Source organism: Microtus oregoni, unplaced genomic scaffold (genome assembly GCF_018167655.1).
Source record: "Microtus oregoni isolate MIOR12 unplaced genomic scaffold, Mior012 000067F_ref0000223, whole genome shotgun sequence".
In the NCBI taxonomy this organism is placed as follows: Eukaryota; Metazoa; Chordata; class Mammalia; order Rodentia; family Cricetidae; genus Microtus; species Microtus oregoni.
In genome coordinates this window covers 9,099,158-9,171,246 of record NW_024543974.1, presented here as the reverse complement: position 1 = coordinate 9,171,246, position 72,089 = coordinate 9,099,158, and the positions used below count along the sequence as shown (strand labels likewise).

The following is a 72,089-nucleotide window of genomic DNA, read 5'->3' as shown; positions in this document are numbered from 1 at the left end:
CCTTGATTTCCTTATGTTGTCTTTTGCTATTGTTAGAACTTCAAGCACTATACCGAAAAGGTATGGAGAGAGTGGACAGCATTATCTTGTTCCTAATTTTAGTAAAATGGTTTTAAATATCTCTCCATTTAATTTGATGTTAGTTGTCGGCTTGCTGTATATTGAATTTATTATATTTAGGTATGATCTTTTTATCCCTAAACTCTTCAAGACCTTTATCATAAAGGGTCGTTGAATGTTGTCAAATGCTTTTTCAGCATCCAATGAAATGATCATATGGATTTTTTCTTTCAGTTTATTTATATTATGGATTATATTGATAGATTTGCATATGATGAACCAGCCCTGCATCTCTGGTATGAAGCCTACTTGATTATAATGGATAATTTTTTTATGTGTTCTTGGATTCAGAGTGCCAGTATTTTATTGAGAACTTTTGCGTCGATGTTCATGAGTGAAATAAATCTGTAATTCTCTTTCTTGGTTGAGTCTTTGTGTGATTTTGGTATCAGGGTAACTGTAGCTTTATAAAAAGAATTTGGCAATGACTCTTCTGTTTCTGCTATGTGAAACACATTAAAAAGTTTAGAAATTAGCTCTTCTTGGAAGTTCTGGTAGAATTCTGCATTAAAACCATCTGGTCCTGGGCTTTTTTTTGGTTGGGAGGTCTTTGATGCCAGCTTCTATTTCCTCGTGACTTATAGGTCTATTTAAATTGTTTACCTGGTCTTGATTTAAATTTGGTATATGATATTTATCTAAAAAGAATGTCCATTTCTTTTAAATTTTCCAATTTTGTAACATAATTTTTTTTTGTGGTAAGACCTATTGACTCTCTGAATTTCCGCAGTGTCTGTTGTTATGTTATTTCCCCATTTTTATTTCTGATCTTGTTAATTTGCATGTTCTCTCTCTCTGACTTTTGATTAGCTTGGATAGGGGTTTGTCCATCTTGTTGATTTTCTCAAAGAACCAGCTCTTTGTTTAATTGATTTTTTTGTTTCTATTTTGTTGATTTTAGCTGACATTTTAATTATTTCCAGTCTTCTGCTCCCCCTGGGTGAGTCTGCTTTTTTTTTTCTAGAGCTTTCAGCTGTGCTGTTAAGTCTCTAATGTTTGCTTTCTCTGTTTTCTTCATGTGGGCATTTAGTGTTATAAACTTTTTAACACTGCTTTCATAGTGTCCCATCGCTTTGGATGTCTTTATTTTCACTGAATTTAAGGAAGACATTAATTTCTTTCTTTATTTCTTCCTTGACCCAAGGTTGGTTCAGTAGTTGACTTTTCAGTTTCCATGAGTTTGTAGGCTTTTTGGGAGTAGAATTGTTGTTGAATTCTAACTGTATTCCATGGTGATCTGATAAGACACAGGTGGGTACTGCAATTTTTTTTATATCTGTATCAAAGCAAACCGAGTATGTGATCAATTTTTTGAGAAGGTCTCATGAGATTCTGAGAGGAAGGTATATTCTTTTCTATTTGGGTGGAATGTTCTGTAGATGTCTGTTAAGTCCATTAAATTTATTACATCTGTTAGTTCTCTTATTTCTCTGTTAAGTTTCTGTCTGGTTGACCTGTCCTATTAGTGTGTGGGGTTTGGTGTCTACTTTGAGTTCTAGTAATGTTTCTTTTACATATGTTGGTGTTTTTTATTAGCGGCATTGATATTCAGGATTGAGATTTCATCCTGATTAATTGTTTGTGTTATGAGTATGAAGTGTCCTTCTCCATCTCGTCTGATTGATTTTCATTTGAAATCAATTTTGTTAGATATTTGTATAGCCACCTCTACTTGTTTCTTATGTCATTTTGATTGAAAAACCTGTTTTCAACCATTTACTCTGAGGTAGTGTCTGTCTTTGAGGTTTAGATGCTTTTCTTGTAAACAGCAGAATGTTGGATCATGATTTGTATCTATTCTCTTAACCTGCCTTTTTATAGGTGAATTGAGTCCATTGGTATTAAGCTATATTATTGACTAGTGGTCTATTAATTCTGGTTATTTATTTATTTATTTTTTGGTGGTAGTATTTGTGTGTTTTCCTTCTTTGAGATGTGTTGGTGGGGGGTTGTCAGATGTCTGTAATATTGTGGGGGTTGTTGGTTTCCTTGGGTTGAAGTTTTTCTTCTAGTACTTTCTCTAAGGCTGGGTTTGTGGATACCTATTGTTTAAATCTGCTTTTGTCGTGGAATATCTTGTTTCCTCCATCAATGGAAAAAGAAAGATTTGCTGGTTATAGTAGTCTGGGCTTGCATCCATGATCTCTTAGTTTCTGCAGCACATCTATCCAAGACCTTCTGGAGTTCATGGTTTCCATTGAGAAGTCAGGTGTAATTCTGCTAGGTTTGCTTTTATATATTGCTTGACCTTTTTCTTTTGCAGCTCTTAATATACATTTTTATTTATAATGTTTTGTGTTTTGATTTTTATATGGTGAAGGGATTTTTTTTTTGATTCAGTCTATTTGGTGTTCTGTAAGCTTCTTCTTGCTTCATAGGACTATCCTTCTTTAGGTTGGAAAAGTTTTCTTCTATAATTTTGTAGAATATATTTTCTGGGCCTTTGAGCTAGAATTCTCCTTCTTCTACCCCTATATATTTTTTTAGGTTTGGTCTTTTCACTATGTCCTAGATTTCCTGGATGTTTAATGTTAAGGATTTGTTGGAGTTTCTGTTATCCAGCCATCCCTCATTTTGTGTTTTCTGTATTGCCTCCATTTTGACCTTCAAGTCTTGAACTGTTTGATTGCTTTTTCTTGTTTTTTTGGAGGGGTATATTTGATGGATTTATTCATTTCTTTTGTCTTCTCTTCCATTTCTTTAAGGGCATTTTTCACATCTTGTTTAAGGGCCTCTATCATTTTCATAATGCTATGTTTAAAGTTGATTTCTTCTACGTTTTCTGGAATAGGGTGTTCAAGTGTTCCTCTTGCATGTTCACTGGATTCTGGTGTAGTCATGTTGATTTTCAGGTTGTTGGAGGAATTCTTGCATTGGCGTCTGCCCATCTCTTCCTTCAAATGTGGCCAGGAGAATCTTGGCAACTTGGTCTATTCTTTGCTGTGACTGATTGTGTACTTGGGGGATTTTCTTGGTCTGCCCTCTCTTAGGACCCCTCAGTACTGGAGCTGGCTCTCAGATCCCCTCCACCCTGAAGCAGGATGTACTGGATGTATTAAGGATCACGCAAATGGAAAGGAGTGCTTGGGGGCAAGATGGGGATGGGGAAGTACAGGAAGCCAATAACCGGGGACACACCCTGCTGAATGGCCAAAAATGTTTAGGGAAATGGCGTGACCCTGTACTCCGTTCCTGGGACCGCCTATTCTTGTGGGCATATTCTTACCCCTCTGGATGGAACTCCTCAGTACAGGAGCAGGAACTCTTGCTCGGCCAAGGAACTCACAGACAAAAGGGCAGGCTTGGGGAACAGGGTGGTGTGGAACAAAGAAGCTCGTGCAGTAGGAGCTTGAAGGGACCTGTACTCTGTTCCCTAGGTGGGCCAGCCAGCTGGGCACATACTTACCCCTCTGGATGGACTTGCTTAGTACAGGAGCAGGGATTTTTCCTCTTATTTTTTCTTTAACTCTCAGTTAAATAAGCTAGAGCACTATTCACATACACATGTGAACAAAGGCTATATATTAAGATATATGGTCATGGATTATTTAAAATATGCCTCCATCTTTGATATATGCAATAGACTCTGTATAAAATAGAATTTGAAACTACTTAACTACCAGAAATTAACATTAATTAACATCATTTTCTAACTATCTTCACTCACTCAATCCCCCTACTGTCTCCCAATACCAATGTCTTGCAAATGATCTAATATGTAAGATGGAGTTGACACAGTACTTGGAATGTCTTACCTCACTCACCCATTCAACAAAAATTTGTTATTTTTTTACTCCAAAACAAACACTGTTTTAGAATACCAAAGAAAAAACAGCAACACAAAACCCCTTTCTTCATGAAATTTGCCTTTAAAAGAACCTTGGCAAATTCTCTTTCAATCCCTTCCTCCTCCTCTCCCTCCCTCCCCCCCTCTCTCCCTCCCTCCTTCCCTCCCTCCCAAGACTACCTATATGTATTGTGGGGTTGTGTGATTTGAACTAGGATTTTATTTCATAGCTTATGGCATTTAAGACACTTTGAACAAAACTCTAACCCAATTTACTTCAAAAACACCAAAAATACATTACTAATGTGGAAATGAGTCCTGTTGGTCTTATACTATCTAATAATTCTAGACTATCAGGTCTGTGCAACAAAAGCCTGTATTCTGAAGATGCACATTAGATAGACATAGTTTCTTGCCTGTGATTGTGGCTGTAGTATAGCCTGGTGACTACTATGCACTAGGACTGTTCTCATAATTACACATTAAAAAACTCAGTAATTGACAATAATCACATAACAAGGCAATGTTAAATTCTCAATCTAAAGCTTAAAAAACTATCCAGGTGCATCCATTTACTCCAAGCACTCAGGAGGTAGAGGGAGGCATATCTAAGTGAGTTCCTGATCAGTCTCATATACATAGTGAATTCCAAGTGAACCAGGGCTACATAGTGAGAGCCTATCTCAAGAAAACAAAACAAGCTGGACATGGTGGCACACAAGTTTCATCCCAGTTCTCTTGGAAGACAGAAGCAGGTGAATCTCTGTTCGAGGCCAGTCGAGTTCCAGGACAGGGTCCAAAGCAACACAGAGAAACCCTGTCTCAAAAATCCAGAGGCCACTTCTGGTCAGGTCTCTGATGTGTGAGCTATGCCTGGTGTGACTTTCCTGCTTGAATGAGGTATCAGGGAGCTGTCAGAGCCTCTGGTGCAGGTAACACTCCAAAGCATGGGTTCAGAGGTAATAGGCTTCTCTAACCTGGTATGCAGCTTCTGTTGCATGGCTCCCTTCTCAAGAGCAGCATAGGCATCTACCCAAGTGCAGGACACAGTACACAAGACACAATGGAGGCTCTGTGCCCTTCTGGGAGCTCCACTGCACTATGTGCCTGTCATCTGAGCCTCTTGCTTCTTCCTGTTCTCATGTTCTTCCAGGTGGTTCTGATAGGTCTGCATCCCTGCACAGCTGACACTGTAGACCTCACAGTAGTGCATGAAGGGTGACCTGGGGGTCCAACTCGTGCTTCAGCAGTCTGTCCGGGAATCGCAGCACCTTACTGGTAAAGCTGAGGTCCCAGGGCCTGAGGACTGGGCCACCCTAAAGGGATGAGCATACCGGAGGCATCAGGGATACCTGCTGCTTCTGCTGGACCTGTTGGTATTTCAGTGGATGTTCTGAGTGTTAAGATCTTGGGACTGGCTTGTAGAGCAAGCTGGCTGCTCCAGTGGCTCCTCAGAGCTTCTGGTCCCCTTTGACTCTCGGCAGCTGTTGGGTGGATGTAGCAGTAGCTTTAGCTTCATGCTTCTCCTATCAGTATACACACTCAGTTACCTTCAGTTACTCAGTTACTCACTGAGTTACACACTCAGTTATTCAGATCTTCACTTGGGTGCTCCTAGTGCTTGGTCTTCTAGTCTTGTGCTACTGGAGCCTTGTCCTCAAGGCACCTGTTTTGTGAGCTTTTGCTGTTGGAGGACAGGAGTGAGCTGCACAACTGGGGTGCTACTTGCCTGTGGGAGAAGGTAAGCTTATGTTTTTCCTTAGACTGCCAAAATGTCAATATGGTTTTGAGTATGAGATATACAACCAGTTATAGACCAACCTGCTTTTACCAAAGAGGGAATAATCCAGCTTGGGTCATGTATATACTCCCTTTTCTTGCTCTCATTGCCTGACCCCCAAAATAATTTATTAAGGTCAGAGGTTATGGTCTTTGACTATTCATTTTTTTTTTGTTTTAGAAAAAGTTTGGCATAATATAAAAAGGTTGTTGTATCCCTCCTGGATGCTCATATATGCACTAATTGATGGAGGGGGTATTGTTAATCCTTATTCTCCTTAAATGTCTCCAACAGGAGATCTGACATCAGCAGACAGCAAGTAAAGTGACTCTTTGGGTGCTAATGGCTCTTAGCCATCCTTCTCACAGGTTTCCATAGGAGGTTGTGCCTGCCTGGTTATTTGTAATTCAAAAGACTACTGCCTAGTACCCCAACCCATGGAGGTCAACTAGAATGAATGCTCTCTGAGGGATGATAGTCAATGATAGGTAAGAGTTTGTCTAGCAGTCGAACCTAAGACAGGTATAGTTCAGTTGCTGAGTTCTGCTGAGGTGAGGTCAACAAGTTTTGAACAAAGTAGTCTGGCTCCTGATGAGCACTCTATGTGATAAATAAAAAAGGGTGGACATATAGGAATATAAGTCCTACTAGGCCATACTGGACATGGGTAAACATGCCTGTAAAGGCCATAGCTGTAAGATAACCCTGGAGCTGGATTTACAGTCACCTGATATGAAGATGAAGACAGGTAACAAAACTTTGGCTCTCTAAAAGGAAACTATACACTCTTAACCACTGTGCCATTTCCTAGCCCCTCTACTACTCAGTTTAAAACAAAGTATGTATTAGGTGCCTTCATTGTGTGACAATATCATTTAAAAGATAGAAAGTTCAAAATATTTTTGTTTGCCTTAAATAAGCAATACCACTTTAAACCAAGAATAAAAGACAATTAAAATTTGAAAATCAATAAACCTGGTCCATGATGCAATTTTGAGAAGTGAGTTGTATAAAAAAATATTTGAAATTGGCATCTAGATATGATTCATTAAAAGTAGATCAGAATTAAAATAATGGAGCTCTTTGAGCATATTAAGTAATACTAGATATGATATTAGGATTGAACTTAAAACTTTGAGCCAAGTACAATAAAAAGAAAAGAAAAATGAAACTTAAAGATATCTGAAAATGGTTTTGATAGAAACAATCATCATTTCACTATTTCAAAAAAATGTTATTAGCATGAATTAAAAATGAGTATTAACATAAATGTTAGGAGCAAATGACAACAAAAAAAACAGCACATATCCAGTAATATAAGTAAACATTTATAAGGAAAAAGATGAAAGAATGATACGGGAAGAACTTGGGGTAATGGGACTGTTGGGATGGAGGCAGGGTGAATATGGGAGTAGGGAAAGTATTTATCTTAATTGAGGGAGTCATTTTAGGGTCGGCGAGAGACTTGACTCTAGAGGTGTTCTCAGGTGTCCATGGAGATGTCTCCAGCTAGATCCTGGGGCAGCTGAGGAGAGGGAGCCTGAAATGGCCCTATCCTATAGCCATACTGATGAATATCTTGCATATCACCATAGAAACTTCATCTGGCGATGGATGAAGCTAGAGACAAAGACGCACATTGGAACTCTGGACTGAGCTCCTAAAGTCCAAATGAGGAGCAGAACATGAGCAAGGAATTTAGGACCTTGACGGGTGCGCCCACCCACTGAGACGGTGGGGCTGACCTAGTGGGAGCTCACCAAGGCCAGCTGGATGATAGAGCATTGTCATCAAACTGGATTCCCTGAACGTGGCTGACAAGGAGAGCTGACTAAGAAGCCAAGGACAATGTCACTGGGTTTTGATCTTACTGCATGTAATGACTTTGTGGGAGCCTAGTCTGTTTGGATGCTCAACTTCCTAGTCCTGGATGGAGTGGGGAGGACCTTAGACTTCACACAAGGCAGGGAACCCTGACTACTCTTTGGATTGGAGATGGAGAGGAAAGGGGATGGGGGGAGTCGGAGTGAAATGGGAGGAGTGGAGGAGGTGGAAATTATTAATTAAATAATAAAAATAAATTAAAAAAGAAGAATTTACCAGCCCTTTGAATTCTCCTGTATTTATTGTTAAGAAAAATCTGGAAAATGGAGAATGGTGACAGTTCTTATGGATATCAGCAAGGCTATTCAACCTATGATCCCTCTGCAATCTGGAATTCCTTCACCCTCTCTGTTACCAAAGGGGTTGCCTTTCGTAGTTACTGATTTAAAGGATTGTTTCTCACTATACCTTTACAAGAAAAGGATAGAGAAAAGTTTGCCTTCACAGTGCCTACTTATAATAATTCTCAGCCTACTAGGAGGTACCCGTGGACTATCCTCCCACAAAGTATGCTAAATAGCCCCACCTTGTGTCAATATTTTGTAAATCAACATTGGAAGTAATACACAAGCAATTTCCTAAGTGTATAATTTACCATTACATGAATGATATTTTGCTATCTGATTCAAACAGAAACTTTAGAAGGACTGTTTGAAGAAGTAAAGATAATTTTACCTAAATGGGGATTGTAGATTACTCCTGAAAAAATACAAAGAGGAGATTCTGTCAATTATATAGGTTATAAAATAGGTTTACAAAAAAATAAGACACAAAGGCACAAATTAGGAGAGATCAGCTACAGACTCTCAATGACTTTCAAAGATTGTTAGGAGACATCTCCAGCCTATGACTGGCTGTTGGGATAATACCTCATCTAATAATTCATTTAATCAAAACCTTGGATTGTGATAAAGACTTGAACAGTCACAGAGGATTAACAGCTGAAGCAGAAAAGGAACTGAAATGGTTGAAGAAAAAATTACAGGAGGCACATGTGGATAGAGTGAATCCAAAGCTTAGTTGTATTCTTGTCATATTGCCTTCCAGAGTTTCTCCTACAGGAATCTTAATGCAGAGAGATGATATTATCTTAGAATGGATATTTTTACCACATAAACCAAGTAAAAAATTAGAAACTTGTGTGAAAAAGGTCTCTGAATTAATTATAAAAGGTAAATTGAGACTTCGTCAACTAGCAGGCATAGACCCAGCAGAAATTATAGTGCCTTTCACTACAGATGAGATAAAAAAGTTATGGGAAGACAATGAACCATGGCAAAGAGCTTGTGCTAATTTTTTTTTGGGGGGGGGGTTAATAGCAACTATCACAAAGCTTAACTTTATAAAGAGAACTTTTTGGATTCTTTGTCGAATCATCCATGATGCTTTGATAACTGGAGCCCATACATTTTATACTGGTGCCAATAAATCAGGGAAGGCAGGTTACAAATCAGAAGAATTGATTAAGGTGGAACTAAGCCCTTATGATTCTGTCCAAAAGGCAGAATTAATTGCCAACACTGCCTACAATAACTCAGGCATCTAGCGACCCTTCATTAGCACAACTCAAAGAAGGGAGACACAAAAATTCTACTTCCAAATACAACAAGAATATCCGGCATGAACAACCACTGGTCATTAATATCACTTAATATTAATGGTCTCAATTCACCTATAAAAACACACAGGCTAAGAGATTGGATATGAAAACAGGATCCAACATTCTGCTGTTTGCAAGAAACACATCTCAACCACAAAGACAGGCATCTACTCGGAGTAAAGGGTTGGGAAAAGGTGTTTCAAGCAAATGGTCCTAAGAAAAAAGCAGGTGTGGTCATACTAATTTCTAACAAAACTGACTTCAAACTAAAATCAATCAGAAGAGACCGAGATGGTCACTTTATACACATAACAGGAACAATTCATCAGGAGGACGTCTCAATCCTGAATATATACGCCCCCAATATAAAAGCACCTACATATGTAAAAGAAATATTACTAGAACTCAAGGCAGACATCAAACCACACACACTAGTAGTAGGAGACCTCAACACACCTCTCTCTCCAAGGGACAGGTCAATCAGACAGAAACCTAATAGAGGAGTAAGAGAATTATTGGAGGTAATGAAGCAAATTGACTTAACAGACATCTATGGAACATTCCACCCAAATAGGAAATAATATACCTTCTTCTCTGCAGCTCATGGAACCTTCTCAAAAATTGACCACATACTCAGAAACAAAGGAAACCTCCACAGATACAAAAAAAATCAGTGTCCACCTGTGTCTTATCAGATCACCATGGATTAAAGTTAGAAGGCAACAACCACGCTACCCCCAAAAACTGACAAACTCATGGAAACTGAATAGTCAACTACTGAACCACACCTGGGTCAAGGAAGAAATCAAGAAAGAAATTAAAGTCTTCCTTGAATTTAATGAAAATAAAGGGACAACATACTCAAACCTATGGGACACAATGAAAGCAGTGCTAAGAGGAAAGGTCATAGCACTAAGTGCCCACTTAAAGAAAATGGAGAATGCATACATTGGGGACTTAAAAACATACCTGAAAGCTCTAGAAAAAAAAAAGAAGCAGACTCACCTAGGAGGAGAAGAAGATTGGAAATAATCAAACTGAGGGCTGAAATCAACAAAATAGAAACACAGAAAACAGTCCAAAGAATCAATGAAACAAAAAGCTGGTTCTTGGAGAAAATCAACAAGATCGACAAACCCCTATCCAAACTAATTAAACGACAGAGAGAGAAGACGCAAATAAATAAGATCAGAAATGAAAAGGGGGACATAACCACAGACACAGAGGAAATTCAGAGAATCATTAGATCTTACTACAAAAGCCTGTATGTAGTAATAAGAGCGGCATTGAAGAAAGAAATTGAGGAGTATACCAGAAAATGGAAGGACCTCCCTTGCTCTTGGATTGGGAGGATCAACATAGTAAAAATGGCAATTCTACCAAAGGCAATTTATAGATTCAATGCAATCCCCATCAGGGTCCCATCAAAATTCTTCACAGACCTTGAGAGGACAATAATCAACTTTATATGGAAAAACAAAAAACCCAGGATAGCCAAAACAATCCTATACAATAAAGGATTGTCTGGAGGCATTACCATCCCTGACTTCAAACTCTATTACAGAGCTACAGTGATGAAAACAGTGTGGTACTGGCACAAAAACAGAGAAGTCGACCAATGGAATCGTAGAGAAGACCCGAATTTTAACCCACAAACCTATGAACACCTCATTTTTGATAAAGGAGCCAAAAGTATACAATGGAAGAAAGAAAGCATCTTTAACAAATGGTGCTGGCAAAACTGGATGTCAACTTGTTGAAGAATGAAAATAGACCCATATCTCTCACCGTGCACAAAACTCAAGTCCAAATGGATTAAAGACCTCAATATCAGCACGAACACACTGAACCTGATAGAAGAGAAAGTGGGAAAAACCCTACAACAGATGGGCACAGGCGATTGCTTCCTAGGTATAACCCCAGCAGCACAGATATTAAGGGCAACATTGAATAAATGGGACCTCCTGAAACTGAGATGCTTCTGTAAATCAAAGGACACTGTCACTAAGACACAAAGGCATCCTACTGACTGGGAGAAGATCTTCAACAACCCTGCTACAGACAAAGGTCTGATCTCCAAAATATATAAAGAACTCAAGAAATTAGACCGTAAAACTCTAATCAACCCAATTATAAAATGGTGCATTGAGCTGAACAGAGATTTCTCAACAGAAGAACTTCAAATGGCCAAAAGACACTTAAGGTCATGCTCAACTTCCTTATCGATCAGGGAAATGCAAATCAAGACAACTTTAAGATACCATCTTACACTTGTCAGAATGGCTAAAATAAAAAACACCAATGATAGCTTTTGTTGGAGAGGTTGTGGAGAAAGGGTTACCCTCATCCATTGCTGGTGGGAATGCAAACTTGTGAAAACACTTTGGAAAGCAGTATGGCGATTTCTCAGGAAATTCGGGATCAACTTACCCCTGGACCCAGCAATACCACTCTTGGGAATATACCCAAGAGAGGCCTTATCATACAACAAAAGTATATGCACTACGATGTTCATAGCAGCATTGTTTGTGATAGCCAGAACCTGGGAACAACCTAGATGCCCTTCAATGGAAGAATGGATGAAGAAAGTATGGAATATATACATATTAGAGTACTACTCAGCAGTAAAAAACAAGGACTTCTTGAATTTTGCATACAAATGGATGGAAATAGAAAACACTGTCCTGAGTGAGGTAAGCCAGACCCAAAAAGAGGAACATGGGATGTACTCACTCATATTAGGTTTCTAGCCATAAACCTAGGACATTGAGCCTATAATTAGTGATCCTAGAGAAGCTAAATAAGGAGAACCCAAAGAAATACATATAGGCATCCTCCTGAATATTAACCTTCAGCAAGCGATGAAAAAAGACAGAGACAGAGACCCACATTGGAGCACAGGACTGAAATCTCAAGGTCCAAATTAGGAGCAGAAGGAGAGAGAGCATGAGCAAGGAACTCAGGACCGTGAGGGGTGCACCCACACACTGAGACAATGGGGATGTTCTACTGAGAACTCACCAAGACCAGCTGGCCTGGGTCTGGAAAAGCCTGGGATAAAACCGGACTCTCTGAACATAGCAGATAATGAGGACTACTGAGAACTCAAGAACAATGGCAATGGGTTTCTGATCCTACTGCACACACTGACTTTGTGGGAGCCTAGGCAGTTTGGATGCTCAACTTACTAGACCTGGATGGAGGTGGGGGTTCCTTGGACTCCCCACAGGACAGGGAACCCTGATTGCTTTTCGGGCTGAGGGGGGGGACTTAATTGGGGGAGGGGGAGGGAAATGGGAGGTGTTGGCAGGGAAGAGACAGATATCTTTAATAAATAGATAAATTAAAAAATTAAAAAAAAGGTTATAGGACAGGATGTTTTGATCTAAAAAAAAAGGCAGAATTATATGCCATTCTTATGGTGCTAAGGGATTTTAAAGAACCTCTTAATATAGTTACTGACTCGCAATATGCAGAAAGAGTTATGCATATTGAAACCACTAAATTTATACCAGATGATAAAGAATTGACGTCATTGTTTATCCAGGTACAAGACATGATCAGGAACAGGCTTTGCCCTATGTACATAATACACATCCAATCCCATATGGGTCTGCCAGGTCCTGTAGCACACGGTTATGCAGAAATTGATCAATTGTCTATTGGAAGTGTGCTGCAGGCCTCTAAATTTCATAAAACACATCACATCAATAACAAAGGCTTGAATAAAGAGTTTTCTATTATATGGCAACAAGCTAAGGAGATTATAAAGAAATGCCCTACTTGCTCTTTTTATAACCAGATAGCACTGCCTACAGGGACTAATCCAAAGGGTACTCAAAGGAATGAAATCTGGCAGATGGATGTGTTCCACTTTGCAGAATTTGGCAAATTAAAATATATACACCACACCATTGACACCTATTCAGGCCTTCAATAGGCAACTGCTTTAAGCTCAGAAAAAGCTGATTCAGTAATCACTCATTTATGTGAAGTCATGGCCATCATGGGTATACCTGCACAAATAAATCCGGATAATGGTCCAGCTTATTTCTCTAGGAAAATGAAACTTTTTTTTTGCTTATTACAAGATTAAGCATGTTACAGGTATACCATACAATCCTACAGGTCAAGCAGTCATAGAGAGATCAAATCGACCTATAAAGGATATGTTAAACAAACAGAAAGGGGTGGAAAATACCCCCAGAAATAGGTTACATAATGCTTTATTAACCTTGAATTTTCTCAGCACTAATGAGAAAGGGGCAACAGCTACAGAAAGACATTTGGTAATGGAAAAGTCTGCTGAATTTAACCAACTATTTTATTTCAAGGATGTGCTGACCTCGCAATGGAAGCCTGGAGATGTGCTGCATTGGGGAAGGGGTTTTGCTTTGGTTTCCACAGGAGAAGAAAAATTGTGGATATCATCAAAATTAATAAAGGTTTGGTTTGAAGAGGAGGAACCTCTTGGAAAGGATAAATGACAATTCATCCACAATGATGATAATCATACAGGTGGTAAGAAAAACATATAGGATGGGGGCAGTGTTCTCCTCTTTTTTCTATAGGAAAACACTCATCTTCAAAGAATTCAAAGGACTCTGGATGATTGAATACTGACAGATGGAAACTATCTACAACCCAATATGGATCAGCAAGAAAACTGAAGAGGTTTAGTAAGTGAAATTATTATAAACATATTTTTAAATATGTATTAATGTGCATTTAATTATAAATATATAGAGCTGGGTTTGGAATTGGACTCTGGCTCAGTCCCTCTCCGATTTCAAGCCTATTGGTAAGAGACATCACATAGTTTCTGTCTCATGTCAAGAGCCACCCCATGACAGCTGTTATATATTTCTTGTTTAATATTGTTTGTTGCTTGTAATTTTATATTTGGTATCTGTTCCTATTGTATATAATTGTATTGGGTTTGGTTCTATCTTGCTTAGACAATAGGGGGAGATGATGGGGAAGCTCAGCCAATCACATCTGGCTAGGGTGTGGCTGTCTGGGGCAGGGTAGAAAAACCTGGAGATCCCGGTGCACGTTCTCTGTGCGCAATGATTGCCCCGCTGGTTTGGACTTCTGACTTTCTCCCAGAGCGTGAGTTTCCCGGTTTTCAATTATTAAATTATATCTGTTGTTTTGAGTTGGTCTGTTTATTTAAGCATACTGGTTGAATATGCCTTCATGTAAACTGGAGTAGAAAGCTTCAATCATTCTACATAAATTCTTATCAGATTTCAGTAACACTATCATTTTATCATTTTTACAGATTTCCAATTTAATATATTTGGATTTTATGATTCATTAATGAATTCTTCTTTTATAAAATAAATACAAAATTCAAGTTAGTCAAATTTTTAGATAAGTCTTTACATATGCCAATTTCTAAAATTACCTTGTATTAGACCAATGTTAAACATTTCAGGAACTGACAAAAGCCCATGGATCATAAAGTGAGGAGCATTGCCATAGATATTTTAGTACAACTATGAGTTATATTGAGAAAAAGACATAATATAGAAATTTATAATTTGCAACATTAATGAATCTCTGTATTCATCATCCTTCAATATATGGGGAATGTTCTCTACAAAATGAGAGCTAAGGTACTGAAGTTTTCACTACCAAGATGAAACATAGTTACAGTACTTGGTCTATTTCTCAGGATTTGTGAGTCTACATATTATACATTTGGTAGGCTGTTCTTGCACAACTCTTGCTAACCTGTAAAGCTTCCAAATTTAATTTGATGACATGAAAGGATGAACTTTGCACCAGCTCCAAGTAAAAGTACAAATGTACTTTATAAACTAAAGGTACTGAAATGATCAGATGTTTGTAGGGCATAAAGAGATATTTTCAACCTCTAGCAAACCTCAATGGGATGATAAGCCTATATTTTCATTGGCTGTGGCATGTAGGTCTTATTCTACTTTTCTCTTGACATAAAAATTGTTCCTGGTGAATGAATGAGTAATAGACAACAGTATTACTGATTATCAAATAGAATAGTTTTAAATTTGCACAAAAACATTTAATTATAAAAAGAAGTTGCACCTACCTGGCCTAAATAAATCTGTTGAGAATTATAAAAATTAAAGCAGATAATCCAGCAGTCACACTTCTTGGTATTTGGTATGATTGGTCCACCACAAAAGCCTGTGTTTTTGGTCTCTAGGTGGTGTTGTTAAGGTTATTTTTGAAACTCTAGGAGTTGGTTTGACACTAACATAAAAAGAAACTTGAGGTGGGTTCTTAAGAATACCTTCCTTTTCTTCAGTTTCCTCTCAGATTTTTGTCTGAAATGAAGTGCAAAAGCTCCTCTGCCTGTGGTTTTGTTTAAGTACTTAAGGCCAAATGTTCTTGGAATGAATGGGAAACAAAATAAATCTGCCTTCCTTATGTTATATTAATCCTTATATTAGATATCTTGGTCATAATAGCACAATCTTAATACTATATTAATCTCTTAGTAGCTGACATCTTTTCGTCATACAAAACTTTGCACAATGATGTTATAGCAGCAGTAAATTATGCCATAATAAATAAAAGATGTTCTGAAAAAAGAAAGTCTATGAAGATAGTAAAGGAAATCAGAGTTTTTCAGTATTTAAGGAGAGATGAAGAGATGGAACAAGGAATTTAAGGCAAGGAAAATGTACTATATAATGAAATTGTAGTAGATACAAAAGATTATTTGTGTGTTCAAAACCTACAGAATGTAAAATAACAGTAATTAACCAAATATAATCTATGGTATTTAAATAATAATAAGTCAATGTAGGATCATAAATTCAATAATATGTGTTGTTACCATACAGGATACTTATAGTGTGCAGAGATGCACATATTTAAGATAGAGTTATTTACAAGACATCTTTATGTTCTGCTTAATTTAGTGTGAGTATAAAACTGTTCTAAAATATTACCTATTAAAATTGATAATACACATTTTGGATGTTTATGGTATCTCATAGAACTTCTTCCTCAAAGTTACCTAGCACCTTTAAAAAATGAACTTTAAAATATTATGCTAATAGGATAGAGGAGATGGTTACCAGGTCTTACTCCTAGCTGGGAAGCTGCTGGCAGTTTAAAGCTGCTGAAGGAGGGAGAATCAGTTTTCTTTGGGTGTGTGGCCACTATTAAGTTGCCCATGCTCCAAAGGATGGAACCATACCAATGTGTTTTTACTGGACTTAGTGGGCAATTTTTAAAAATGAAGAAATGGAGTCAACAGGGGCCATGTTGTAGGAGGGGTCCATGAGGAGTTGTATGGAGGCATTAAGATATATATGATGAAAATAGATTGTATACATACTTGAAATTTTCAAACACAAATAAGTACTTTCAAATCAGTAGAAACATGCTAATTAAACAAAGCTAGACTAAGAAGCCACTTATGTTATCATTTTACTTATATGAAATATTTAGACTAGGAAAAACCACACAGACAGAAGGCACATCAGTTTTCCAAGGGCATGTAGAAACATTGGGAGTAGATACATGTCATGTAAGGGGAATGAAATTTAATTTAATTGCATGGATTTAGTCTTTTCTTCTCTCTCTCTCTCTCTCTCTCTCTCTCTCTCTCTCTGTTTCTGCATGTTTGTCTGTCTGTCTCTTTCTGCATGTGCATTTATTTAGAGCCTTCTTTCTTCTATGACCTGATCAACTACTTTTATTAGTATGAGGAAATCCCTAACAATAACCACCATCATTATAAGAGAGAGAAAAAAAGAAAGAAAAGAAAAATCATGTAGCTTTGAGAGGGTAAAAATACACTCCATGTGAAATGATGGTGCAATAATAATGATAAAGAAAATAGAATACAACAATGATATGCTGTGCATGGTAGACATAAATTTAATCCCAGTACTTGGGAGGCAGAGCCAGGACAATCTCTGTGAGTTCAAGGACAGTTTGTTAAACATAATGTGTTCTAGGCTGGCAAGGGCTACAGAGTGAGACCTTGTCTTAATAATAAAGAGGATTATGATAATAACAAAAGGAGGAGAAAATAACAGCAAATGTTTGCTGTGGGCTGGGGTGATGGAGGAAGGTCATTGTATAATAAAGGAACTGCCTTGGCCTATTTTATTGGTTAGAACATAGGTAGGTGGAGTAAACAGAACAGAATGCTGGGAGGAAGAGGAAGTGAGCTCAGACTCCACAGCTCTCCTCTCGGGAACAGACGCCTCAGAGAGATGCCGTGCTCCCAGCTCCCAGGCAGACGCACGTGATGAAGCTCCGACCCAGGATGGACATAGGCTAGAATCTTCCTGGTAAGCGCACCTAGGGGCGCTACACAGATGATTAGAAATGGGCTAAATTAATATGTGAGAATTAGCCTAGAAGAGGCTAGATAGAAATGGGCCAAGCAGTGATTAAATGAATACAGTTTGTGTGTTGTTATTTCGGGCATAAGCTAGCCAGGCAGCCGGAGTGCTGGGGACGCAGCCCCGCCGCTCATATTACTACACTACTACACTGGGGACTGAATTAAATGCTTTAAATGTTATTCTTCTAAGAGTCTTTGACATAGCGACTATTATTTTTCTGATTTTGTTAATGAGAAAATTGAGTTACATACAAATGAACCAATTTGCTAGAGGTCATATAACAAGAAAACAGAGAACGAGGACTGAAATCTCATTATCTGAGAGCCAAGATCTTAGCATCTGGAATCTGCAAGGATTTAACATCTATAATTTAAGGATATGAGACAAATTGATGTATATGTCTGTGCTAGCAGTTTGTTTTGGTATATTTGACCCTAGCTGGTATAATCTGGGAAGGAGGAACCTCAATTATAATACTACTTTCATCATTTGATTTGGGAGGGTCCAGACCATTGTTAGTGTTGCCATGCCTGGCAGGTAGTCATGGGTTGTGTAAAAAAGCAGGTTGGACAAGACATGAGAACAAGTCAGAAAGCACATTTCTTTAAGGGTCTTTGACTCAGTTCCTACACTGAGCTCCAGTCTTGACTTTGCTAGATGGGAGATGGTCAGTGATGTTTATGTATAAGCAAAACAACCCCTTTCTCCCACATGTTATTTTGCTGATGGCTTTCACCACAATAAGAGAACATGAATTAGAACAGTGCAACAAAACAGTCAAGTAAATGAACTATCTAGTCCTCTTCAGTTATAAACTTGTTATGGTGGAACTTGCCTGTCATTTTCCATTCTAAAGGCAAGATGATGAATATTTTAAGGTTATTCCTGGGCTATATGGTGAGTATTGAAGCCTTCCTGTGTTATACAATTGTTGTAGGTGGGTCATCTGTCTATATGTTATTCTCATTGATTAATAAAGAAACTGCCTTGGCATTTTGATAGGGCAGAAAATTAGGTGGGTGGAGTAGACAGAACAGAATTCTGGGAGAAAGAAAGCACAGTTGGTCAGATGCCAAGGAGCCAGCTGCCAGGTCAGACAGGCTGAATCTCTCCCGACAAGCCACCACCTCGTGGTCCTACACAGATTACCAAATGTGGGTTAATGCAACATGTGAGAATTAGCCAATAAGAGGCTGAAACTAATGGGCCAGGCAGTGTTTAAATGAATACAATTTGTGTGTTGTTATTTTGGCTGTAAAGCTAACCATGTGGGAGCCGGGTGAGACAAAAGGCAGGCCTGCTCACCTCATCACTACAAAGCCTGCTCGCCTCATCACTACATACACTATTTTGCTTCATTTTTTTTTAAAGAATAGCACATGTTTGATGTGGGAGAGTCTTTTTTTTTGTGTGTTGATTTCATTGGTTAAATAAAGAAACTGCCTTGGCCCTTTAATAGGACAGAAAATTAGGTAGGCGGAGTAGACAGAACAGAATGCTGGGAGAAAGAAGCCGAGTCAGGCAGTCGCCATGATTCTCCTCTCCAAGACAGATGCAGGTTAAGATCTTTCCTGGTAAGTTACCACCTCGTGGTGCTACACAGATTATTAGAAATGGGTTAATCAAGATATGAGAGTTAGCCAATAAGAGGCTGGAACTAATGGGTCAGGCAGTGTTCAAAAGAATACCTAAAACTGGTATTCTTCTTCATCAATTAGCAATGAGAATCTTAAAATAATTTTCCTTCTAAAGTGATTTATGGAAATTTGTTTAGGCTATAATTAGAGAAATGAAATAGGAATTAAATCAACCTATTTCAGAATCAGTAATTTAAAATGAATTCAAATAAAATGAACATGTATTTTCAGTATGCCATATATGATCTCTTTTGGATTAATTATCCATCTGTAGAAATATCTGGTGAAGGTAATTGAATTACTTTTATAAATGGTGAACAGATGTTGTAGAGTGTTTTGTTAGTATTCAAGTTAGGTTAGGTGGTGATACAAATAGAAAGGACTCAAGATCTAAGTAACTGAACACATAATTTATTTATTACTCTTAAAAAGTCCATTGCAAGTTCATCAGTTTTCTAGGACAAAATCCTTCTAAAGTGTGACATAAAGGTTCAGCTTGTATCCTTCTTGGAAGTTGGCCTTTACTTTCAGTTATGGTGGAAGTTCAAGAAAGAGCTGAAATATTATGTTAGAATTCTTTCTGCTCAAGGATGGAATTAACACATCACTTCTGTTCTCAATTCCTATATTGTAAGCAGTCAGATGGGATGTCCTAACTACAGAGACCTGGGAAGTGAATGTGAGCACAGAGCTATAGGATAAACTATAAATGTTTTTGCCATATTCTACAAATAATTTAACTTTAAAAACATTTACTGAATACTCTTGAAAAAACTATACATGGATACAAAATACACATTAAATACAATAATTTTATAAGCAATATACATATAGATATATTTTAAGAGACAGTTGTATTTATGAAACTCCAAGATGATTTAACATGGCATTACTACACAATACTTCAAGAAGAAATTGAAAGAGTCCAATATTACCACTGCAACATTCTGTAGAGGTGACAAATCATTTATTTACTAGATGTTTTCTACAATGTTTCTTTTTATTCAAAGAATCTGAGATTCAGTCACCTATTTGAAATAAAAAAAAAATACTGAGCCTCTCTAATCATGCCAAAATACTTGTACAATGATATTATTAGTGTAACTTCTGTAATAAGTGTTGTTAAAACATAAACTTATAATTTACACTACTGTGATATAGAATGTAAAGTAAATATATTTTAACACATTTTTAACATTAGTTGTGAATATGACTCAACAACAGTCACAAGGCACCAGATCCTTAGTAATATATAGACACAAAAAAATAAATGATATCATCATTACATAAATTTAACTTCTATTACACTTCAGTACTAATGCTTAGGATAAGAAACATTTAATGAACATACATACAAATATTTTGGCAGTTGTTTATGTAACACAACACACAGCATACTAGAAATCTGGCACTCAACTTGCTTATAGCAAACCAGCTTCAATATGAAGGCATTACAATTTCTTAAAAACCTTCTTTTTACATACTAAATATTTTGGCACATGTGCAATTTAAGCAGACCAATGAGATAAAAGTAATATCCAAAATTTAAGAAATGAAAAGTTTGAACTTTATATCATAACCATGAATTATATTTAAAAAGATCACCACTTGTCATAAAGAATATCACTGGATAATTACAATGGCAGAATGAAGTGTGTAAAACATCATAATGTTTATTAATAAAAACAAAGAAACAAAGCCAAAGACAGTTTGCAATTATCCTCCTTCAAAAAAATAAGTTAATTCAAATCATTTAGTATTCTAATGTGAAATAGCATTTAGTACTAAAGAATGAATAGTGCTAAAGTGGAGCTAAATGTCATAGCTTTGGGGACTTTATTCTGTAAACTGCTTTCTTGTTCTCTTGATACAGTACACAACAACATTCAGTGTGTAAGAAATAAATGGCTGCTGCACTGGCAAAAATAGGATGTGTAAGGATTAAAGGCACACTTTTCAGCTAGCTAGAGTAGCAAACAAACCCCCTCCCACTCCCTGACATGAGCCCTTCCCCAATGTAAACAAAAACTTCTTGGGAAAAAAATAAACATCAACCAAACATATCTACAAAATTAAATTTTGAACAACAATGCTGTCTTATCTTCAAAATGTCCACTCTAATTGTCAGGATGTTTCTGTACTTTAAAGATAGGCAAAAATTACATACATCTGAAAAAAATACATATATTTGACTATACATTAAAGATATGCAAAAATTACATATGTTTAACACTAGATATGTTTTTGGTTAAAATTATTCATTATTGAAAATATATTAATTGAACTCCAAACATTTTAATACTAGTAAGACAACTGAGTTTTGGTTCCCAGAGGAGTAACTATTAGACATAAAGAGAGACATTAAACAAACAAAACCCTATATAGAAGCTGCAAGCAACAAATACCTTTACTGGCACAGTGGCATTTCTCTGGCAATTTAAAGTCCAGAATAACTCTATTAACACAGGAAATCTCATGCATTTTGGTAAATATGACCTAGATTTTCACAGTTGAAGTTTCTTTAGATTTTGTTTCATTTTAAATACGGAAAGCCTATTTGGTTTTCCTTTATGTTACACTGATTTGTGACTTGAACTAGACTTCTTCTTCTTCCTCTTCTTACTGTGTTTCTTGTGATGTTTCTTCTTTTTTTTCTTCATCTTTTCCATTTTTCTTTCTTGCTCATCATGTTTTCTTTTCTTTTTTGCCTGCATCTCCTCTTCATAATCTGAATCGAATGAAGATTCTGAAGAGGATGGTTCTTCTTCAGGACAAGCCTTCTTTCTTTTTTTGCTGTAGCTTTTGGTATATTTTTCTTTTTCAGTTTCATCCTTTGTCTTTTTCTTCTTTAGGGGAAGTTCCTTGCTTGGCGATTCTGATTCAGAAGTGGAGCTTTCTGATGATTTGTGGGAATGGTTCTTCTTTCTCTTTCTCTTTTTCCCTTGTTTCTTTGGCTCATCCTCAGAATCTGAAGAACTGCTTGATGAATCGGAGCTTGATGAAGAGGATGTATACCTACAAGATTTCTTCTTTTTCTTTTTCTTTTTTTCTTTTCTTTTGGATGAACTGACATTTCCACCTAATACTTTCTCTCTGCTTTTCTCAAGTTCTTTCTTCCAATTTTGATTCATTTTTTCTTCAAATTCAGCCAATGTCTTGGAGCCTTTCTTTTTATTCTCTAATTGTTTCTTTACTTCTTCCCAGGTGGGTCTTGGTCGATTCAGATAATCTTGTATAGTTGGGCATGCAGATTGACTTGTACCCCTCCATCTGGCCATTGCTATAGGATTCATATATGCCACTCGATTATCACGTTTCCCCATGGCACCAGGTGGTTCTCAGAGCAGACTACCAGTTGGCAAAGAGAAGAATGTTAGGCCCACTTCTCAAGTTCTTCATCTGCTACTTTACCGAGGAGTCTCCATTCTGTTATAGAAGCAGATCAAACCATTATGGAACACCTTTAAGACATAATGATATATAAGAATAACTGTTACTTTAATAGTCATCATGGAAGAGGAGGGAAAATTGCATAAATATATGGAAGAGCAGGAACACGATGCAGGTTGCCCCTCTGTATTCTGTGAATATGTTTTGTTACCATTAGTATTAACAGAAGCTGCTTCAGCATGTGGCAGGGCAGAATATAGCCAGGTGGTAAAACTAAAGTAAATGCAGGGAGAAAGAGTGAGGAATTATGCAGATACTATGTAGTTTTCCAAGAAGCAAGATGTGAAGTAACAAAACACAGCCTCATGGTAAAATATAAAATAATAGAAAAGGGTTAATTTAAGATGTAAGAGCTAGATAGGAATATGTATAAACCATTGGTCAAACAGTATTATAATTAATATAGTTTTTGTATGATTATTTGGGTCTGGGTGACCAGGAAAAACAAGCACAGTCTCTGTTTATAAGAACAGAGCAAAACAGTGCTTTACAAATTTTCTAAAACCGCTACACTCATGAACTCATAGTAGCTGTGGTTGCCTGGAAAAGATCAAGTATTCAATATTTTTCCATAGAGCTGGGACAAGCTCCAATTCTACATCTAACATAGGAGAAATAAACAGTAGATGGATTCTGGAACGAGAATGCCATCTTTTGCGAATGTGACTCCTGGTAGGTTGACCATGCTTTAGTGGATTACTCCATACCCATGAGCACATGAGCAACACGAATTAAGAGTCAGAGGATTATTTTTTATTTATTTATTTATTAAAGATTTCTGCCTCCTCCCCGCCACCTCCTCCCATTTCCCTCCCCCTCCCCCAATCAAGTCCCCCTCCCTCATCAGCCCGAAGAGCAATCAGGGTTCTTTGCCCTGTGGGAAGTCCAATGACCACCCACATCCATCCAGGTCTAGTAAGGTGAGCAACCAAAGAGGATTATTTTAAAAAGAAGACTCTAAGTTTGTGGGTGGGGATGGAATGGTTGATCTAGGAGATATTAAAGGGTAAGAAGGGATAAATATGATCAAATTACATTTTCTCATTTATAAACACAGGAATTGATACATGGATTGGCCATGTGAAAGGAACATTCAGAACGAGGTTCCCAGAGACAGTCCATTTTATTTTGGTACAGTATCTCATTATGATGTCCTTGGTAGCCTGGAAATCCTATCTCAAATAGGTTTGCCTGAAATTCACAGAAATTTGCCTGTCACTGCCTCCAAAGTGCTGGAATAAAAGGTATGTGCCACCATGCTCAATAAGAGTTAGTCATTTATGTACAGAAATCTGTAGAATAAAAACATTTATTTTGGATGAAGTAATAAAGGACATGTCAAGAAAGGGAAACTGTATGTGAAAAATTACTGGGATTACAAAGCTTACCATAAAATTACCTATGACCTAGGCAAAGAGATGTTGATATGAGTGAGAGATATGGTTTCCCAAGCAGTCAGAAGCTTGGGAAGTCCTTCTGACTCTTAAAAATCTTTGTTCTAACTCAAGTGGTGTTGATTCATGCTTTTAATCCCAGCATTCAGGGAGGTAGATCTCTGTTCTAGCCTGGTCTACAGAGTGAGTTCTAGGACAGCCAGAGATATACAGAGAAACCCAGTCTCAAAAAAAAAAATCTTTGTTCTATAATTGAAAAAAAAAAAACACTGAAACCTTTTAAAGCAGAAGATAAAGATTATCAGACACATAATAAGTTTTTCCATTACTCACTTTCTTCACTTCTGATCTATTAAACAATCTATACCTACCCAACACAATATGGACTGTATAGACTTAAAGCATTCAACTGCTTTTCTAATTCACAGCCCCAAAGTCCATATACCTTCAAACCAAAAACATGGTCTGGTCTATCACAGGAATACCCAAGTCCCTAGTACCAGCTTCTGGTTTAGTCAGGGTTTCTATTATTGTAAAGAGACACCGAAATGACTGTAATTCTTATAAATTAAAACAATTAATTTGGGTGGCTCACTTACAGTTCGAAAGATTAGTTCATTATCATTATGAAGGGAAACAAAACAACATGGAGACAGACATGATGCTAGAGTTGAGAGTCCTTACTTCTTGGTGCAAAAGCAAGAAGGAGTAAACTGTCTTATTGGGCATGGCTTGGACATACATGGGACATCAAAGCTCACCTCCACAGTGACACACTTTCTCCAACAAAACCATACCTACTCCAACAAGGCAGCCTTCCCTAATGGTGTCACTCCCTTTGGGGATCAGTTTTTAAAACCACTATAGTAAGTAACACATAAAAAAAGAAATAATTTCACTTAGAACATCAATTCTCATTACTGTGTAATATTTAGCTTCAGTGATAAGCAAGTACTCTTTACCTTTAAATATTCAAATAATTCTAAAGAATCTCAAACAAGAATATTAAGTGCAAGAGATGATCAAGGAAATTTACATATAAAAGTATATATTTAACTCTTCTTTTACGATACAAGGATAAACCTCTAATGAAATTCTATTATTAAAAAATAATATAGTTAAGTTCATTTACATGTTTGTGTCCCTTTAATGTCAGTGAATTAATTGATCATGTTTATGATTTTATTTTTAAATTCTGTGTCCTGGAGTTCTTCTAGTTAATTGTCAATGGTGAATATTTCTATGGAACTAGTAATTTTGAAGGTGACATAGTTTCTTGATTTTTTTTTGTAACATGTGAAGGGACCTGGGAATGTGGACTTCTTTTGTTGGTTATGGGTCTGATATGATTCTAGTCTGCCTCTATTAACTGAAAGTTTGTTTCTGTCAAAGCTTGGTTGATTTTATACTTGACCTGAGGTCCCTTGAATATTTCATGTTTTATTTAACTTGGAAAAATGGGTAACCAAGAAAACATGTGAGTCTGACGATTGACTAGATCTCTCTGGGCTGGACACTTGAGCATATTTACAGGATGTTTAGAACAAAGCTTCTTTATAGAGTAGCACAAATGACTGTTGGATCACAAAGTTTAAATTGTATTGCTTTTAAATGATCAGGTTCTTTTTTTGGAGGGGGGAGAGGTTCAAGAGAGAATTTCTCTGTGTGTAGCCTCGGCTGTTCTCAAATTCATTCTGTAGAGCAAGCAGGCTTGAACTCATAGAGGTCTGTGTATCCCTGCCTCCCAAATGCTTGGATTAAAGGAATGTGTCACCAAGACCAGGTTAGAATGATTAATTTTAAAAATTGTTGCTTGAGTTGCTCATTTGGGTTACATAAAACAATTATGCAGTGAATTTTTGTCTGGTGATTAAGAGAAATTTTCCAATATTTCAAAAAATGACTCAAAATATATTTCTACTGTGGAATCCATTTTCTGCATTGATAAATATAATATCAAAATACCAATGAACACTGAAAAATGTCAATTACATTCTATGTCCTAATATTAAACAGTCAAATAACATACTGCTTTTCCTGCAAAAATAAACAGACATATCTCATTAATAAATAGATTTCCTTTCAACTGAATAGATAAAAAATATATACATATAAAAGCTTTTTAAGTATAATTTCCTTGTGATTCATGGTTAGTAAATGTTTCCTTTATATATCTACTTTATACAGCTATATCAGGTCATGTAAAAACAACTGTAAATGTAAAAAAAAAGAATCACAAGTGGAAAACTTTTGAAAAAACATAATTTAGAGAAAATGAAACATAACTAGCTTTATAAAAGTAGGTAAGATAGGGCATAACATTGGAAAAAAATACAGAAAAGCAACAGACATGGTACACACCTATAATTCTAGTATATGAGAGGTGGAGACATGGCAATTTAAGAGTTTTAGAGAAGTCTGCATTATACTGGGAGTTCAAGTCTATGCTGGTATTTCATGAGAACTTGTCAGAAAAAGGAAAATATAAATACTCGATTTCATAGTAAGAGAACACTCCCTGAAGGTTTATAAAGGAGGGAAGCAATAAACAGTTCTTCCTACCCAACTATGATACCAAAAGTGGCATTGCATAATAACATTAAAGTTATAGTAATGGCACACATACCTTCTGGGTAGTCTACAGTTCTCTAATTGGAATTTAAAAGTGCTCAAAAAGAGGGAAATTATGTTCAGTACTGGAAACCTAGCCAATTACCCAGGACTATTGGTCATTGATCTTGGAGAAGAACCTAACACTGTCACTTTGTGAAATCAGCATAATCTGAAATATGTTCTAAATATGTGTCATTTTACTCACATATAAAGTACAGAAAACCACAACCAACCAAAATATATAGTTGTAAATCCCAGTGCCAACTATATATCTACAACACAGTTCCTATACATAGGCTCCAGTATCATTGTTGAAGAGACGACAGAAAAATTATAGGAGCCAAAGAATCAGTCTGTGAGTCTGTGTCTCCTAGGAATGCCATAAGCTATGCCCATAAATTCTCACTAACATGACTTCCTAAATAAAAGTTGAAGAAGGACAATAATAATAGATATTTTAAAGTAAGTTGGGGCAATCCCATGAGGCCCCAAAACAAAACAAGGGACTGCAAGCAATTAAGGAATGCTGAGAAGTAAAGAAATAGTCTTTCCCTTTAAAGAGCTCACCAACTAATTATTCAATATCAAAGGGTAAGTCCTGAAAATATATACATATGAGAGGCAATATTCATAATGAGAATGTTGTGTTTATACATTTAGGAATATATATATATACACACACACACAGACATATATAAGTATTACGTCATGCTATATTATATAACCCTAAATGTATATATAATATGTTATGTGTGTGTATGGGTAATAATAGTTAAAAAAATAAGAAACCATGAATTAATTAATTAATTAATTAATTTATTTATTTATTTTGGTTTTTCGAGACAGGGTTTCTCTGTAGCTTTGGTGCCTGGTGCCTGGTGCCTGGTGCCTGTCCCGGAACTAGCTCTTGTAGACCAGGCTGGCCTCGAACTCCCAGAGATCTGCCTGCCTCTGCCTCCCAAGTGCTGAGATTAAAGGCATGTGCCACCACCGTGAATTTGAGAGAGAGTAAGGGGGAGTGCATAGGAAGGTTTCAAGGAAGGAGAGGGAAGAGGGGATTGATGTAATTACATTATAATGCTCAATGCTGACCCCTAGTTTTGTTTCTAAGCTCTCGGTTAGTTGGGGCTTTTATTTTTTTTCTGTCCCTACATTTTCTTTTGCTCCCGTTTATCTCTCTGATTAGGAACTCTGAATTGTGACTTTGTTCATCATGGTAATCCTACATAAGGGCTGACCACCCAGGAGGTATAACCAATAAAGTAGCTTCTGAACAGGTCCTTTACACCTGCAGACACTGTCTGAGCATATGTCTGTGGCCCAACAAACTGCAGAAATCCCTCACTATAAGCAACACACTTAGTCTGAGAACATTACTCTCCCCTTCCCTTCTGTGATCGTCCTTATATGGGCTCCCTCAAAGCATGACAACAGCTGATTATTTTTGCCTGGGTACTCTCTCTGGGATTTTCTGAAGGCTCTCTTGCCTTAAGGGTAGTCCCAACTGGTATGGGAGGTCCTTCTGTATATGTGCTGCTTTTATTGGTTAATGAATAAAGAAATTGCCATGGCCTGTTGATAGGGCAGAACTTAGGTAGGCAGGGAAAACTAAACTGAATGCTGGGAAAAAGAAGGGCAAAGTCAGAGAGAAGCCATGAAGCTGCTGCCAGAGACAGATACACTGAATCTTTTCTGGTAGGCCACAAACTCTGGTGACACAAAGATTAATGGAGATGGGTTAATTAAGATATAGATTTAGCCAATAAAAAGTTAGAGCTAATGGGCCAAGCAGTGATTTTAATTTCATAGTTTCTATGTGATTATTTTGGTTCTGGGTGGCTGGGATGAACAAGCAGTCCTCCTCCAATGGCCAACCACTCCTCAAAGTATACACTGTTGGACTTCCTCTCCTAGTCTCTATTCTCAAGTGATCCAGTTACATGACCACCTATTAAAGAACCATTAGGACAGTGACTGGTCTCTTGATTCACAGAAGGACTTTGGCAGTTTGACTGTGATTGAATCCCCTTTCCCTTTTGGGATCTCAACATTCAAATGACTACTTCCACTAGCTTGAATCTGGATCTGAGTGTAGGGACCAAGATGCAGTTGTTGCCACTCACCCTGTGTCTTCTGGCCTCTTTCATCTTTGCTGCCCCTCCTCACAAGCTACTCCTGTGGCCCATTATGAATAGTGCCCCTTCCCCAGAGGGGAAGCTTTTACCTGATTTACCCTTGCCCAGTTGTAAACATTTAACTAGAACTTGTACCACATGTACCCCATTGACCCTGTTGGAACTTTTGAATAAGGCAAGCGTAAAGCATAGAAGATTGGTTCCCAATGTGATGTAGGTGGGTTTTCTTTCTATGTGTTATTTTATTGGTTAATAAAGAAACTGCCTTGGCCCTTTGATAGGACAGAAAATTTGGTAGGCAGAGTAAACAGAACAGTATGCTGGGTAGAAGGAAGTGAGGTCAGACGCAAGGGAGCCAACCGCCAGGTCAGACATGCTGAATCTTTCCCGGTAAGCCATCACCTCGTGGTGCTACACAGATTACTAAATATGGGTTAAAGCAATATGTGAGAATTAGCCAATAAGAAACTGAAACTAATGGGCCAGGCAGTGTTTAAAATAATACAATTTGTGTGTTGTTATTTTGGGGGCTAAGCTAGCCAGGCAGCCGGAAGCCGGGTGGCAGGAACGCAGCCCACTGCTCCTTCTACACCAATGCACTTTGGCAGATATATGTCACTCATTATGCCCCCATTTGACAAGCTTAAATATAACATGTAATTTTTGACACCCATTCCTCTTTTCTTTATGCTTTGGCCCAAACAGAGGAGAAGGCTATACAAGCTATCAAGGCACCAAAGAAAGCCATGTTGGTTATGGGGGTACCCTGGGCAATAAAAACTGACAATGGTTCAGTTTATACCTCTCAAAGCTTTATGGACTTCTTACAGAACTTCAAAATCAAACAATCAACAGGTATTACATATAATCCCCTAGGTCTGGCTATATGGAAAGAATAAAGACCTCCTTAAAAGGATAAATGGACAAAATCTCCTCAAAAAATAAAAAAAAAAGGATCCTCACCAAGCCTTGGTGGAGGCTGTCTTCAAAAGCAAAATTTCTTGGCCTCTGATGAAAAGGGCCTTAACCCTGTTTATAAACACTGGGCTTCCCTCCCTAGGGAAACTCCACTCCCACTTGTAAGATGGAGGGATCCCTTACCCACCCACCCCTATAGAAATCCTGCTCAGGTCAATAATCCCATGTTTGGCAATTGGTCCCTCTGTGGAAATGATGCGTGCATAGATTTAAACACCTCCTATTTTTTTTTGAGGAGGCAATTATCATAATGGAACCATTAAGGGCAATAAATCATTTGAGGACTCAATCCAAACAATACCAAAAACAAATTTTACTTTCAACAGATGCCCATCTATGTCAAAAACCCCTTCTACCTTTTACTAACCAATGCTAGTACATCAAATGTAAACTGCACAAGCCACTGCATGCTGGATGCCCATTGGAATCCTAAAGAAGCTTCTCATGCAGTCTTGGTATGTATTCCTTGCATTCTTATGGATGCCTATTGCCAAAGTTATCTGTTATTATAAGACAGAGCTTATGAGTCCCACTAGAATAAAGAGAGACTTTGAAATAACTACAGAAAACACTGCAGTGATCTTGCTTGCAGTAGCTACGACCTCTTATTCAAACAGGAACCATGGCCAATGCCTTAAACATGGCCATAGAAAAATCAGCTGAAGTGTGCAGCACGAGACAGTTAATTGATGCTCACTTTCATATGGATATTATAAATTTACAGCAGCAAATTAAATTAGATAAAAATATAATACTATTGCATAAGGGCCAATTGTGATCCTCTATTTCAATCCCTTTGCTTAACTCCATATAGAGTTTCTAAGATGTCCTTGGCCTGACAGCAACTAAGATATAACTTATTACTTTTCAGTTTTGGCTGGTTCTCTTTTCATGATCACAATACATATAATCAAAGACCTTTATGGCTCACAGCAAACAATCTATGCCAAAAATTTCAACTAAATAGTCTTTCATCAGTATTTCAGATATACCACATTCTTTCTATCCTGGGCCTTTGCACATAGTGTTTCCTTCCACAATCATGACTTTAGAGAAGTCTTTTTATAACCCTGAAAACTGCCAGGCCTCATAGATATACTTTGATAGAATTTTATACATTTTATTTTATTGGTTTTTTTTTTTTTTTCATTTTCGTGACAGGGTTTCTCTGTAGCTTTTTTTGGTTCCTGTTCTGGAATTAGCTCTTCTAGACCAGGCTGGCCTCGAACTCACAGAGATCTGCCTGCCTCTTCTTCCTGAGTGCTGGGATTAAAGGTGTGCGCAACCACCGCCCGGCTATACATTTTATTTTAATACTCACAACATTTAACATTGAGAAGTAGTGTAAATATTCTTATTTTCCTTAACCAGATTATGTTTTCTTTTGTTGTTGAATTTCATTCACTTGTTAGTTTATTCATTTATTCCTCTTTTTACATCCTTACTTCTGTTTCCCCTCCCTGTCTTCCTCCAAGTCTCTTTCCTATCACCTCTCTGCTCCCAGCCCTCAATATACTCCTCATTTTTTTTTTATGTTTAGGAAACGGAAGGTTTCTGATGAGCATCAACAAAAAATGGCATATCAATTTGGAGTAAAACTAAGTACCTACCTGATTTTCAAGGCTGCACAAGGCAACCCAGTATGAGGAGCAACTTCAGCTGTTCATTTTAGCAATGACTTGATCACTATTATTCTTCTTTGCTTCATTATCAGCACCAAATAAAAGCACATCATTCCCTCTTATTCATTTACTTACCTAACTTGGAATCTGGATTGTTCACACTTCTTTCACCTCTCCAGATTACTCCTTTTAAATTCTTTTTCAGGTTCTTTCCCATTTAACATACATGAAAGAAATGAGATAGTTTGTTAAAATCCTTCTGGTAATTTGTTAATAAGATCTAAGTTATAGAAAGAAAACTTAAAATAACAAAAATTGCAACTAAAATTAATGAAGGGAAAAAGAAACATTCTTTTATTCAGCTAAAACCGCTGAATAACGTGGATAAGTATTTTCTCAGTATTAGTCATTTATTCAATTGTGTATGTTCTATGAGAAAAGCAATAGAAATTACTTTCCACTTTCATGTTTTTTACCCATACTTGTTTAGCTTCCCCTGGCCTCATAAAACTCCATCATCAATCACATAATTGTGCATATTAAATTTTTAGTGTTTTAAAATTAAGAAACTAATAAAATATTATAGCTATTATAATAGTTTTAATTAACATAAAATAGTTATGGATAATAATGGGTTTTCATTATTATATTTTCATGAAATCATTTTATGTATTTTGATTATGAATACAATCAAAATTCATATTCCATTGCACACTCTTGCCCCCTTCTACTCTCTCTCTTTTCCTTCCATTTCTCAAATACTTCCCTTCTATATTCAAGCCATTTTGGTTTTGTTACCCAGACAGTTTATTAAGGGTTATTTAAAGGAGTGTGGTTTAAGGGTCATTTATAAAATGGATAAGTTACCATGATATACACTACTACAGAAAAATTTTCATTTTCTCCTAGAAACTGTTAACTTCCTACAAGTTCTCAGGGGATGGGACTCTTGAGCCCCTCCCCTTCTGGATAGAATGTCAAAAGGCACAAACTTTTTCTTCTCATGTATAGTCAACTGCTGAGAATTTGAGAATGTCCTGCCATATCATGAGTAGAATGCAGTGATCCACACTAACACTACCTCCAGAATATTTATTCTGTCTCTCTTTTCTATTGAGTATTTGAGGAGTTGATATAAACTTTAATTTATGGAGTAAATTAATTTTCTATTTTCCATATTGTTCCTAAGTTTTAATGTACATATAATTTATTAACATAAAGATTTCTAGTAATAATAACACATCTAAGAATGAACCTCAAAATGTGGTTGAAGTATATATGTATCTTTAAGATTCTTTTCTGCCTAAAATATACCTTACAAAAAACTAAATGTTGAAGGGCATATAAAAAGTATTAAGTTGTGCATTAAAAAATTGAAAACATAAAGTCTTATTTTCTTGGCACTATTTTCATTTGAAAAATATGATATTTAAAGAAAATTATAACTAGGTAGCATATAAAAGTATTGTGATTACTATTTTCAAGCATTTAAAATGTATTTTAGTTTTAAAGCCACAAATTCCAATTGTAATGATATATATGACAAACTATTTACAATATAAAATGATGCCCCTTAGGGGTCTCAGTAACTTGTCAGTAATGGAAAAAAAGCCTAATACCGAACAATGGCTTTGAAAATAAATCTACTTTTCAAATAATGTTCACTGAACACCTGTTGTAGAGTCCTGTGGGACACTATAGATCTTAGAGTTCTGCATGATAACAGAAATCAGTAATCCAAGAGCACAGTGTGGAAACAGGAAGATTACCCACTTGATGGCAGCTTCATTCCCATAACTAGTTCTCCGCCCACCTATGTTATACTGAGAGTTCCAGACAGCAAGGACACTATGTTGAAATCATATTTAAAAAAAAAAAAACTAACACAAAACAAAGTATACATAATGAAACAGACTCTGCATGCTTATAAGCCTGAAAGTTATAGTTCCCTCTTCTATTTTCCCCAATCCTGGACTGTCTTTCACATATATACTCAATATAGAAAGATATATTTATTTAAGGAAGCTCAACATGATTTATTTATACCACATAAGCTTTAGAGACTGTAATAGAGACCTTGGGAAAAGCTGATTTTTATGTTATTCTTTTCCTGTAGTCTTAGCCACCAAGGAAGCTGAACCAGGAGGAATGTTTAACTTGTGAGGTGGAAACACAAGGAGACCCTGTTAGTAACAAACAAACAAAGAATGTTTCTTTTCAGTTTTAGTGGCAGTAGTAAGACTTGGTAATTTCATAAGAGGTATATCATATCATTTTATCGGATATCATAAAAGAGTAGAAGGTGGGGTAGAGCAGTGTGAACCAAAATTCCACATACTGGAGAAATTCAAGTGTTTAAAGAGCTCAGATACCCAAGGATAATAGAGATACCCATGGTGAGGTGAAGAGTTACAAGAGTAGAAGGAATGCTCCCTATGTGGGGGCAGGGATTTCAGAATCATGTGTGCTACAAAATGTATGACCTGAAGGATTGAGCAGAAGATTCTTCCCAGAAGTACAGGTTTATAAGGTGTGTGTGTGTGTGACATTCTGGAGGACAGATGTCTAGGAGAGCAAATATTTCTTGAGATGGAAAATTAATAATATGAGGAGATATCCAGGGGTTAGAGGAAGTGGGAATTTTGAGAGGAGGAATTTCCACAGGAGGGTGTTTAGGGTATTCTGGAGGCAGTGTGATCAAGGATTTCTAGCAGGATGTTTTAAGGGGTACAGTGCTTCAAAAGTGGAGGTAACAGTATTATGCAAGTGGATGAAACCATTTTCAAGTAGGTAGGTAGGGGAGATAGTGAAGCAGGAGCTGTACATTGTTAAGGATGTGAGGAGGGGAGCACAGGGTTTCAAGAAGTAGGTGATTAAAGAGGTGTTGTATGTCAGAGAGTAATGAAAGAAGCAGGAATCCAAAGGTTACATGGTCAGGTGTTTGTAAAGTGAAATTGGAAAGGTTGGAGTTGCCAGTGATGGATTTTTCTTAGAGAGGTATTAGAAGTCATTAATTGAGTTCCCAGAGATGGTAGACTTTGAGAGTTGAAGAGGTAGTACTTTTCCCCTAGCAGATCTTTGGCACCATCAATTCTTATTCACTTCTGCCAATAAGTAGGGAAGGTCTGTACATGCACAGCATTTTGGAAGAATTCCATCTAGGATACTATTATCATAGTGTAATTTTTGTTAAAATTTTAAAGAAAACAGAAAATAATATTCTCTCACATCAAATAGTCATTTTCTTGCTAACAAACAGCCAGGTGTTGCCACATGCATGATCATTCATGTAGACACACTGTGTGCTTCCTTCCATGGAGACACGTAGCTACAATCATATCAATATGTCAGTAGTAACCAGGATTATGAAGGTTAGTTCATGATAGCTAGCATGCTAAACTATGGTAGTATCAGCTTATAAGGAAAAAAATAGTATAATTCTGATGGAATCCTACTATTTTGAAGGCCAAAGCATGTGCATTATACTCAAGGTTACCATGAGCTACGTAATGAATTTCAACTCATCCTTGGCTGTATGTAAAGGTATATGTATGTTTGCATTTGTATACATGAAGAAATAGAGAGGGGAAGAGGTGGGGAGAGGAGAGGAAATTAGAAGAGAGGAAAGGAGGGCAGAGGAGAGAAGAGAGAAGATTCTGAACAGTACCAAAGACAATGAATTAACATGAATAATTCAGCATAATCCACAGTGATTCATTTGATTTTTGTTTTTCATTTCTCTAGTTTTTGTTTTTGGAATGCTTTTTTTTAACCAGTATCTTCTTATGCAGGTAGGCCAGCTGTGAACTTGTGAGGAGCCTCCTCTGTCAGCACTTCAGGGTTGGGATTATAGAACTGTCACCAAGTCTGCTCACTGTGATAATTTAGTCATCACATTATAGTCAGAAAAATCAACTAAATATGAATACTATGAATCATGATAAGTTGAAACCATACATCTTCTACATCCTGTTAACATCATATTAACACTGCTTTTCAGTCTAAGTATTTGTTTTCACTTCCTTTTCCTTCTCATGAGCAAGTTCCGTGAAGATCATTAATAAAACAGTCATTTCTTAAGGAAGCTCAAAAATCTCATATATCAGTGAACTTTCAGGGGCAGCAATATAGGTCATAAGAAAAGGACGTTTACTTCTACATTCTGTTATTTAAATACTACGTGCATGGTGTTTCTATCACTGAAGAGTATATTATAATCATTTTTTAGGTTTAAAAACCTTCATCACTGTTGATCACTGATTAGTGTTCAATTTGTAGATAGACCATTTTATTTAATTGGACTATTGATGTTACCAAAATTTTTAAATTTGAAAATGTTGTCTTTCTCCTTTGCATTAAACCTAATTTTATAGCTCTATCATTGAAAATTATTTTCATTCCATATGTTCTACCATAATGTTTCTTTTTATTTTCTTTCATCCTTTTTATTTTATCCTTAGATCTCCAAATACCTAGTCAGCTGTACCTAACATTTATCTATTTAAGCCTTGATTTTTATATCTTATGTCAATAGCAATGATGTATCAAGTTTACACATGATAGTGTTAACCTATTTTTATAATAGCTTTTTTGTTTCTCATGTTCTTTTTTAATATTTTTTTTTAAAATTATATTCAAAGCTATTCCTAAAGCAACTTTCATGTTTGTTTTATTTCTGTGCCTTCAAAGCAACCACTAAATTGCTAAATATATATGTTATCATTATATTAGTGTTAAGTGTTTATTTAAATGAATGATTTTCATTATTGTATTCAGTATCATGAATGCATGCCTTTTTATGAGCTTAACATTATAGTAGGTGGTATAAAGGAAGAAATGAATAAATAATAGCTGATCATATCTGTTACGCTTACAAGTCTAGCTATGGAAATTAAAACACATGAGTAAGGTTAAAAAAAGACTGCCATTCAAAAATATAATCTATGATTAAGAAAGAATCATAGATTCTAGAATCATAGATTGAAGGCGTAAGTCACAAACAATGCCACACCAATTCGGGGTTATGATTATTAGGGTGGTATTTATTTAAAGGGGAAAAAACTTACAGATCACTGTCCCAGGCAACAGCCCTCTACGCAACCAGGAAAGGAGTCTAGTCGCAGGCGGAGCAGGAAGTGAAGAGAGAGCGGAGAGGGAAGTGGCCGCTTTTTTAAAGGGAGAGAAACCACGCCCCAGTGGGCTGGTACCTCAGCGGTGATAGGCTGGAGGAGTGGGAGGACCTCCCGCAACACCTCCCCCTTTTGTTTAAATAAGAGAGTTCTAAACCTACTATGAAATTATATACAATAAGTACAAATATCCTATTCTAACTAGCTTAGGTCTTGTATAATAAATAACTTGGCCAAGTCATGAGAGAAAGTAACTACATTTATATAGTCTTCAACCCCATCGAAGATCTGAGAAGGGAAATAATGTTACCTGGGTAATTAGGAAGTTCAGTAAAACAACTTCCATAACATGCAACAAATTACAGAGACAACTAGCTACCTGGGCAATCACCCAAAGTCACATTAGCAGCGTTGAAGCAACCAACATTGGCTAAGGCCTAACATAACTGACATACCATTTTCTAAGGCAAGCAACTTTTCAAAACTATCTTACCCTGTCTTGGCAGGATATGACAGTCCTGTTTTATCCATTGATGCATGCTCTGTATCTTTGTCAGTTGTTGAGGTATGGGCATTTCTTTGCCCAAACGCCAGTTCTGCCAAAAAGAAAGGCTCCAGGTGGAGTGTCTTTGGTGCTCAACATTCTCTCAATGAAGAAAAAGCTAGTCAGTGACTTAAGTCTTGAATAAAAAGGTATATGTACTCTTGAATATTAAAATATATCTTGAGCCATTTTAAATAAAAGAAATATACTGAATTACAAGGAATGATGTGAGAATTTGGATTTATTCATAAGATTTGAGAGAAAGTTAAACTCACAAATGCTGAGGCCAAAAAATAAATCAGTATGAATGTCAAATAAAGTAGTCTATACTTCTTAATATAACCAATTACTAAGCACTTATGTGAACTGTGATTTTCATTCATGGTTGATGTATACTTTTTGATAGATTGTTTGACATTAATCTATCTCATTGTATATATTTTCTTATGACAAGAGTCCAGTGGGATCATGACCAGAGGCTTACTTAACTGTAGCAAAATTCCAAGTAATTAAGTTGACAATAAATGACATTCCAGTTTATTTCAGATTTGACATCATGATTGTTCTATTTATTACAAATTGATGAAGTCCTCTACACAATTGTTTTAGGCATAATATTAACTTCCTTCAATTGAGACACTATCTACCATCTTATTAGTATGCTAGGAGAAACTGGTTTATAAAGGCTAATTCACACTAGTTAGCCTGATAAACTATGATAGCATACATTTGACTCTCTATTGTTCAGCTTATAATTTGAGCTAGCACAGATAAAGTAACTATCAAATGGATAAGTAGTGTTTTCATTTTGTATCATATAATATACATGCAAAATCTTAACCAAAGTCATGTTGTTTATAATTAATAAATCCTTATAATTATGGAATATTTTCCACATTTCATTGATAAGGAGATATCATAAGGTTAACTGAGTAGATTTCGAAGACCACACATGTAGCAAGTGTTACATATGAGTATTCTTTACTCTAGAATTTTTTCTGAAAACTTATTTTACTCTGGAAACTTAAGTTCCAAAATTTTACTTACTATGGACTGTGTGGCATGGAAAAGATTTAAAATCTAATCTTCATCCTGTTCTTTATCTTCATTTTGTTCTTGTTCACTAAAAACTCAGTAAAGATTTTCCAGGATCAAACGTAAAACACAAAGACAATAATATTTTGGAAAGATTATTGCAGTATTATATAGTTAGGAAGTGAAGGAAGGTAGCTATATGTAACTGGATCAATTAGAAAGATGAGGTTAATAATAAGGATGGGATGTGACATATCTGGATAATGAAATGGAGGTTGGAACCCATGAGCAACAGATACAGAAATGTTTGGTCATTTGCCATAGCTATCTCTCCAAAATGTGCATCCCGTTAATGGATTTCATGGTATTTTATAATATCTTTGCTCTAGGGATTTCAAATTTTAGTCTAGTAAGCACTAATGTTACAGAATTAAACAATATCTCTTAGTAAGCACATTATAAACCTATATGCAAGTGCACATAATTTTCAGCTAAATTAGGAGTATAGCAGTTGCAGAAAATTTCTTCAGATCATAGAAACCATAAGAAAAAAAAAGATTTCACAAAATTTAGACAGATATTTGTAGATATCAACTGACATATTTCCTACCAGAGTAAAGGAAAACTATTTAGATAAATGGTTATACCATTAATAATCATCATTTTCCAGGCAACAAATGATCTAGAAACAATTTTACATAATAATAATAGCTGTCCAAGGACTATTGAGTTGCCTTAGAGAGTAAGGACATCTATTGCCAAGTTTGACAACCTGAATTTGATCTTCAGAAGCCACATAGTGGAAGGATAGATCTGACTCCTGCAAGTGGTCATCTGACTTTCACACATACATCATGGAAAAAATACACACACACACACACACACACACACAGACACACACACACACACACACACACACACACGCCCAAACTACACACACGTGTGGGTGAGAAGGCAGAAAAAAAAAATAAATGGAAAATTTAAAAAAAAAAAGCAGTCCAAGTTTCTAGAAAATTGGTGCAGATTTTGAACTAAAGGAATAAGAAATGGAATATTGCCTTTGATAACTTTGTAACTATTTAATGAAATAGTGTGTTACAAAAAAAGTTACAAAGCTTTCAACTTTTCAAGAAAAAAGCATGGATTCATTAACAAAAGGTAGTTTTTGTGTGAAACTATTTCAGAAAAGTAGTAACTGGACACTTGTTCAGTTCTTTTTATAAAATATGACTAAACAAAAACAAAAAAATGTTCAACATTATTCAGTAATGGCTTAACATTTTTCTTAAATACAAATATAATAAAAAAGTTTAAAATTCAAGAAAAGTCTCACAACAATAAAGGTTCATGATTCTTCTAATTGTACTAAATTTTATGGATTTAAATACAAAAGCAAATCATTTATATGCCTATACAGATTATATATATATATATATATATATATATATATATATATGAGAACATATTTACAAATTTTATTGCATGTCATTTTCATATGACACACTATTTTGTACATCTTTAGTCACTCTTAAGAATCACTCTTGCTTATAAGTTAACAAAAAATTTCTTTAGGTCTTTGTTGCATTTTCATCATGACCAAAATTATTAATTTCTTTTGTACTAAAATGCATTAAATTCCTCCAAAAGTATCTTTTAAAATATGAAGAAATTTGTGGGCACTATTTTCAATAATTCATGAAAATGGAGATTGAAATATAGATGATGTCTCACTTGCAAAAGTTATAACAAAAATTCAAAATTCATTTCAAATTATTTCAAATTTTTATAAAATTCTATATTATTGGAAACTATAATTACATAATTTCTCACTTTTATAAGCTCCCAATGACTATTGTCATGAACTCCCCTGCTCTGTCTCTATAAATTCATGTTATCAATTTCTTCATTTGCCTTTCATTATGTATATTTTCAATATTCATATATCCCTAATACATATATAAATAAACATGCAAATATAACATAAATAATCTACATAATGTTATCTTAATGCATATGATATAATCTGAGGGCTGACTACTTGGTCTTAGATAAGAAGAAATACCTTAAATATCTACTCCATTTAAAATAACTTCACATAACTATTCTCTAAAATAGCTAGATTAAAAGAACTAACAAAACTGAATACTTACATAAGGGAATTTCTTAACAATATTAGATATTGAAACATATTAGAGAATTTTTCTTTGAAATTATGTTATGGCTATATAGCAATTAACAAACTGAATGAGGTATTAATATTTAGAAATTGGCTGTTAAAAAACTCTAGAAACCTGACAAATCGAGTGCACTAATGTTTTTTTTGTGTGTGTGTGTGCCAGTAATACAATTTTAAATTTGGCAAGTTAAGTGGACAATTTATGTATAAATTGTGATGTGATTAAGTGATAAAATTGTTTATTAGTAATATTTGCGTTCTTTTGAAAATAAACTGTATGTGAGAATGAAGACTAATACATGAGGCAACGGCTTGTTTTTTTCCGGGGTAGTTGAAATGCATTAGAAAATAACATAGGTGAGTAGATATGAAAAGTGACCTATGTGCTTCTGTTATAGTATTTACAATACACACACATACATACACACACACATACAAATTTAATATGCTCTAAGAGTAAAATATCCAAAGGAAAGGAATACTGAGCAATTATTACTATAATAATACAAAGTTAGAAAGGACTGATTGAAAGCTCTCAGTGTTTTAAGAGTTTAGTATGTATTTTATCAATCCCATCTCAATATGACTACAGAGAATTGGATACTATTAAAATTACGCTATCAAAAATGTGAAACTTTGGCATAAGATATTGTAAACATAGTGAAGTATAAAATTAGATGGGGCTTCAGGCATTGCTAAACAGATAAGAGCAAATGGCTTTTCTTACAGAATATGTGGGCTAAATTTCAAATGCTCACATGTTATAACTCCAGTTACAATTTTCTGTTCCTGCCTCTGCAGGCACTATACACATGTAGTGCACACACATACATGCAAAGTAAACATTTATACACATAAAACAAATATTGTTTAGAAGAACACATAGAATTAGAGAATATATGAGATGTAGTTTTAGCTTCATTAACCAGAGTGCTCAACCATTTAAACTGTTGTGTAATTTTCTCCATAGCTAATTTTTACTCCAATTTAAATAGAAAATAGGGACACTCTCATAATGTCAGATAAGGAAATAGTAATAATTAAACTTTCTGGCTGCTTGAAATCAAAGAACACTTCATAAACACATATTAGTTATACAAGAAGCATGTTCAATATAATGATTAAAAATTGTTTATCACTATCTTAAGACATTCATTTAAGAAGTAGATTTAGAGAGCTTTATTACTGTTTCATGTTTCTTTTTCAACACTCAATATTTTTTTATGAGACCTGAATCAGTTACTGCTTTTTGAGACAACTGTCTTATTTGGTACTTGTATTCAATCATGGTGTCCTTACTCTTCTTCTTTCATTACTGAGATAGAAAATAGTAAAGTATAAAGTATCTTCACATTGAGTGCATTAATACTGTTTTACTGAAGCATTGCTATTCTTTACATGCAAGAATATAATTTAAGAGAAAAATGCCTACCAGAGGACATAATGAGTGATCCAAAGATACCCATTGTTATTTAATAAAAGTATAATTTTCAGATAGAAGGAAAGTTTTACGTATTCCTTAATTTGAAAGAGGTGGCACACTTGTACAACATATCAAATACAGATCAATTAATTCCATTAGCCTTAATGCTGGATCATGCATGTTTAACTGAGATGGGAATCTCTAAATATATCTGCAAAAGGCATAATAGACAACACTTACTGGTTTTTAACTTACATAAACTACCAACATTTTTAATTAATTTATTTTATGTGTATTTTATTTATCCCTAACCCTAAATTCCATGTATTTCTATGTACCACATGTATGCCTGGCACCCACAGAAGTCACAAGAGAGTATAAGATACCCTGGAACTGGAGTTCCAGTTGTTGTGAAGCACCATTGTTCTGACAATGGAACCCAGGTTCTCTGATAAAGCAACAAGTGTTTTCAACCACTGAGCCATTTCTCCAGACTTCATCATTATTTTCTTTTTTATATAGTTACCACATGGTACAATGTATGTATGTATGTATGTATGTATGTATATATATACACATATGTATATATATATACATACACACATGTGTATATATATATATATATATATATATATATATATATATATATAATAAGAAAATAACTTTACCGAGAAATGTGACTTATCCATGGCCATAAAAGCAATAATGTGGTAAGAATTAAATTCTGTTACTTTGTCTGTACAGCTGTGCTAATGAGACACTCACAGGGATATGGATCATATATAATTCATCTTTCTAAATAAAAAATGTGCACAGGAAGAAGAAATTTAATTTCATATAGCAACTAGTATCAACAAATTGTAGATACTAGATTATATTTAACTATGTGAATCTCAAAATGGTTTCACACATTTTATAGGTAATTTCAATTACTCAAAGTAAAGGATCCTTCTGTTCCTACTGATAATTATGTTGAAAAGTTTCTGGGATATTTTTCACTTAATTTTGAATAAAGTACTTTGGCATCAACTTTGGATATAATTAGAATGAAAGAATCCCATCTTTTTCTCAAGGTAACTTAGCTTTTATATTCCTTGTTAGTTCACTATAAAACTTTTGTGTAAATCAGAGAAACTTGAGGACTGGGATTCCTAAAGCTCATGATTCTATAAGAATATAAAAGGTAAGAATGAAATACAAGAGTCGCCATGACTAACCTAAATTTTAGTTGTAGTTCTAGAAGTACATTTTTGTTCATTAAATGTAATGCTCTAATAAAACATATAATGTCAGATTGTCTGTTTTTATATCTAGGTTCTTTTAATAATAAAAATGTATGACTTTGAGAAGTTAGAATATAAAGGAACTGCTTATTGTGTTAACTAAAATGTTACAGTTCAAGAAATACATTCAATCAAACACTACAGTAAAAATGATTAAGTTGCATATTATTGTTCATTCACAGCTATGACCATTTTCTACATAATGCTGAGGATAAGTATTCACTATTAGAGCACATGAAAGTGGTATTTATTCTGTGATCTACTTCTAAACAAAAATCCTAATAACACTTATCTATTGTATACATAATAACAAACATAAGTACAGTAACCCTCAAATTTTGTAGTGACGAATACCCAGAAACACCTATAATGTACATTAAAAGTATATCTAGTAAATATAAGATTCAACTCTTTACCTCTCAAATACTTTTCACTTCCAAGGAGAACAACTGAGAACTAATTAACTGAGAAGTTATTAACAGAAAAATAAATGAAAACAAATATATTGGCTGAAAATTTAAGCTTACTTCACACACACACACACACACACACACACACAAACACACACACACACTTCATTGAATTTTACACTGCTGGATGTGGTAGCACATGCCTTTAATCCCAACACTTGGGAGCCAAAGGGAGGTGAATCTCTTTAAGGTTGAGGCCAGCTTGGCCTATGTAGAGAGTTTCAGGACAGCCAGAGCTATATAGACAGCCTTGGCTGTCCTGCAACTCTTTTAGACACCTTGTTGAAAAGAGAGAGAGACAGAGACAGAGAGAGAGACAGAGAGAGGGAGGGAGGGAGGACGGAAAAAAAGGAGAGAGAGAGACAGAAAGGAAGGAAGGAAGGAAGGAAGAAAAAAAGAGAGAGAAAAAGGCAAACAGAGCACATAGCATACAGACAAATTTTAAAAGAGAGGTTATGAATATCAAGAACAGGGTGATAGAGAGATGATTCAGGGCTTAAGAAATGTGCCTGCTCTTCCAGAGGTCCTGAGTTCAATTCCCAGCAAACACATAGTTGCTTGCAACCATCTATAATGAGATCTGGTGCCCTTTTCTGACCTGCAAAGATACATGCAGGCAGAACATAGCACACATAATAAATAAATAAATAAACCTTTAGAAAATTAAATAACTAAATAAACAAATATCAAGAACAGAAGCTATTGTTTCACAATTTTAGTGCTATTGTAATTTATATGTAATTGCAAATAAACTTGATGTTACATATTTATAATGGAATAAAAATATACAGAGCCATGAGATAAAGTAAATTTGTCTTAGATAAGACAAAATGTGTAGCTTAGGAGCCGGAAATTCTTCATGATGAATGGGGACAGATTATAATGTTCAAAATTAAATGAATATTTTATTATTATTTTATTTGCATGTGTATGGGGTTTTTTGCTTCCATGTATGTCTGTACACCATATGTGTGCTTGGTGTCTGTGGAGATTAGAAGAGAACACAGCCCCGAGGACAGCTGTTGCAGACCATTGTGAGCATTTATGTGGTGCTGGGAATCAACCTTGGCTCCTCTAGAACAGTCAGTGCACTTAAACTCTAAACCATATCTTCATCATTAGATATTTCATTGAACATGTGATTTGAGGTAGGTGTTGAAATGAAAGAGGAGATTCTACAGGTAAATATTAGACAGGCTAACTGTTTAATGACCTTATAACTATCTGGATCAAATAATGTTATAAATAACAAGAGGTTACCCAACATACATTGTGTTTTGACCCTCAGGCAAATTACAGTTTGAAAGGTGGATTATGTCTAAAACAACAATTAGAACATATACAGAAGAAATTGATAGCGGTGCTTGAAATCATAACAAGAAAGGTTCTGTCTACAAATTCATGATAACAAAATACAAAGCAGCAAAGACTATTCAATCTCTATGTAATGATCCATAGGTAGTCCTCTTTTAAAGATTAAGAACAGATGCAGTAAAGTGAACTGAACTGCCCAGTATCTAGAAGAGTTAGTAACGAAAGAGAACAGAAGCAAAGTCTGGGATTTAATTGACTTCAGAGTCTACCTATGAAAAATGACTTTAAGAAAAGAAAATATTATTATTATTACAAATCTCTCCATTTTAACTCAAAGATAAGACTGTGTTCTCTCTCTCCCTCTCTCTGTGTATATATATGAAAATGAACAATTTTGAACAGTAAATGAATATGAATTTATTTCAATCTGCAAGGCTATCTGCACAACCATGAGACTATTTTTCCCTTAACATAGTCATATAATGAAATTAAGTGTTTCTTTTTTTTTTTTTTTTTTGGTTTTTCGAGACATGGTTTCCCTATGGCTTTGGAGCCTGTCCTGGAACTAGCTCTGTAGACCAGGCTGGTCTCGAACTCACAGAGATCCACCTGCCTCTGCCTCCCGAGTGCTGGGATTAAAGGCGTGCACCACCACTGCCCGGCTAAAGTGTTTCTTTTATTCTGCCTTGAAGTTGACAGATAATATCAATATATTATGTTCCTTATATCCAAATAAAGTATAAATTTTTGAATATGTTACTGAGGTTAAATACATATTAATACTGTACACTGCTTAAGTTATTTGACATTTTCCTCTGCCTTCAATAAATTATGTAAAAGACAAATAAACTTATACTTTAAAATATATACTTTATTGGAATTATAGTAAAATATTTTAGATGGGTGTTCTAAGAAAGAAATCTTTGGATATCACTGTAAATGTATCCCTTTTATGATTTTACATTATTTTTATTATCACATTTATTTTTTAACAAGAAAACAAACTATATTTTTTTCATTATACATACCGATCGAAGTTCTCACTCCCTCCCCTCCTCCTATTCCCTTCAAATACACTGCCACCCCACCCCCACCCAGTCCTCAAGAGGATAATACACATTGTCCAATGGAAGGTCCAAGGTTCTCCCTACTATATCTAGGCTGAGCAAGGTATCCATGCCAAGAATGTAGCTTCCAAAAAATCCAGGACAAGCAATAGAGATAAATCCTTGTGCCACTGCCAGTGGATGGAGAACAAAGGGTAACCTTTAACACTGTTAAAGTGAGTAAATTAATAAGCCATTACAGAAATGAGTATGTTCAAGAAATGAAATCGGTATGTTAGGAAAACAGCTAGTGTCTGTATTCACTATATCATTATTTGAAATAGGCAAGGTAGAATATTAATCCAAGTGACCATAAACTGGAGGAAAAAAAAATTTGGAATGAATAAAAAGTTAAGTCTATTTAGCATTAAAAAAACAATAGAAATCTTGTAATTTGTGACAACAAAGATGAGCATGTAGGACATTATGTTTAGTGAAGTTAATAGAAACATACACAGAAACCCGGCCCAGAAATGTGAACAGATGATCTATCAGTTTATGATCTAGCTAGTGTAAAATGCATATGTAAAAATATATACATACATATGTATCATTTTACCTGCTACATATATATATAATTGTACTTTAAAATTCTTTTAAATTATCATTATATCAATGATCTTGATATTGATATATCAAAACCTGTCTATACACCACATTCACTTCATTTGTATACTTTATAAAGAAATAAGAATGAAGTACAATATTATAATGAAAATTATTTTGTGAAATGGCAAACTATAATTTTACTATTAGTTTTCAATCATAGATTATATTATCCTAAATTTATTTGTATTTCAATTGTAGTAAACAAAGGCCTCTGGATTAAGAAAGCAAAGATATTATTTACACTGCTGAAAACCGCAAAATACTATTTCTATAGTTATGCTGTATATATGTATACACTGGCAACTCCATAAACCAACTTGTCTTTTATGTTTATTTGTTCTCTAGGTTTATGATATTGCTGTCTGTTTCTGTCTCTTAAACATGTGAAGAATAAATGAAAGGCCAATTATGAAATTTTGCAGTTTAATTCTCTCCATTGTAATGAAATTCTGTTATCCCACACTGGCTCTTATTCTCTCCTGAATGTATCTAATAAATGTATGCCTATCAATTGGGGGATTAAAACCAGTAGAAAGCATAACACAATGGTTCATCATAGAAGCACATATATTCAGACAAATAATGTTTGACAATTGTGCACATTCATATAAATGGAGAAAGGAAAGTTTCCTGAAATTGAACCAGTTATGTATATCTTTATGAAAAATATTAAAATGATTTCAATCCATATTTTTTTGTCACACATCAAAACATCAGCCTTAGTATCAAGCTTAAAAGCATTAAATTTATAGAAAAAATGATAAAGAATAGTGTCTGTGACTTTGGATGACACATGGTATTTGGAAGAAATATTACTTGGACTTCATTTTAATTGTAAAAAGAGCTTCTCCTTTCTGAAAACTATTAAAGGCAATGTTGAGAAAAGATAAAATAAGTTCACACTGTATTTGCTAACCTTTTAGTTGATGAAGGACTCACGTAGACATTATAGAAGATCACTCAAAGAATACTAGCAATGTAAGTAACACTTATTTTTAAATAGGGAAAATATGAGTACACACTTCTCAGAACATATGTAATTGGCAAATCAGCATATGAAAAGATGCCCAACATCAGTAGTCATTAGCAAATGCAAATAAGAACCACAAGACTATGATACCACATACCTATCAAGATGTTATATTTAAGAACCCTGAACATAGAAAATATTTTTACTGTTGGTAGAGTTGAAAATAACCTATATGAGAAATAGATTTCTTATGAAGGCAAAAATATACCTACCATTTGATCCAGCCATTCCAATCCTAGGAATATTTTCTAAAAGAAACAAAAATATATATCCTTGTTCATATAGATACTTGTTCACAAAGGAATCATAGCAACTTTATTCACACACTTAAACTTACACAGATGAATAAGAATAAATTAGTGTTCTTACACAAAATATATCACTACTCAGTAAAAAATAGAAAAAGCACTCTTGATACATACAAAGTGGATACATTTTGAAATATTTGTACTAGAGAATAAATAAAGGCAAAAAGAGATGAATTTTCAATGATAATGTTGATTTACAATAGCAAAAAAATGAAAATTAGTGTATAGGACCCTAAAATATATTAATTGTTATAAAACAACAGAGGGAGGAATCATAGATATGTACATGTGTGAGAAAAATTTTAGTATGACAAAAAAAATCTACTATCTGAGTGTCAGAGATGATGTCAATTGTATATAGATTTATTAAAGTTTGTTGTGTACATTGTATTTTAATAGTTTTTTGAAATAGGGAATGGGATACTAGTTTAGTCAGGTAACACTGTCAGGATGATTTTTCATCCCAAAATGACACAACAATAAAAAAAATGAACTGGTCTCTGTAGCAAGGCTCAGTGTGTAAAAATGTTTGTCATGCTAACCTGGACACATGAAAGAATGAGAGAACCAACTCCTCAAATTTGTCTTCTAACTTCCATATGCACTTTCAGGTAGTACACACACACACACACACACACACACACACACACACACACACACTAATACACACATGTGTACACATTCACACACATACAATTTACACAATTTTAATTTAAAAGCTTAAAAGTAATAATCTGCCTATGCATTGTCTTATAGATATTTGTAATTGAACAAACACTGACACACTTGCCATTGTGTGTGTGTGTTTGTGTGTGTGTGTGTGTGTGTCAGAGAGAGAGAGAGAGAGAGAGAGAGAGAGAGAGAGATAACAATACAAGGGTCTATGCATATATTCTAATCAGGAAAGTTATAAACAGTTCTCAAAGAGTTATGTACAACCTGTGTAACTAACAATTTCTGTGATAAACATTATCTACTCTAAAGACTGTAATTTAGTATTAGATAAACAATAACAAGATAAAAGAACAGACAGAGCACTCATTGTGTAAGCAGTTTATACATTATCTTCTGATGAAAATTAGGCACATAATGTTTTGGAACTAAAGCATGTATATATAGTAGAAAATATATAGTGTACTTAAACTGCTTACATGAATTACATGAAGAAATGTGTGTATGAATTTAATTATATCAAATAAATAATACATCAAAATGTTATATAATACCTAAGGAAGAAAGTACATGAAAGAGTACTATGATTAGAAACTGTCATCTAATTTCAAAACTCAAAGATTATAGAAAAAAAATCATAAAATCATAAAATTCATAAATATTATTTTGTATGACTTTTTATATGTTTCTTTCCCATCAAAGAATTTACAAAATATGTATGTGAAAAGGAATCCATAATTTAAAATTATAAAAATCTTCTAAATATATACTTTATACTTAACCCTATAAAAGAGATTTATATGGCATTTATAGCAATGATATTTTCTAAAATATTCATGGTTTCATTAGTTCAATGCCCAAGTCACTTTACCTTTTAGGTTCAACATGGATTAATTCTTTTTTAACTCAGTTGGGAAGAAGCAGATAATAAATTATTGCTAAATGGAAAATAAACTATGAAAAGATATTCAATCTTACTACTAATCTAAGAAATGATGTTTATAGCTTTGAAAAATCATTACAAAAATATTACTTGAATGAGAATAGTAGTAATCTCTGGAAATATCGAGTTACATCTGATTTATTATTTGTATTTAATATACCAAATTATTTCAATCAACATGTAATTTCAAAAAATACAAATTGACCTTAAAAGTCCCATAGTATTGAAACAAATCTGGGATACACAGAAAATTTGAGGCCATCATGGGATTCATAGTGTGACGAGATAAAAACAACAACAAAAATTTGCCCTCTTGCATTATTTTCTGAAAATTGTGTTCAATAAAAAAAGAGCAGAATGTAGAAATTGATCCAATTGACTCAGCTTACATGGTACATAAACACATTCAATAGGTACAGATGAAAAGATTACTAAATAAGTATTTCAAAAAGTAATAGGTAGCTACCAATATAAAAATTTAAATATCTTTGGTTATATTTACAAGTCAGTGATAAAGTGCCCTAGCATGTGTGATTCTCGTATTCCAGACCCACTTCAGGAAAATAAACCAATCTAGATCTTAACTCAAAACTGACTCAGAAATATTAATCTCTGATGGTACAGAAGTTAACATGTAAATTACACTATTAAATTACTATAAAATATTAAAATATAAGTATCTTTATTTTAGAAATGTCTATTACTGTAACTACAGATAAATGGAAGTACAATATTTATCATGCAGGCCATTGCATTGAATTATTATTTACATAGTGTGTGTTATCAATAAAATTACAAAACAAAAAGTAAAAGATAAGCATTCATTACTAATATACCTGTCACAGGAAAGACACAGGCATAATTGTTTGAATACTAAAATGGATGAACTCTAATACCTTTTATATTTTAATAATCTTCATGGACATTTGCAACTGGTACAAAATGATTAAATAACCATAAGAATTAGTTCATATTCCAATATCTAGAAATACATACTATGTTAATGTTCTGAAGTATATACTAATTCATACTACAGATACTCAGGATATATACATATATTGTACCCACAAAATGACTCTGATTAAATAGTTCAAGACAATTATAGTGAAATATAGATCTATTTAAAAATAAAGAATTGATTATTTCCTATGAAAATATAGCCATAAATCAGCAAATTACTAACCATCATATGATGTCACACAGATAAAAGAATATACATAAAGAAACTAGTGTATACAAGCATAAGAAAACTTCTGGAAGGAAATGCATCAACATATTAAAATGGTTATCATTTGGTTGTTATAATTAAAGGTTCACTATCATCAGAATATTCTATACTGAATATTAATCTTTAAAATGCACATATAATTTGACAGCTACAGATAAATAAAAGTTTATTTTCAAACCAATTTCTTAACTTAAAAATAAGTGACTAAATGAAAAACACAAACTCTGTAATGAAAAGTACGGCACAAAAACTTGTCACCATTTGAAAATAATAATGGAGTATATTTTTTATTTTAACATAACACTTATAGACTACATCAAGTTTGGAGAGCACATTTTGTTAAGTAGGTTATTTTCTTATACATATGCCAAGCCAGCTCTGTGAAATTTTATTTAAGATGTGCAATTCTGATCATTCATAAAAAAGGGTGCTAATACGTCCTTACCTTTCAACGGAAAGTGAACACTGGTCTTTTTGGTTGTAGCAGAACTGAATCCTGTAAATAAAAATAGCAAATATCTGTTTTTAAACTTCATTTAGCAAAAGTTTCTTTACATATTGCTGGACTTGTAAATCATCCTTTTAATATGGATACAATTCCAAATTAGAAGGAAATTGGTGCCAGATGACTTCTTAAACGCTTACAGATGATGCACTTACGTTATAACAACCCCCACCTCCCATCCTGCTGTTCGTGGAATTGAAACCTGCTGCACAAAAGTCTGAAACAAATCCTCTGCTTAAAAAAAAAATACCACCTTACATTTTAACCCCCTTTGTTTTATCTAAATTTTTACGGCAAGCATTGGAAAGGACTACGTGGCAATTTAGTAATAAATGCCAGCTTTAAAACAGAAATACGATTTTAAAAAAATGGTGTGACTGACTCACGGCAACATGGGTTCGCAAACCTTGTAGATGGATATAAACCAGATAAACCAGGCTTGCCAAACATCACAGACAGCACTTATTAAATCTGCTACGTGGAACGCAATATGCCTGCTGTCTGGCCCCTCCCCCCTCTGCCAATAAACGACTCCCCCCTTTTCCAGTGTTTAAACACATGCTCATAGAATATTTGTTTGCGTGTCCCTCCCCCCAATCATCCAGTCACACTATGCAATGACGCCACTTAGAGGTTTTTTTTTTTTTTTTTTTTTTTTTTTTTTTTTTTTTTTTTTTTTTTAACATTAACGGTTCGCGGTGTGGAGGCCTTGTCCAACAGGAATTCTGGGCTGCTGAGCCAAAGGGGTTCGTTTTTTTTCCGTTGCTAGGAACTATCGCTGGAATTTTTACCTCATGTCTACGACTTTTTTTAAATTTTTTTTTTCTCTCTCCCTTTGAATTAAAAACCACATAAGGAGAGAATTTTGTTAGGAGAGACCCGGTCGGGGGGTGGGGGTGGGGGGGATTGTTCCTTAGCCACCAAGGAGTATCTGGGAAGGTGGGAGGAGTCAGGAGAAAGAGCTGTGGCCTTAGGCCATTCGTTGGCCGTAACACTAGTCAATCAAATCTGTTCAGCAAATGAGGAGCGACTACAGACATCCGGGGAACGAAATTAACGGGAGGGGTGTCAGCAAAGGGAGGGGCTCTCCATCCTAACCCAGAAGCCCATTCTGCGTTCGCTACTGCGCCATTTGACTGCAGCACGTCTGGGCCCCGGTTTATTGCGGCTGAACAGTCCTTGTCGCCAAGGTTCCTGACCGGCTTCCGCTGCCGCGGCTTCCTGCGTGCCGCCTCCGTGGCCCCGCCCCGGCCGCGCCACCGGCGCTGTCACTGCAGTCCTTGTCGCTGCCGGTAGCCTGTCGCTTGTCTCCGTAGCCGCCGCCGCCGCCGCCACCGCCCAGGCCTTCGCAGCCGCCTTCAGAGCGTCCGTGAGTCATTTCTGCCCATCTCTGGGTGTGCGATCTCTGTTGTCACCACTTTAAAGAGGTGTGCGGGACTAGCAGCATGGCAGAAGCGGATCCTAAAATGATCACAGAACCTGCCGCCCATGGGGTTGCTGAAGAGGTGATGGCTAGCTCAGCTAGTGATTCTGGGGAAGAATCTGACAGCAATAGCTCTAGCAGTACCTCTAGTTGCAGCAGCAACAGCAGCAGCAGCAGCAGCAGCAGCAGCAGCAGCAGCAGCAGCAGCAGCAGCGGCAGCGGCAGCGGCAGCAGTAGCAGTAGCAGCAGCAGCAGCAGTGGCAGTCAAGTATACCGAAAGAAGAGGGTACCTGAGCCTTCCAGAAGGGCCCAGCGGCATCCCTCTGGGAAATATTTTATGGATAAGCTGCCTCAGGCAGTGAGAAATCGGGTGCAGGCACTCCGAAATATTCAGGATGAGTGTGACAAGGTAGACACCTTGTTTTTAAGGGCAATTCATGATCTTGAAAGAAAATATGCTGAGCTCAATAAGCCTCTTTATGATAAGCGTTTTCAGATCATAAATGCAGAATATGAGCCTACAGAAGAAGAATGTGAGTGGAATTCAGACGAAGAGTTCAGTGGCGATGAGGAAATGCAGGATGACACACCTAATGAAATGCCACCCTTAGAGGGTGAGGAAGAAGAAGAAAGCTGTAAAGAAAAAACTGAAGTAAAGGAAGAAGAAAAGGATGTTCCAAAAGAGGTTCCTGTGGCAAAAGTTGAAGAAAACAAAGCTCCTGAAGAAATTCCTGAGGTGAAAACTGAAGAAAAAGAAATTCCAAAAGAAGTACCTGAAGAAATTCAAGAAAAGGAAGCCTCTGAAGAAATTCCTGAGGTAAAGTTTGAAGAAAAGGAAGCCTCTGAAGAAATTCCTGAGGTAAAGTTTGAAGAAAAGGAAGCCTCTGAAGAAATTCCTGAGGTAAAGTTTGAAGAAAAGGAAGCCTCTGAAGAAATTCCTGAGGTAAAGTTTGAAGAAAAGGCAGACTCTACAGATTATATAGAGATAACTCCTGAAGAAAAAGAAGACCCCAAAGAAGTTCCCCAGGCAAATGCAGAAAATAAGGATCAGCCTACAGAAGAATCTAAAGCAAGGGCTCCAGTAAGAGAGTCTCAAAAAAGAGTTCCTGAGACAAGGCCTGAAGAAGGAGGTAATGTTAAAAGGGCTCGAAAGAGAAAGCCTAAGAGAGAAGATCCTAAAGGCATTCCTGACTACTGGCTGACTGTTTTAAAGAATGTTGATAAGCTTGGGCCTATGATTCAGAAATATGATGAGCCCATTTTGAAGTTCTTATCTGATGTTAGCCTGAAGTTCTCAAATCCTGGCCAGCCTGTAAGTTACACTTTTGAATTTCACTTCTTGCCTAACCCATACTTCAGAAATGAGTTCCTGGTGAAAACATACATAATAAGGTCGAAACCAGATCACTATGACCCTTTCTTTGCTTGGGGATGGGAAATTGAAGAGTGCAAAGGCTGCAAAATAGATTGGAGACTAGGAAAAGATGTGACAGTGAAAACTACCCGGAGTCGCCCAGCTGCCACTGGAGAAACTGAAGTCCAGCCAAGAGTGGTTCGTAATGCATCCTTCTTCAATTTCTTTAGTCCTCCTGAGATTCCTTTGATTGGGAAGCTGGAACCAAGAGAAGATGCTATACTTGATGAGGACTTTGAAATTGGTCAAATTTTGCATGATAATGTTATCTTGAAATCAATCTTTTATTTCACAGGAGAAATCAATGATCCCTATTACCATGATGTCAGGGATTATGGAAACAGGAAGTACTACAAGTGAAAAAGGCAACCTGAAAGATTTTTCAAGAACATTAAAAAGTCAAGCAAGCAGAAGTGAAACAGATTTACCTAACCTTGTAAAAGACAAAACTTGCCCTATAATCTGAACACTATTGCTTCTTATAGTCTGGTGTTTTCCTTTTTCCTGGTACTGTCTTAAAATAGTGTCTTATGCATCTGTTATTCTACCTTGCCTGTTGTAATATTCTTCAAAATGGGTAAACTACTGTTAATTTTCCAAAGCATGTTTTGTTTGGTGCTACAGTGTTGGTTTTGTGAACTCGTTTTGTCATGTTCCTATTAGATTGTATCTGTGCAAATCATCAAACTTGTTAGACAAATTCTTGCCTGAAAAAGCAAAACTTTAAATGTCAATGTATATGTATTTTCTCTTTCTTTTTTTCAGCACAGAAGATTAAGGACTTAAATCTGCTTGCACTAACTGTGCCTTCATTACTTTGCCATAGAAATGTAGTAATAATACTATCGGAAACATTCTATTGTGAAATGTAATTACTTGAAAAAATATATTTAAAAATATCTGTCAGTACCAAATTAGTTTCTTTATGTGACATATTGTTCTATGAGAAAAAGTATTATTTATGATTAAGGTGTTTAATATAGTACTTTAAAAAGTTGCATCATTATATACTGTGTAATTGAAAACTAATGAAACCATATTTTTATTTTAATGTGTTCTACTTTGCCTTTCATTACATTATTTGATAATTTTTCGTGTTCTTTTATTGCACCCTAAAATAAATGTCAAATAAATGCCATGCTATGAAACCTTGCCATTTCTCTTAATTATAAAATTTGTTTATCATAAAAAAGTATAGGATACTGACCTTTTGACTGTTTAATAAACATATGATTATTAACATTGTGATATATTTCCTAGATCATAATTCTTCAACTGGAAGATATCAATGGAGATATTGGAGAGGAATGGGACAAGAGAAGGAGGAGATCATGGCAGGAAGAAGAGAAAAGTGGAAGTAGATAAGGGAGAGAAAAAGGGTGAGAAAGAAGTTATTGGGAGGAAGAGGGGAAAGAGATATGTGTGTAGGGAAGGGGAAGGGAATGAAGTAGGGGAGGGAACAGTTGGGAGGAGATGAGGGAGAGTATCTCACCCAGAAAGATATGAGTTAATGGTTTCAGATGCCCAGTACCTGCTCCGTCGTTGATCTGGAGGAGGTCACCGCTATCATGACTTTTGTTTTTTTTTTTTTCATAGGTGAAATCATTTTTCATCTGTACATCACAGCTGGTCTCAAGGTAATCACATCCTAGAATTTGGGGTTGAGTCTAGCAAGAGGACTAGGTTCCTTAAATTCAGATTTATCAAAGTGCTCTGTACTGGGTATAAAGAGTATAGAGATGTAATAAGCAAAGGATGTAATAAATTACCTTATTTCACATTTCTGTTTCTCCATACAGATGTTTTCCTTCAAGATGATAGGAAATGTCTGATGGAAAGAAGACAGGATTATAGAATTTCTGGAACTTTGAGCATAAAATTTGGTAATAATCATCCTAGACCCTACCATGTTTCTATGTGTTTACTTTTTCATTATGAAAAATACAGAGAAAAAAGTGCTAAACTTTAGTAAGAGTTTTAAAAAAAGATGTTCCATTCCAGGTAGAAGTTTGTAAGGTTCTGTTATAAAGGTTGCCTAGCAGCTATAAAATGTATCTACTTTGGCAATCAGTATACCCCTAGAAGGCATATTATATAGCTCAGTATCTTTCTTTTATTCTTGCTTAATAACAATTTTCTATCCCATGTACGTAAAAAGAAAAATATGTGTAACCATAACATGTATATATTACTAATCAAATATACTTAGGTCTTTAAGTTATGATATAAATATCAAGAAACATTTTTTTTTATTTTCACAGTACTGTTAGGCAGCCAAGAATTCCCCTTTTAATCGAGATTTTTGCACTTGTCAAGAGTTCTTAGAACATGGGTGACCTATCCTCAGATGAGCACCCAAGAGGTATTTATAATCAGCACTTAGGTCAGTTATGGGTCTTTACACTAACTGTTATGCAATGCAGAAAGAAGCTATTCTGACCAAAGTTGAAAGCAGCATAAGTCTATGGGAATAGAAAATATTTATAATGCAGTTTGTCAGCTTGCCAAGTTAGCACGTGCATATGGACAGCACTAATAAAACTTGGGGTTATTAAAATCAAAAGTCAGAAAAGCAGTCTTGAAGATGGGAGGAGGATGGGGAGAAAAGATTGGGGAGAATTGGAGAGGTAGTAATAGATGGCTATGGTTAAAACATGTATCAATATATAGAACTTTCAAATAATATAAAAATGATTTTTAAAAAAGAATTTATAGGACATTTACTTATATGGTAGAACCAAAATGAAGACTAATAAACAAATGTAATATGCCTTGTTCTGTGGCTTCATAGGTTGCCAAAGTGACTATATTGTGTAACTGCTAGGTAACACCTATGGCTGAACCTTTAAAAATTTACCTGGAATTAACATCCTTCTTAGAAAACTTATTAAAGTATAGCACTTTTTCTCTGTGTTTTTCACATTGAAAAAGTAAACACACAGAAACAGATTAGAGTATAATATGACTGGCTTGTAAATGGTGTTTTGTTCTCCCAGTTATTGACTCAAACACAAAGGCGAATTACACTGAATAGGTATAAGAGAAATTGCCAGGAGTTTCCTACTACTTCTGTAACTTGTAAGTATAGAGATTGTGGAAGGGATGAAAAGGTGTGTAACAGTAACATTAAGATTCCTGAAACACAAGCTGTCTCCAAGATGCTTTCTCTCCTTGGGAAGATTATGAACAGCAGAAAATCCTATTAGCCTGCAACATCCATTAGCTTGCATTTATCTTTTGCAACTCATAAGCCAATGGATGTTATAAAAATAAATCTCCCGAGAATGAAGCCACTGTGAGAAACAATGAGCAAAGTCTTCCATGCCTTTCTTATGTTCTTTGTTCTTTTTTGCTGTGATTCAAAGCTGAAACCAAGTGCCCAATTAGATGCTGCCAAACTGAACAAGAGAGTGGCCTCTGCCACTTCATCCTTTAACTCTTTCTCAACCGTTAATGTCATCTGCTTTATGATGGCGGAGCATCTAATCCACCTTGGTCAATCTAAACATTTGCTGTCTTCTTTAACAGGCCAGGATGAGATGACGAGAGACTGGCTACAGTAGCAGCAGCAGCAAAGTTTGCTAAAGAAGTCATACAAGAGTACTTAGAAGTTGTATGCAGAAGGGTCAGGAATTCAACGTTATACTTGGCCACAACAAGTTATGGAGACTAGCCTGGGGAACTTGCAAACCTGTCTCAAAAATAAATGGGGACTGGAGATGAGGTTAAGAACATTTGCCACTGTTTCAGAGGATGTGGGTTCTGTTCCCATCAACCATATACCTCTTTACAAACATTTTTTAGTTCTAAGGAGTTCTGTGCTTTCTTCTGGCCTTTGGAACCAAGAATGCATGATGTGCACATACATAAATGCAGTCAAATACTATACTCATGAATTTATTTTAAATCTTTAAAATAATTAAAAATAATTAGTAAATAATGATTGAAGAATTGAGCTAAGTGAAAAAAAATATTAGCACAATCCATAGTAATGCCCAACAGGACTCACACTGGCCATATGGGTATATTTTCACTTAAGATGCTGTGGGGCATACATTGGGAAAAATAAAATTGGAGTTGAATTTACTCAAGAATTATAGGAGCTGGGAAATACATATATGTATTTATATAAATATACATGAATATATATACACACAGTCTCATTTGAGCTGTTTAAAACCACCATATATAATGGTGCAATATTAATTATAATTTATTAACTATTAAACAATTATAAATAATATAAGTACTGGGTGGGGTTTGCTGTTATGACAGATTAAAAAACTAAATATCCTGAAATTGATGGGGATTTAGATTTTGAAAGGATTAGTAAATTTGAGAAACCAGTGGCAAAAATTAAAAACATTATTAGTACAGAAATGGTTTAACTACACATTTATGTTGCACCTGAATGTAAACAGAGACTGCTCATTCATTTTGAGGCTGCCCAGACCCAAATATATATTGATTACAACTGTGTTTTGCTGCTAATAGCTTAGGTGTATTCCTAGATAGTCATGAAGGAGGCAGACACTGGAAAATTAACCAGTAGGCCACAACCTTGTGGTGATACATAGATCAATAAAAATGGGTTAATTTAAGATGTAAAAGTTAGTTAATAAAAAGCCTGAGCTAATAGATCAAGCTGTGTTTTAATTAATATAGTTTTTTGTGATTATTTGGGTGTGGGCGGCCAGGAAACAAAAAAGCAGTCTCTGTTTGCATCTGAACTTATATATTTCAAAACAAATGTTTAGCAGGTCTAAGCAAATGTTATAGTGATCTTTGATCTTCAAAATATTCATTAGTTGAGAATTACAAAAGTATCAGGAGACCTGAAGGAAATGAAGATTACCTTTCTAAAAACCAAGATTTTAAATGGGATGTTCAACATAAAATTAGTTTCATGTTTCTGCTCTTGAAATTTTAAGAGAACTGTGTGATGATTTATTTTCCTTGGATTTTCTTTTACTGCCTAAGCTAATACATAGCTGCAATCTAAATTATATTCTAACATGCCACTGAGCCAGACAGTTCATGTATTTCATTTGCTGAAAACAGCAAATACAGAAGTTGAACAAAACTTGTTAAAGTGTACTATACATGTTGAAAGGATCTTTTCCAGATATCAGTTGCTAAGCAATGTATTTGTTATCTGAATCAATTATGACCAGTTGGAGCCAGTTAGAGTTCCTTGTCAAATTTAAAGATTTCTGTGAAGTAGCTCATTCCTTACCTATATGTTGCTTTCTGCTTTTCAATGAAGATAGAGTGACATTTTCTGCTAGGAACAGACACCACTCACTCAAAGACACAGAGTCACCTAACAGACTAACACAAGGACAGACAGGAACAAACAGATTCGGAAGACAGCCTTCAAGGAGGCATAGATTCATAGTCATACAGACAGACAGGATGAAAGACACAAAGTGTGAAGTATAGAATCCAATTTGGATTCATTCTTGGTGACTAGGAGCTAATCATTATTAGTACATATAATCTACTCACTTATTTGTAAGTTACTTCAATAAGTAGTAAAATATGGAGTTAAGCATGTTGACTGGCATAATGGAATCTGAAATTACCTGGCAAGAGTGAGAAGGAAGCATTAAACATGCAACAAACCTGCTTAACAGTTTATGAGAAGAGATATGTACAGGCCTGGTGATGTCGATGTGCAGAAAGAAAGAGCTGAAGATGGCATGTCCAACTTTGAAAGGCTGTCTAACGCATGTGCACAGGGGGAAGACAGCTACGTCATACGCAGGTGACAGAGCTCATGCATGCATGCAAGGGCTTATGTAGCTGAGTCATATGTAGGTGATATAACCATGCCACACGTGGGTCACACATGGCCTTTTAAGGTCCTCGTGGTGGCTAGGTATTTTTGCCTGAGGGCTTGTCCACACATGCATGGCACTGGAATCCAGAAATACCAACCATGCTGGTTGGCTAAAATCATAACATTCCACCCTTTTGTATATTATAAAAATTTGGGGAGTTTGGGATCTTTAATAGGTGGGAATGGGGTGTCATCAGGTCTCTTGTGACTGCTTCTTGCTGATTTTGTGGGCATTGTCAGGTCTCTTGAGACTGCCTTTTGCTGATTTTGTGGGAATTGGAGAGTTGAGGTGCTTAACCTAGTCCTGGGGTGGCTGATTACTTTCATGTTTTTTTCCAGGCTCTGTGGAACTGGCTAGCTAGCACCTTGGACCTCACAATATTATGGAAAAGCAGAAAGTTATTTCTGGAAAAAAATTAGATCCTGGTGATTGAGCGAGGAGAGTCCCAAGTTGGAAGTTTTTTTTCAGGGGGTGGGGTGGAGGAAGGAGTTTCCCAGGGGTTCCCAAGAACAGAATTAATAAGGGAAGAATTAAATAATACTTATTCTTGTTGAGTCTGCTCCGTGTAGATAGGTCCAATTGGTTCCCTGGCATTTATGAAAAATGTTTGAAGAGAAATATATTTTAGACATATAAAAGCTTATGATTGCCAGGCAGTGGTGGCGCACGCCTTTAATCCCAGCACTCAGGAGGCAGTGGCAGGCGGATCTCTGTGAGTTTGAGGCCAGCCTGGTCTACAAGAGCTAGTTCCAGGACCAGAACCAAAAAAGCTATGGGGAAACCCTGTCTCGAAAATTAAAAGAAAAAAAAAAAAACCTTAAGATTATGATAGTATAGTATTAGAGTAGAAAATGGTGGGGAGGAGGAAAGAATAGAAGGGGGAATTATTAGAAAGGAGAATTCCTAGACCACTCAATGTTTTACCTGAAGCAAATCTTAAGGCACTTGTTTTCTTTAGCATCATGGTATCAACTTTAACATCCAGGAGACACTGTTGCAGTCAGTGATACACCTGTTATGTTAAAACCTGTTTTGTGAGATTTTAGAGTCTGGGGCTGTGAATGTCCTTAAATTCTTCGTTGTTTCTTACCACCCAGGCATTGGGATTAAGGGTGTATGCTATCACACCTTGAAGTCACAGAGGTCTGCCAAGTGTTGGGATTAAAGGTGTGTACCACCACACCCAACTATTCTCTTTCTTTTTTATTTTAAGGACTTTAACTTTTTTTCAACCCTACATATATTTTAACACACTGTAAAACATTTAGAGGTTTTCTTCATCTTTGAATCCCTACTGTATATCTCTCTTTTTTCTGACTACATGAGTCTTTAAGGAGAGGATTAAAGTCATGGCTTTGATGGCTGGATCCAGCCCATTCCTTAGCTTTCTAGCCTCATGGCAGAGGTATCGCTGGAACCATGTTTATTGCCACAACTCTGGCAGTTCAAGGTTCCTGCCAGCAAGCAAGCTGTAGCAGTGTACTCATAAACCACACTCAAATGTTTCATAGTCAGACAGCCTGCCTGAAAGAGTCAGAGTTTGCCCTGGCAAGTGGCCCAGAAAGCCAGCATTTTAAAATGGCATAGCTTTTTTTCCTTCTATGGCTGAAAACTGAAAAGCATGTGATCAGCTTTTCATCAACACCGTTTAAGTGTTTCATGGCAGGACCTTTTCAAAGAGCCGCACGGTTTTGCAGCTAAAGCTGAGTGAGGAAGCCTCTCTTAAATGAGAGTGCTTGCTTGCCCCTAGCAAGCAGAGCAGACCCGAGAAATTGCTGCTACTAAGAAAACATGCTTTACTCTATTTTTTCCCAAGCTTTCTCGGGCTTTCTGTGGTTGCAGTTATCCATGTTGGGTACCATTCTTTAACAGACTGGCTTGCTGGGGTTCTGTTCTTTCCAATCCCCCAGCCATTTTAGTCCCGGAGAAAATCATACAGGGGTCTCCATAAGATTATAAACTGACTGGCCCATTAGCTCAGGCTTCTTCCTAGCTCTTGTAGCTTATATTAACCCATTCTTATCTATGTTAGCCACATGGCTCTGTAACTTTTTCAGCTGGGAAGGTCACATCCTGCTTCTTCAGTGATCTGGGCAGAGCTGGGGAAGGAATGGGCTTCCTCCCCAGAATTCTCCTGTTCACATCACCCTGCCTCTACTTCCTATCTGGTAGACCCACTTATACTTCCTGCCTGGCCAATCAGCGTTTATTTAAAACATGATTGACAGAATAAAGGCAATTCTCCCACACTAGTTCCCTGTAATAACAACTGAGTGGTTGACTGGAAATTTAAGTATGACATTGGAGATATAGAGAAGTTGGTAAAGCAGATAGGAGAAAGAGGAAGAAGGAGAGTATATGGAGTTTTTGGTACAGGAGAGTTGAGTATGATAATGAGACTTTTACTCTTCTGGAACTGGAGAAAAAGTGGCTGATTGTGGTATTCTCTGGTACTTAAGGGAGCAGGGCCCTGCTGAGTTACCATATACAAAGAGCTTTCTTGAGCTTTAAGAGTAAAAGGTTTAAGATGAGACAGGTAGATCCAATGAGAGAGTCCCTTGAGCTTGGCAACTGTGCGAGTTACAAGAATTACTTTAAAGGGGTCCTACCATTTAGGGGAAAGGGGTGAGAGCTGTTGGTCTGGGGGGGGGGTTAGTACCTGGTCTATTTTATTCAGTGGTGGGCATGGATTTGCAGATGGTTGAGGAAAAGAGTAGTCAGTAAAATCCCATAATAGTGAGAGAAGATGGGATAACAGTGGAGTAAGCAGGTGATTTGCTAGGGGAGAGGATTTAGGTGAAAGGATGGGGATTAAAACTGGCTGGCGATACATGAGTTAAGGGCAAGATGGAAAAGGAGCTATTTGGAAGATCTCTAAGCCTAAGAAGGGCCAGAGTGAAAGTATTTACCCACTCAAGCTGAAGCTCCTGTGACATCTTAGCAAGAACATTTTTTAAGAAACTCTTAGTTCATTCTACCTTCCCTGAAGACTGAGGATGATATGGGATATGAAAATGCCAGGGGATGTTAAGAGCTTTGATAAAGTTTGAGATATCTAGAAGGTAAACTCTGGGCCAGTATCTGACTGAAGAGCTGTTGGGATTCCAAACTGGGGAATAATTTCTTAGAGAAGAACATCGGAAATTGTCTGGACCATATTGTTAGTGGTGGGGAACACTTCAATACACCCAGGCATGGTTTACACCAAAACCAGGAGATATTTAACTCATTTGACTATGGACATATAAGTAAAATCAGGCTGCTAGTCAGTTCCTAGAAGAAAAAGGAAGCTATAATATTTGGTCTTGGGATCTGACTTTTGACAGATTTTACAAGAAGCAATGATAGCTTTTAAGAACTCTTAAGCCCTCAGGAATGGATTGGAGGTGAGCCTTGACAAAATGAAACAGAGCTTTGCTGTTAGGATGAATGAGCTGATGTAGGTAGGACTGGATTTGCCAAGTGTCAGGAGGTGTCTGTGAGAATGTGGTCTGTACTGTATGAACCCCCTGAGGTGACTGAGGTAAGTTTGGGCTCTGGAATGCTGCTGTTCTAGCTGCTTGGTCAGGCTGGTTATTTCCTTTGGAAATAATAGAACTGTCGGTTTGATGAGACAGACAGTGAATAATCCCTATAGCTTTGGGAGATGGGAGGCTTTTAACATGTCCATAATGTATCCTGAGTTAGTATGGATCCTCCTCTCATCATAAGGAGCCTACACTCCTAGATAACTGTGTGGAACAGGGTGATAAGAAAGGCATATTTGGAGTCTGTGTTAACATTTAAAGATTATCCCTTTGCTAACTGGAAGGCATGGGTAAAAGCTATAAATTCAGCCTGTTTAATGGTATGGGCAGAGAGTGCCTGTTCTTCCACCACCACAGTATCTGACACTATGGCATAGTCTGCTTTATGGATCCCCTCCCATAAAAAGGAGCTGCCATCTATGTACCAGGCATAAGTGGCCTGCAACAGTTTGCTCTCCTGTATATGTGAAAGGTATGGCAGTAGATCCTTTAAGGTTTCTGTGCAGGAATGAGATGGGGAATAGTTAATGTTAGGTTGAGGTAGGAGATTTGAGATATTAAGGGGTGGGCAGCATTGGAAAGTGAGTTTGGCATCTTCTACTAGTGCCACCTGGAAGGAAAGAACTCCGGAAGGGGGTAAAGAGTGTAAGCTTTTGTAACTTAAGAGAAGGAACAGATTGTGGTGGGAGAAAACAGTGATAGGTGACCCAAAGTTTTGTTTATTTAACTCATGAATAAGAAGAACAGCAGCCACTAAAGCATGTTTGCAGGTACCCAGCCCTGAGTGGTGAAGTCCAGCTTCCTTAATAGATATGCCACAGGTGCAAAGGAAGATCCTAGCCGATGTCCTAGGACATCAAGGGCATGTCCCTCCTTCTTTGTTACATAGAGGGAGAAAGGACACGTTAAATCTGGGATATAAAGAAATGGAGCCTGTTTAAGTGTCTGCTGGAGTCTCTGGAAGGGTTTCGTAATGGCATAGGGAAGGGGCTCATGCAGAAAACTGAGAGCTGCCTCATATAAGCGGGGAGTGAGGAGAGAAAAAGGGGATTCTGGAACGCAGGAAGCCAGCTATTCCTAGGAACAATAAAGCCGCTTTTGTAGAAGAAACTGTAAGGGACTGAAATAGCTTTTTTTTCTGTCTAGGGTAGTAGCCTTTTGGGTTGGGGGTAATAGTTAATCCCAAGTAAATGACCTGAGAGGAAGACAGTTGAATATTAGAAGGTGAGACTCTATAGCCCTTTTTGGACAGGAAATTTAAAAGAGTGGAAGTATAAGTTTTGCTATTCTGTAAAGTAAAATATCATCTACATACTATATGAGTTTAGACTTAGGGAGAGACAGTGAGAGTAGATCAGAAGCTAAAACCTGATCAAATAGGTGTGGGCTATCTCAGAATCTTTGGGGAAGGACAGTCCAGGTGAACTGTGTGGAGAGATGACTTTTAGTGTCAGTCTAGGTGAAGGCAAAGATGTTTTGAGATTGAGAGCTGAGAGGAATAGAGAAAAAAACAAACATCCTTGAGATCTAGAACTGAGAAGTTGGAGGTTCCTGGAGGAATTGTGGAAAGAAGTGTGTAAGGGTTAGACACTACAGGATGAAGAAGGACCACTGTGGTCTTGAACCAGGTGATAGGTGCTGTTAGGTTTCTTAACAACAAGTATAGAGGTGTTAAAAGGTGTTAAGTAACTTTTTACTTAGAAGGTCAGAGATAATAGGCTTAAGTCTCCCAAGACTCTGGAGAGAGAGAGGGGTACTGAGCTTGGGTAATGTACTTAGTAGAATCTTGTATTTGAACAATGATGGGGGAATGGTGTTTAGCAACAGAGGGGATTTGGATGTCCCAGACTTGGAGGTCCACCTGAGGCCAGTAGAGGAAAAGACACATTGGAGCTGGGAAGTTTGGAGGCTAGAAGGAGAAGGACAGGAGCTGCTGGTAAGAATCTGGGAAGGAGCAAATGAGATGAAAGCTTCTTTTGCTAAAAAATCTCTTCCTGTAAGAGGTACTGTGTAGGTTAGCATGACTAAAAGTAAATGAGTGAGACAAATACTCCTAAAAATAGTTCAGTGGTGGGGTCTGCTGAGGTAGATAAGACTGTCCCCCTACCCTGACAACATGGAAACTAGAAGGAGAGGTAGGCTCCCAGAATTCTCTCAGTACTGAATATGTGGCTACAGTGTCCAAGAGAAAGGAGATCGACTGTCCTGATACTGTGATGTTCACTTGTGGCTCCCTGTTACAGATGATGGTTGTGGTTGGGTCAAAGGAGCCCAGGCAGCCTGACTTGTCCATGGCCAGACCTAGAAGTTCAACTTGGGAATTTTCTGGGTTTAATGTCTCTCCATGTGCACATCGACAATTGATTGCCCAATATGCATGAGGACAATTGACTGTCCAATGTGCATGAGGACAATCAACTGCCCAATGTACTCCCTTATGACATCTTGGACAAGGTCTCATGGAGCCAAGATGAAGATTAGGGCATTCTCAGGCCTAGTGGCCATTTTTTCCACATTTGAAACATGGACCTGGTGGTTCTTAAGCCCCAAGGGGCAAGGGAGCAGCAGGGACAGAATGAATTGGGCAGTCTGTCACCTTGGCCCGTTGGGGGGTCATGGCTAGCATGTGACAGTGATGATGACAGGCTTTGTAATTCCTTGCATGGTACATTTTAAAAGTAAACTCTAAGACCTGTGGAGTCAAGGGGCCTTTCTTGAAACATCTAAGAATAGCCTTAATTTTATGGTAGCACTGAGGGAAAAAAATGAGTCATGAGTAAATGTCTGCTTTCCATAGCTTCTGGATCTAAGTTAGTATATTGTAACAGAGCTTTAGTGAGGCATTCCAAAAATGAAGAAGTCATTTCCTTCATATCCTGAACAACCTCTGAGAGCTTATTATATATAGTTTACTGAATTGAGGGCGGCCTTACAGGGAGAAGTGCCAGAAGACAAGTCATAAACTGGTCCCTAGATAATATTCTGCCTGGGGTGTTATAATCCCAGTGTGGTCCTTCTCATGGACCTCCTCTGCCCCCAGGTGGCATGTTGCATGAGTTTGGTGGACTTCATCTGCATGTAGTCTGGCCTGCTCCCAAAATTGCCTGCACTCTTTAGGAAATAGATTATTTGATGAGATCATATAAATATTATGAAAGGTGAGATTATAAAACTGGGTGTTGGAATTGCTTTATGAAAGAGGTAAAATTATACATGTAAGACCCAAGTTTTTGTTTTATATGGGAGAGTCCTGAGAGGGAGAAGGGGGCGTGTACCCTAACCAATCTATCTATGCTGGCTACTTCTTGCAACAGGAGAACTGCAGCCAGCTTGGCTTGGCTCACAACTGGGGAACTGTAGCTGGCTTGGCTTGGTCAGAGTTGGTTTCTATAGCAGCATGTGAGCACGTGAGAGGAGGGAGAAAGGTGGGTGCTAGAGCCAGGTGACTATTGCAGCCTGGCACCAAAGAGGAGGAATGATCCAGTGGGGCTAATGGAATATTAATGGGGGGTGAGAGAGCTAAAAAGGGCAACAGAGCCTGCATGGTGCCAGTGCAAAAACAGAGAGGTATCAAGGAAGGCAGCAAGCCAGATGGAGGGGAAGAAGTGGAAGTATCTGTTGAGGTTAGAAAGGTGTGGATTCCTTAGTGGGGTTCAGAGTGGGAGCTGAAGAGGTAGCTGGCCACTGAGGTTGGAAAGGTGGGGTTTGGTAACTGAGACAAGAGAATAAGTGGAGTGTTCTTACAGCTCAGATGGCAAAGACAGAAACATGTGAGCAGGTGAACAACTTGCAAGGACAGAGTGCTTAGATTTAGAGCTTAGATAGTAAAAGGCTTGGATATAAGGAAATAACTTCCATCTGCCTGTGCACTGACAGTAGTTAGAAAGCTGTAGAATATTGGGATTAAAGGTGCCATTAGTCAGCCACTTTAAATTGTTATATAAATGGTGATGAGGCCATTTTTCCAAACAAAGATGAACAAGTTTGGCAATCTGTAAATAGGACACTAAGGCCTGGAGTTTCAGAGCCCAGAAAGGAAGTTAGGTTGATGGTCTTCGATGGCTTGTTACCTATAGCTGAAAAATTGAAAACACGCAAGAATAGTGAAACCACAAGGCTTATAGGAGGATATCTACTTTCTATAGGTGGGATGTGAAATAGCGACTCCACAAAGTCTATAGGAAGATGTCTCTTTTCTACAGGCTGAGTGTTGAAGACTGATTGGCTCTAGTCTGAGCAACTCAGAAGCCAGAGAGACTAGAGGCTGCTCTGAGCAGTCTATCACAGTATGAACTTCTTACAAGTGGTCCAAAAGAAAATAAAAGAAAGGAAAAAGAAAAATTTGAGGGACCCTGGGCCCCAAAGTAAATGCACTTCCCAGTGTGTGTAGTGCTAGTGTGGGTGGACTACCCTGGGTTGTCTGACCATGTTTTTGGATATGGGAAACAACCAGAGATGAATGTCAGCAAAGGGCTCAACTGTAGCCAGGAAAGCCATGTTTGGAAGCCTTCCCTCTGTTTCTAGGAACACCAAAAGATTTCTGGGAAATTAGCAGTCAATTCCTGGGCTTCAGAGAAATGTTTAAGCTGACCAGAATGGGGAAACTCACCAAGTGAAGCCAGGGATGTGTGTTGATGCCATGCTCAGGCAGATGGAACAAATGGTTTTTGTGGAACAATTACTTGGTTCTGGATTCCAAAACCAGAAGAGGAGCAGGAGGGCCTACTGAGTCTCACAGCACCAATAAAATTACCTGGCACAAGTGAAAAGGAAGCACAAAATGTAGCGGCGTAAATGTATGCAGACAGATTGTAATAATATGTACAGCTTTAATGGGGAAATAGACTTACAGAACCACAGGTTCACGCAGAGAACAGGAAAGCAGAAGGGGCGGTGGGCTGATGCTCATGAGATTTATATGTAAACATTAGCCCGAGGCGAACACGCCCCATAAGGGGGCTGGGCTATCCCTACATACCCCCCTTTTGTCTAAATAAGACAGAACTAAACCAAACACAACTATATACAATAATAACAAATAATTAATATAACACAATATTGAGAACAAAAGTTTTGCTAAACATTCTATCTCAAGGAGTCTAAATAATGCAGAGAGTAACTACAATTATATAATCTTCAACTCCATCAAAGATCTGAGAAGGGAATAAATATTACTTAACAAACGAGAGATATCCAAAATGTGCAACAATTGACAGAGACAACTGACTACCTGGGCAATCACCCAAAGTCTCGTTTGCAATGATGAGTCAACCAACTTTTGCTAAGGCCTAACATAACTGACATACCATTATTAAAGGCAAGGAACTTTCTTAGAACTGTCCTACCCTGTCTTGGCAGGATAAGACAATCCTGTTTCATCCAATTATGAATATTCTTTATCTTTGTCAGAAGTTGAGGTATGGGCTTTTCTTAAACCAAAGGCCAGTCCTGCCAAGAAGACAAGCTCCCAGTGGAGTGTATTTGGTGCTCAACATTCTCTTGGGAGTAGAGTGGTGTCACCAGGACTGATTGTGTCTCATTGGCACAGAGTTCTAGGTTAGATTAAGAAGATTCTAGGTTAGATTAAAGGCCATTTTCTACAGATCTGCGAAGAGGCTGAAGATTATACTATGTATACTAAATATAATCTCTATGTATCTAAAAAACCTGATTAACCTAAAAATAAATATGACAAACATATAATTCTCAATACCTATCTAACTTGAAGACTAAGAGAATAAACAACTATGCAGTATATGAAGACAATGATCTTCAACTGTAAACAATGTCATTACATATCAAATGTAAACAATGTTATTATATAAATAGTATCAGAGGTAGAAATGTAAATTCTAATATGGTAGATGTATCAATATAATATAGACAAAGTTATAAGCATACTCTTATACAAAAATAGAGGTAGGAACAGTCACATTCAATATTCAATATATCAATATACAAGAAACAGTACCAATACAATTTTCTAAAAACAATAATTCACAAATACCAATCATCCCATCAAACCAGTTTATCCCCCCTTTTTTTGAAAATACCCCTAATTCCATAAAATATCTCCCCATCCCTTCAACCCTAAACCAACCACTAAATGATCTCCCTAACCCTGAGGGCAAACTCTGTTGGGAGAGGGGACATCGTCCTCTAAGATTGCTTCTAGCTGACATGGGGGAGACGTTCTTCTTAGGGGGTCCTGTGAAAGCAAATGATGGTAAAATTCTCAAATTAACCTTTGACATAAGAAAATTGTAACTAGTCTCTGAGCGTTTTGAGAAGGTCCAGCCAGAGTGTTGTCAAAAATGTGTACCATTCAAAATTGTCTCGTGCAGTTGGTACCAAAAAACAGGTCTAATATTAGCACTTAAAAAAATATTCATGGCGTCATAAAAACCAGATTGAGTTGATGTCGTGGGGACCCATCTTCATCCTGGAAACTTTAAAGATTACCGTAGGAAACTTTGTTGCTTGTTATGGGAAATTTAAATATTAACAACAAGGACACAGCCGAGCGGTGGTGGTGCACGCCTTTAATCCCAGCACTCGGGAGGCAGAGGCAGGCAGATCTCTGTGAGTTCGAGGCCAGCCTGGTCTACAAGAGCTAGTTCCAGGACAGGAACCAAAAGCTACGGAGAAACCCTGTCTCAAAAAAAAAAAAAAAAAAAAAAAAAAAAAAAAAAAAAAAAAAAAAAAAACAAGGACACAGATATGAAGAAAATCAAAGAAAGTTTATCCAATACATAATTATTCTTATTCTGTCCCATTTCATGGCTCCTGACCTGAGAAAGAAACACTGAGATATCTCTTATCAACAGGCTTGGAATTGAAGAGGGACTGAGCCATAGTCCAACTCCAAAACCAGCTCTATATATTTATAAAGAAATGTTTAATAAGACATATATAAAATTTAATAACTACAGAAAATGTCCATCCATCAGTAATTAAATATTCAGGGTCCCTTAAATTCCTTAAAGATAGGTATTTTCCTGTGGAGATGAGAAAAGAACCTGCCCCCAACCTATCTGTATTTCTTACCATGAGTATGCTCGCCATCCTTGTGAATGAATTGTTATTTATCTTTTCCAAGTGGCTTCTCTTCTTCAAACTGAACCTTTATTAATTTTGATGGTATCCACAAATTTTCCTCACCTGTGGAGACAAGAGCAAAACTCCTTCCCCAACACAGCACATCTCCTGACTTCTATTGTGAGGTCAGCACATCCTTGAAATAAACTGGTTGATTTAGTTCAGTAGACTTTTCCATTATCTAATGTCTTTCTGCAGCCGTCATTCCCTTCTCATTAGCGTTGAGAAAATTCAAGGTTAATAAAGCATTATGTAATCTATTTCTGGGGGTGTTTCCCACCCCTTTCTGTTTGTTCAACATATCCTTTATAGTTCGATTTGATCTTTCTATGACTGCTTGACCTGTAGGATTTTATGGTATACCTGTAACATGCTTGATATTGTAATAATCAAAAAACCATTTCATTTTCCTAGAGACATAAGCAGGACCATTATCTGTCTTTATTTGTGTAGGTATACCCATGATAGCCATGACTTCTAATAAATGAGTGATTACTGAATCAGATTTTTCTGAACTTAAAGCAGTTGCCCACTGAAAGCCTGAATAAGTGTCAATGGTGTGATGAACATATTTTAATTTGCCAAATTCGGCAAAGTGGAACACATCCATCTGCTAGATTTCATTTCTTTGGGTGCCCTTTGGATTAGCCCCTGCAGGGAGTGGCGTTTGATTATAGAAAGAGCAAGTAGGGCATTTCTTTACAATCCCCTTAGCTTGTTGCCATGTAATAGAAAACTCTTTCTTCAAACCTGTGCTATTGACATGATGTTTTTTTTATGAAATTCAGAGGCTTGTAGCACAGTACCAATCAATAATTGATCAATTTCTCTATTACCTTGTGCTAGAGGACCTGGAAGACCCATATGGGATCAGATGTCTATTATACACATAGGAAAAAGCCGGTTCCTGATCATATCTTGTACCTGGATAAACAATGAGGTTACTTCCTTATCATCAGGTATAAATTCAGCAGTTTCTATATGTAAAATAAGTCTTTCTGCATATTGTGATTCAGTGACTATATTAATAGGTTCTTTAAAATCCCTTAGCACCATATGAATGAATATAATTCTGCCTTCTGGACAGAATCATAAGGACTTTGTTCCACCTTACCCTAGTCTTCTGATTTGTAACCTGTCTTCCCTGATTTATTGGCATCAGTATAAAATGTACGGGCTCCAGTTATTGGAGCATCATGGACAATTCGAAAAAGGATATAAGAAGTTTTCTTTATGAACTTAAGCCTCTTGCTTTTTGGATAGTTGTTATTAATGTCTCCCAAAAATTAGCACAAGCTCTTTGCCATGGTTCATTATCTTCCCATAATTTCTTTAGTTCATCAGCAATGAAAGGCACTATAATTTCTGCTGGGTCTATGCCTGCTAGTTGACGAAGTCTCAACTTGCCTTTTATAATTAACTCAGAGACTTTTTCCACATAAGTCTTCAGTTTCTTACTTGGTTTACGTGGTAAAAAGATCCATTCCAAGATAATATCATCTCTCTGCATTAAAATGCCTGTAGGAGAAATTTTTGATGGAAGTATGATGAGAATCCAATCAAGCTCTGGATTCACCCTGTACATGTGCCTTTTGTAATTTTTCCTCAATCATTGTCAGTTCCTTTTAAGCTTCAGCTGTTAATTCTCTGGG

At 36.4% G+C, this 72,089-nt stretch overlaps 2 protein-coding genes and 1 long non-coding RNA gene across 7 annotated transcripts; 2 read left to right on the top strand and 1 right to left on the bottom strand.

Annotated features, from left to right (window-relative positions):
- Positions 1–21,582: 21,582 nt before the first annotated feature.
- LOC121440465 (protein FAM133A-like) lies at positions 21,583–51,671 on the bottom strand. 3 transcript variants are annotated; one of them, XM_041641233.1, is made up of 5 exons: positions 51,519–51,671; positions 51,073–51,123; positions 47,689–47,724; positions 31,493–31,565; positions 21,583–22,591 (listed from the first exon to the last, which is right to left on the bottom strand). In XM_041641233.1, the coding sequence occupies exon 5, from the start codon at positions 22,486–22,488 to the stop codon at positions 21,739–21,741; it is 750 nt and encodes a 249-aa protein (XP_041497167.1). In that variant the 5' UTR covers positions 22,489–22,591; positions 31,493–31,565; positions 47,689–47,724; positions 51,073–51,123; positions 51,519–51,671; the 3' UTR covers positions 21,583–21,738. The 3 variants fall into 3 exon arrangements, with proteins under 3 accessions (XP_041497167.1, XP_041497169.1, XP_041497168.1); XM_041641235.1 differs by having other exon boundaries at positions 51,539–51,608; XM_041641234.1 differs by lacking the exon at positions 51,519–51,671 and adding an exon at positions 51,288–51,352.
- A 634-nt stretch (positions 51,672–52,305) lies between these two features.
- On the top strand, positions 52,306–57,569 carry LOC121440406. The gene is made up of 5 exons (XR_005973352.1): positions 52,306–52,501; positions 55,230–55,348; positions 55,566–55,606; positions 55,769–55,852; positions 57,498–57,569. It is a non-coding gene; the product is annotated as an uncharacterized LOC121440406 (long non-coding RNA).
- Positions 52,501–55,113, top strand: LOC121440405 (nucleosome assembly protein 1-like 3). 3 transcript variants are annotated; one of them, XM_041641171.1, is made up of 2 exons: positions 52,501–53,456; positions 53,499–55,113. In XM_041641171.1, exons 1-2 carry the CDS (start codon positions 52,578–52,580, stop codon positions 54,327–54,329), a joined length of 1,710 nt encoding a protein of 569 aa, XP_041497105.1. In that variant the 5' UTR covers positions 52,501–52,577; the 3' UTR covers positions 54,330–55,113. The 3 variants fall into 3 exon arrangements, with proteins under 3 accessions (XP_041497105.1, XP_041497104.1, XP_041497103.1); XM_041641170.1 differs by having other exon boundaries at positions 52,503–53,348; positions 53,391–55,112; XM_041641169.1 differs by having other exon boundaries at positions 52,503–55,112.
- Positions 57,570–72,089: the final 14,520 nt, after the last annotated feature.

What these genes read in the sequence shown, in the direction of transcription:
- LOC121440465 (XM_041641233.1), bottom strand. Translation starts at nt 22,488, where the DNA reads ATGGGGAAACGTGATAATCGAGTGGCATATATGAATCCTATAGCAATG.
- LOC121440405 (XM_041641169.1), top strand. Translation starts at nt 52,578, where the DNA reads ATGGCAGAAGCGGATCCTAAAATGATCACAGAACCTGCCGCCCATGGG.